Genomic DNA, 72,089 nt, shown 5'->3' on the forward strand with positions numbered 1-72,089 from the left:
AAGTGGGAGATCTGCATCTCTTTCTGATCTAACCTTTCTCATTAAAGACGTCCTACCTACTAAGAGGTGGGGCTCCTGGAGAATCTGCCCTCTGAAGGAAGATGTCTCTCTAGGTCTGCTAGAGCGTCTAAGGTCTATCTTCATAGAAGTTCAGACTTCAGGAGGAACAGCTCTTTAGAGGAGAAAACTTTAAATCAACTATCCCTACAACTGAGGGCGAAGCTCACCTACCTTTTTCGCGGAGCGGATCCTGACAGTACTCCTGCAGATAAAAGATCCGAGGAAAGTTGCTTCATCACTGAACCTTTCAGAGTGTGGACTTCAGCCTCCTCGTTCTCCTACTGATCGGAGGTTGTCCAATGCGTCTTACAGACACTATACTAAGCAAATCTATGGATTGAAGCATTATGTGGTGGCGGCAGGTGCTATTTGGACCCTGTTGTCTAGCTCTGCGATGAACAGTAAATTGATTGGGACTATCAATTAAAAGGAGAAGGGGTCAGCAATTTTCGTGTGACCTCCCTTTGAATAAGTGTTGCCAAGGTAACACTAAATCTGTTCAGAATCTCAGGTGTGAAATTATACGGATACCACTAGTGCCGTGTGTACATAGTACACAGTGTTGTTAGACTATTTCATGTACAGAAATTATAAAGAAAAGTCTTGTTAAAAGAGCTTTTCTTCAGTTTGAGAGTGGCACTCATCATTTCCCCCTTTCAAAAGAGGGGAGCATTAATTTCTGTGTATGTCTCTCGTATAATTTCCTTATCATGCTACATTCATTTAGCAAGTAGTCATTTATTAGGAATAAATGTCTATTAAAATGTAGTTGCGTCCTAATTCGCCCAACGATTGCATGTTTTAAAATACCAGAGTTCCTTAACTTACTTATGTAAGTATTTCTCATATCATTGTATGCTTACAATCAATGGATGGGGACACTGATATTGGTTCCGCAATATATACAATCCTTGAGACCGTTTGTATTCTCAGTGTATACTTATGTTGGTTCATACAATATATGCTACCTTGAGGCCCTTTTCCTACGTCTAAAAATGACTCTTCCCTGCAGGGGGCAGGAAGCACTAACATTGTTATGCTTGGTGATGATGACGGATAACGGTAACGTCATTTGTCTCAATTGGCCCTTTTGGCCGTGGAAATATTGCCCCAAGGTTAAGGCACTAACACAAAACCACAGATACATTAATTCTCTGGTATGCTTCCATTAGGACGTCATGGCTTGAGCCCAAAAAACGGATTTTGAGCAAAGCAAAAAATCTATTTTTGGGTGAGATGGCCATGACGTCCTACTGGACCCACCCTTCTTTTCTATGAAAAGATCTTCACGGTTCCCCCCCCCCCCCTGATCTACTGTATCTGTAGCACCTTGCTCAACGCTACAAGGAATGACCGCCAGAGGGAGTTGGCACGGTTTTGATACGATTGTAGTAGGGGAACCAGGGTAATCTTTGTTGCGGTTACTCTTCTATTCTGCCACGTTTTTCCCCCTAAAGCCTAGAGGCGTAAAGGGTATTCGGGGTGCAGATTGCCATGTGGCGTGTCAAGAATATGTCCCCTGATGATATACGATACGCTTGAGAGTAATCTTAAAGGTACTCGCGCCAGAAGTTAGAATTCTGTGAAACCTTTGTTTGATTCTCTGGGAATATCACTGTAGTCATATATACCCTTCGGAAGCTACTAAAGGAACCTTCCATTAGGACGTCATGGCCATCTCACCCAAAAATAGATTTTTCGCTTCGCTCAAAATCAGTTTTTGTGACCTTACCGGGACCTAGTGTGTATATATACCCGATGTGTCGTAATAAAGTTACTCAGTTGCTTTCATCTCGCCTTTGAGTCACAACCTACTCTTGGCCCGTCACATTGGTGACCCCGGAAGTTGACTTCCCCACCCCCTCACTGTTACTATGGCGGACTCCACGGAAGTTGGCGCCGCCCCATTGAAACTTTCGTCGTTCTTCATCGGAGAGGCGTTTGCTTGGTTTCAGCGCGCAGAAGTCCAGTAGACATATATCTAGGTTCCAATAGTTTGAAGCCATCTATAACTATTCTTTTGTTAACACGATTTGTTGGCTGTGCAATATGTAGCAGTTCTCTTAAGTATTTTGGACGCCATATTCTGATAACTTGGCGGGTTATTGTACATATTTTGAATTCAATTCTCGCTCTAATCGACAGCCAGTGTAAATCTATTAGTAAAGGGGTGATCCTTTCTCTAGGTGGGACACCTTTTATCAGTCTTGCTCCTCTTTTTATTGTTTTGTAATTTCTTGAGAGTTGCACTTTTGGTAAATTGTAGTAGATAGAATTGCAGTAGTCAATCCTGGTAATAACACAGTTTATCACAAGTTTCTTTACAGAATTTTCGTCCAGGTACTTTTTTATAAAGGCAATGTTTCTTAGATGATAACCAGCAGTTTTTATTACATTATTTATTTGGGCATTTAGAGACAGGTTACAGTCAAGAAATACACCTAGATCTCGAACTTTACTAGCTATCGGCACCGAGTCATTATTTATGTTCATTTGAATATCACCTGTTTCTCACGCTGTTTCTCTTGCCCACCACCATGAATTCAGTTTTGTTCTCATTTAATTTTAGTTGTTTTAAATGTCATCCATTCTCTAACACTATCAAGGATTCGGTTTAGAGTTTCAGTAGTGTTATATATATCATTTATGGAGAAGTAAAATTGTGTCACCTGCAAATAGTTTAAACTTCACGCCATGCCTTTGTAGCATTTTCGATAGACCAATAGTATAGATGCAGAATAAGATTGGGCCAAATACACTCCCCTAGGGTACCCCTCAGTTCAAGGGTTCATATGATGAATAAGAGTTTCCAATTCGTACACAGTAATTTCTACCAACTAAGTTGTCTTTTAGGTGTTCGAAGGCTTGATCTTCAACGCCGATGGACAGTAGGTCATTTATTAGCAGTTCATGCCCCACTGTATCAAAAGCAGCACTGAGATCGAGCAGTATTAAGATACCACATTTGTTTTCATCCATTATTTCTAGCATATCATTTACAACAGAGCAGATGGCTGTCTCCGTAGAGTATAGTTTTCTGTAAGCAGATTGGTTGTCAGGTAAAGCTTCTATTACTTCTAAGTGGCTGACTAGTTGTTCAAGAATTACATATTCAAGCACTTTGAGAAAAAGGATTGATTTGAAATAGGTCTATATGAGCTTAATTCCTGGTAGTCCAGTGCATTTTTCAGAACTAGTGTGACTTTAACCATTTTCTAAGATTTAGGAAACTTACATTCATCAATGCTTGCAATTGCTATTCTCATTATTATTTCGGCTGGACTAGAACTTTATAGAACTTTCCAATTGACCTCGGTTCTTAGTGTAGCTATGACATGAGTAAACTTCACTTTATATATCTTGCAGGGTATTGCTCATTTATTTGATTTTGTGTTAACTTTGGTTTGAATTCATTCGCATTTGTCCATGTTATGATGTTCGTTTCCTTGCTGTAATTTTATGTAATAAAAAATAGATAATTATCCCAATCCCTTCAATCTGGTATGTGAATACATATATTATTGATAATTAGCAAAAGGTTCCGGTAAAAGAATTTAGAGGTGTTGATTATGAGAGAAATATTGAAAAGGTTAAATTAAACTATGAATTACATAGGGAAGCAATATTAGTGAGCTTTGCAAACTGTTCATTTTCATCTATAAAGGTTGTATAGTAATCTCAGCATTGCCTGGTCTCAAAATATGTATTCATAGGTTCATTTGCGATTCAATCAGTGTTTTCTCTTAGTTTTATTCCAGTCTTATATGGATCAATTATCTGTTCTCGTGTCCTCGTTCAATCCAATGTATATTTTTTTACCTCATTTTCCTCTTCATAATCTGAAGATCTTTGGAATTTTAAAGATTTTTAACTTTTTATTTTTAGTTTTATATAGAATTATTTTAGAAATAATCAATCATAATTTAGTAGCATATATATAAAAGAAATCGTAAATTTATATTAATTTAAAATCACTTGATAAAGACATAACATTGTTTTGTGGAAACAGTGCAAAAGTGAACAAAATAAATGAAGAAACGGAAAAATAGTTTCGTTAACCAAAGGCTTACACCTGAAAACTTGAAGAAGCTGATATATATATATATATATATATATATATATATATATATATATATATATATATATATATATATATATATATATATATATATATATATATATATATACATATATATATATATATATATAGAGAGAGAGAGAGAGAGAGAGAGAGAGAGAGAGAGAGAGAGAGAGAGAGAGAGAGAGAGAGAGATATGTTTACAACTTCAACTATTATAAGCAAGGCCTATAGTCCTTGATTATAAGCCTTTTATATGTCTGTCACAGTCGCTCTCCCTCTGAACAATATGGGTTCGGTCAATTAATTATTTCAAGGCGGATTTCCGGTCGTGGGTATCGCATATCAATACTGATTTGGTTTATTGCTCCCTGGTTTCTGTGGGCCAGCATATACAGGATATTGCAGCCTATGTGTGTCTGTTTGTTTAATCTGCGTGTGCATGAGGGCATGTGAATGTGTGCATTATTTATGGGAATGGATGTCCATGTATTTGTTTGCTTGCATAAAAATAAATATAAAATCTGGCAAGAAAAGTAGTCCATGGTATTTCCTTCATCTTATTGTAAAACCAACAAAGGTAAGTGTGTATTTACTTCATGTTTTGTTTTATCTGTATATCATGGTACTCAAAACAAAGATAGGATTAGATAATGGTTTTAAGAAATGTTTGCATGTTCCAATATTCTCGAAAAATGTATTGTTCCGCAATCTGGTGTGACTGTGACATGACACAGTTACATTACCGCTTGCTGATGGAGAGAGAAGAAAACAGGGATACCTCCCCTTGGTTAAGACATTTTAGGTAATTAAAAGGTACACGTTTTCTAAAGGTTGGTGTAGTAAATTAAATGTCAGGTCAGGTTTACTAAAGTATCTTGATTATTGTTTTCAAATTAAAATTGATGGATATGTAGTTTGCAATGTTGGTAGACCTATTCCACTTTGAGTCGGTAGTCATAGGGCTGGCCATTTTACCATTTTCTACATTTTAAGTCCCATGTACTGCGTAAGTCAGGTGTTACGTACAATGAATATTACTATAGTTTTTAATTGGCTTCGGAGCTTTTGAAACAATTTTGAGCCCTTTAGTTCAGAGCATTCTTCAATTATGTGTTTTCCCCTTTGTTAAATTATATTTATATTTCGAGTTATAATGTTAAGTTGCAGATTACTAGGATGCTGACATTTTGAAGAATGGTTAATGAATGATAGGGTACATTAATTCATAGCAAAACTAGAATTTGTTATGCGATATTTGCTTATGCGGGCTAGTTTGCCATTTTCCTCTATTTCTAAGGCGGCTTTAGCACAATAACTTAAATCTAACAATTTTTACTTCTAGGAGACTGATTATGTGTTACTGCCATACCTTATTTGCTTTGGCTAGGTTTTCTGTTTTGTATGGCTTCAGCATTACCAGTGTTTTTAACAAATTAAGTAGTTTCCAGTATTTATGCACAGATTCCTGGACATTGTTTTACAACAGCCACTGTTTTCCTACCTTCCCCTTTATTGTCAGCATGATTAACATCGTCAATTCTGTAAATATATGATACTCTCAATTTTTTAGACAAATACATGAACCATATGTTTTTCCTACGCGTTATCTTGATAATTAGGGCAAACCACCCGATTTCGAGGTTTTGGACTAACTTATCTTTAAACAATTATGGGGAGCCCAGTGGGAAAACCCACTTTTGGATGGGAAAAATGACAGTTATAATGTAATGGTCAGAAATGCGTGATGAATTCGAGATTACCAGTTGGAATATTATATTGGTTTGTGCTATAATTTCAAAAGTCATGCGCAAAAATTTAATTTTAAAAGTGAAACTAACACATGAACACCAGCTAACATAAAGTTCCCTCCTAATCTAACCTAATAGAGTACTCTTACCCATCAAGGAGGTCTTTGCCTCCTGCGACTCTCTTAGACTGCGTATCCTTACCTAATCCCCATTACACTGCCATATCTTTACCTAACCTCCCTTACACCTCTGTATCCTTACCTTACCTCCCCTACACTGCTGTATCCTTACTTTACCTCCCTTTCACTGCCGTATCCTTACCTAACCTCCCTTACACTGCCTTATCCTTACCTAATCTCCCTTACACTGCCTTATCCTTACCTAAACTCCCTTACACTACCTTATCCTTACCTAACCTCCCTTACACTGCTGTATCCTTACTTACCTCCCTTTTGCTGCTGTATCCATACCTAACCTCCCTTACACTTCTGTATCCTTACCTAACCTCCCTTACACTTCTGTATCCTTACCTAACCTCCCTTACACTGCTATTTCCTTACCTTACCTCCCATATACTGCTATTTCCTTACCTAACCTCCCTTACACTGCTGTATCCTTACCTAACCTCCCATACACTGCTATTTCCTTACCTAACCTCCCTTTCCCTGCTACATACTTTCTTACCTACCTACCTTTCACTGCTACATACTTACTTACCTACCTAACTTTCACTGCTGTATCCTTACCTAATCTCCCTTACACTGCTGTATCCTTAACCTCCGTTACGCTGTGTATCCTTACCTTACCTTCCATACTACTATTTCCTTATCTAAAATACCATTCACTGCTGTAGACCTTACTTCCCTTTCACTACCGTATCCTTACCTAACCTCCCTTACACTGCCGTATCCGTACCTAACCTCTCTAACACTGCCGTATCCTTACCTTACCTCCCTTTCACTGCTGTATCCTTACCTTACCTCCCTTTCACTGCTGTATCCTTACCTTAACTCCCTTTCACTGCTGTATCCTTACCTTAACTCCCTTTCACTGGTGTATCCTTACCTTACCTCCCTTTCGCTGCTGCATCCTTACCTAACCTCCCTTTAACTGCCATTCCTTACCTGTCCTCCCTATACTGCTGTATCCTTACCTAACCTCCCTTACACTACCGTATCCTTACCTAACCTTCCTTTCACTCTGTATCCTTACCTAACCTTCCTTTCACTCTGTATCCTTACCTAACCTCTCCATACATTGCTATTTCCTTACCTAACCCCCCTTTCAATGCTGCATCCTTACTTACCTAACTTCTATAGACTGCAGTATTATCTTATTTCAGACCAAAATAACATTTTTTTAGACAATTTCACTGCTCCTCTGTTCTAGCAAGTAGTGGGCCACTACTGTATTAAAGTATTATTAGTAGGTATATTTACTGTAATCCTTACCTTAAGTTTTGAAGGGCTAAGGTTGATGGTTCTCTATAGATGGTTAGAGCATTGCTTTTGCCCGTTTCACATATGGATGATGGTATAATTTTTAGAAAATTCTAGGGTTGTAGCTTCACTATTGATGATGATAGTGATAATCTCTAAATTTTTTTTGTTTTAGCATTGACTGGGTAATATTGCTCTATCTGCACTACATCTTTCTTTCATCAATATGACACAACTTTCAGGAATGGGTAAAATATGAATTATTCTTTATTAATGCTCAATTAAGCTGTTGGTGGTTAAATATTATTAGTGGTGTGCTATATTTTTTAAATAAGAATTCTGGTACCTTGGGTGATTGTGTGCATCTATTTGTCCCTGGTTGGTTTATTCTACAGGTAATTTGTTTTGTGTATTAGATCCTTGAAGAAAAAAAAAAGACAATAGGCATGACATCTTTAACGTCCTAAACCACCCAATAAGGTTTAAGTAAGCATTACAACTTCCAGACTATGGAGGACACGATTGAGAAGTTGGGATTTTAGGGTAAGGTTGAACACATATTGAATACAATACACTATTTGGAAAAAGATGTCTATAAATTTTGTTACAGTCTCAACATCCAATATTCATTGAACATTATGTAATATTGCCAAAACATTCTACGATGTATATGAATACACAAAGAACAATAGGGATATCCTAGGCCAGGTACTATGTGTGACCTAGCTAACCTGAACTTTTCCCCCACGTAGTGAGACCTAAGAAAATGCAAATTGGATAAAATTAGGTGGGTGCATTCTGAAATGACCTTCCATAATCTACCCTAGAACGTTATATACAACGAAAATCAGTCTCTTCACATAAAGTTTAAGGCAACCCTTTCAGAGCATTACTACACATCACTGCCTGTTATTTAAAGCAAAAAATAGGGCTGTCTGATATGGCTAACCAAGATTTATTACTTTTCTCTATCCTACCAATAATCTAAATTACAGTAATTTGTACTAACCTAACCTAAATTCGGATGCTATACCTTTACCTAGCCAGACTAAGCCATCCCCAACTCATCTAATGCGACTTACAATGCTGTAGGCTAGATGAAATAAATTTATAAGGACATAGCCTACAGTATTCCAAATTGACATAAGTGCCGTAGATTAAATAGAATTATGGAGTTTTATCCTAACTAGCCTACCACACGACACAAATCCCTGTTAAAATCCTAACCCAAACAGTTATCAAAGCTATACTGTACAATACAACGGATTTTGAGCGAAGCGAAAAATCTATTTTTGGGTGAGATGCCCATGACGTCCTGATGGAAGGTTCCTTTAGTAGCTTCCCAAGGGTATATATGACTACAGTGATATTCCCAGAGAATGAAACCAAAGGTTTCACAGAATTCTAACTTCTGGTGTGAGTACCCTTAAGATTACTCTCAAGTATATCGTATATAATCGGGACGTATTCTTGACATGCCACATGGCAATCTGCACCCCGAATAGCCTTTACGCTTCGAGGTGGATACGTGGCAGAATTAGAAGGGTAGCCGCAATAAAGGTTACCCTGGTTCCCCTACTACTATCGTATCACAACTGCGCCCACTCCCTCTGGCGGTCATTCCTTTATTTGTAGCGCCTCGCTACAGTGGTGTTCCCTGTTGGTCTAACATTTTCAATCGATTTCTATGAATATGTTTTCCACGGCTTCTTTCTCCATCCAGAAAGTTGAGTATTTATTCTTTACAATATGTATTTTAGTTCCAGCCTCACAATGGAATTAGTGAAATTATTGTGTTTGGATCTACGCCGGTCACCGGTGTCGCCATAGGCACCGTCATTCTTTGGACATGTGTTATTTAGTTAGCAGAACGACATTTCCTGTTTAAATAGCATTAATTGTTATTATGAAAGCTATTTAGGCATTTTATATTGTAAAGATATTTATATGCATAATTTTTTCCTTTTTCTGTGTCGATCGTATATGTCAGAGTTTTGGTGATTTTAGGTAACCGAGATCTCTCCTTGTCTAGGTAACCCAATCTAGACAACATATACTTTCGACATTTCCCTAGTTACCCTTGTGTATCGGTATCTTTCATTGGAGATTGATATCTCCTGGAATTATATTAGCTGTTACTAGTCTCGAATAGAGATTTATGGGTAATCTCTCTTCCTTCTGAGAGTAGTCTTAGGCTACAACTCTCTGCGTCGGCCTTGAATTTTGTAATTTTGAAGAATTATGTACTTTGGTTCATCAGAACTTTAGCTAAGGCACAACTGACAAAGATTCGCAACATAAGGTAACTATATACTGTATAATAGTTAAATATTCTGTCTAAACTGGATTTGCTTATAAGTAGTGGTAGATTTTGTTCTCAATTTAAAGAATCAAAAGAATAATACTTTACATGTCAAGCAAAATAGATGTGAAAAACTGTTTTTTTTTTTTTTTTTTTTTTTTTTTTTGCTGGTTTAGAAATCAGCAAAATAGATGTGAAAAACTGTTTTTTTTTTTTTTTTTTTTTTTTTTTTGCTGGTTTAGAAATCAATGGTGAATAATTGTCTCTATGCCGTTGTCATGTGGGTTTATGATCTTTTAATCTCTTGACATATTTACTAGCAGACCTTTTGAACTGGATGAAACTCTAGAAACTTTTATGCTACAGGTCTTGTAACAGCCATTTTTTTTATCTTTTCGAGTTACGAAATGGCTGATGTGTTGGCAGACATTCTAGCCAAATATGTGAACCATGTAGTTTCCTACTCGCAAGCTTGTGTTTTATGTATTTTTGTGCATGATTATTTACGCAAACCACAGGTTATGAGTTTTTGGACCCCTTATAAAATGATGATTATGGGGACCCCATTGGGAAACCTGGAGTTTTTTTTGGTGAGGAAATAACAAAAGTGAGTGATTTGAAGTAATAATAATGATCAGAAATGCAAAATAGACACAAGATAACCAGTTGGAAAAATATAGGCTTTATTAACTGGCTGAAAATTAAAGTATGATTATCTATGATTCACTTCATGTCCTTCTGATGGTTTTTGTTCCGCTGTGGCTCACTACTCTCGTAAAATTAACATATATCACTGTTCCTATGTTCTGGCAAGTGGTACAGGTCGAGCTGTGCTCTCAAGCCCCATGGGTCATTATTTCGGAGATGTATTTTTAAAAAATGATTATTGCTCCGTCGTGGCACGCTACACTCGCAAAATCAACATTACATCTCTGCTCCTATGTTCTGGCAAATGGTACATACTGAACTGCACTCGCAAGCCCCGTGGGTCATTATTTCTGGGTTAATTGTTACCTTCACTCAAGCAACAATATCGATACACTGAACGGAGAGTATTTTCATCATAATCAATTGCTGACATAGATGAAATTACACTAAATTAAAAAGAAATTACTCTAAATTTAGAAATAGATAGTACTTTCCTCTTGGAGAAGTCTTGATGTGATGGTGGTGAATCTGTAACTTGAAGGGGAGGGTGGAAAAAAAAAATGGCTGTTGAAGAACAGCATCCGGCACCTTATGCATAAATATTTGGAAGCTCATAATTGGTCAATAAAAATCAGGTAAAGATTACGTCATACCATAAAACAGATTAGCTGTCAAAAGTGAATGCAAGCAACACGTAGGAATTAAAGTATAGTGTATTAACCATAGAAAGTGATTGTGGGAAAAAATATATTAGTTCTAACAAATATAAATCCACATACTTTACTTCATAAATAGAAATCATCCAAAGCTGGCATACAGCTATAAAACTTTTAACGAGGTGTCAACATCTGGTCCGGTAGTTGCCAGTGGTAGCTGGGAGAAGCACGTCCCCACATACTCATACCTTCTTCAATTTGGTCTAGTATGTTGGTGAAGACAGACGTTGCCTTCTACATTCACTGGCTATGGCAAATGAAACTTTTACCTCTTAGTTTTATTCTCCATGGACGCATCAGCGTCCCGGGAATTTTATCCTTGAGTTGGAGACTTCACCAGCATAATGATATCATTAATGCTTTATGTTGGTTAGAAGTGATCTTCTAATGGCCAGGGGCTTACCTTTACCTCCTCGAAGTTAGGTTTCCCTGAAACCTAAAGATCAGAGAAATTCTAGAGGAAAGTCTGTTCCATCTTTCTAACGAGATCTGTTGATTCAATTTTTTCAGTCTCGCATATTGGAATCAGTTGCTTTGCGACCACTTGCCTTACTTGGTTAGTGATCAAATCAGTGGGAGGTTCATTTTACAAGCTACCTTTTGGTGCCCTCAGAAACTCAAGTGAAAGTTAGCCTTTCACTTGAGGGCTATGCATGTATTTTTCTCCTGAACCAGCCGACATTTCTGGGTTTGTTCAGGATGCAGTTGCTTCTGTGACCTACTGTCCTAGCCTGGTAGTTTATCCAGGCAACTCAGAGGCATTCTCATGTTTCCAATGCGAGAGCGCTCTAGCTCTTCGGAGCTCCTAAAATATCTTGCCGGCGGTTTCAGTGACTGATGGTACCAAAGGAGAAAGCTATCCTTTCACCTGAGATTTTTGCTTAATACAAGTGATCTCTCAACCTCTAGCGAGCCAAGAGATTCAAACTCCTATTGAATCTGGATTGCAGTGCCAAAGGCAAGTTTTCCTTTAACCTGAGAGTTTTGCTTAATGTAAGCTATCTCTCAACCCCTTGCGAGCCAAGCTTGCAACATAATTCAAGCTTATAGTGAGCCTGTATCGCGGCACCAAGGGTGAAAGCTTCCCTTCACCAGAGTTTTTGCTTGATGCAAGCAATCTCTCGCCTCCTCACGATGTTATTCAGGCTCATAGTAAGTCAGAATCGTGCTGCCAAAAGTGGAAGATAGCTTTTCATCTGAGAGTTCCAAGTTCACAGATAGCCTGCATCATGATGCCAAAGGTGAGAGTATTGCTTGAAAAAGTGATCTCTCAATGCCTCGCGATCCAGGCTCGCGGCACGTTCTAAAATCGAAACGCTATCCAGGCTCACAGCGAGCCTGAATCACACAGCTGTGACATCTCCAAGTTAGGTAGAGGTAATGAGCCAGGGTTCCACAGGTACTGCTTTGAGTCTGGTAGAGCTCACAAGCCAGGTTTGCAGACCTGTGCCTGATCGCAGTCCTGTGTGGGTTCGACGAATCTGTCACGTTCACCACTTTCGGCGTTCACATAACGAAATCGCAGAGCATTGCTCAACAATCAAGGTGACCGCTTGGCTCACCCCAGCTCTTGCTCTCTACTTGGTGTTCTTTGAGCTAGAAATCTAAGAGCTCAAGAGTTGGTTTATCTATTGAGAATGTTTGTGCCTGTGATAGCCAATTGTATGAAAGTATGTGTAAGCTATCCAGCATTCACATTTTAAAGAGGGTGTTTATTAAAACAAAGTCTATCTAGAGCCTGAGCCTCTGCTGCAAGGCAAGAGAGAAGGTTATTCGAGAATTTGATTTTTTCCTTCTAAACTCTCTCTTTTAAGATTACATAAAAATCACGGGTTTGCTTGTACCAATTCCCAAAAATTTCAAAACTTAACTCGTTTCAAAACTTAACTTGGTTATTCAGAAATCATGGGCTTTGGGAAAATTGCAAATTGGTTTATAAATGTATTTATCTCTTTCGTGAATTATACCTTAATTATGCATTTAGGTCTTAAGAGCAAGCCACTAGAATTCAGGGGCGCTTGTGTTGCACTTCCCTTCCCAGCGTAAAGAAACTGTTAAATGCAGCTCTTCAGTACAGTAGTACTGTACATTGGTAATGCATTTGCATGGCCTTAACAAGGCAGCAGATTGATTCCCCAGTGGCCTCGTGTTTTTTAAGTTTCATCAAATGCATTCATTTTCTTGAAATGTTTATGCATAGAGACTTTTGTACAAGCTATTTTTCGCACATTAAAGCTATCTGCCTAGGTAAAGTAATCTCCAGCTCATGACAATCAAACGAAAGGAAATGAGAATTTTGTTTAAATACAGTCATTAAAGACTGTTCAGTGGGAGCTTCAATGGATTCTTACTGTATTCCGGTCTTTTCTCTTCCATCGTAAGAAATAGGGCTAGCCAGACCTTCATCGAGGACGAAGATACTACATAAGTTGAGTGCTGTTGAATTTCCTTAAGCAACCTTCGATTGTAGTCTTTATCTCTTTCTGCTCATGATCCTGGTAAAAGAACATTGAAACAACACCCCAAGGCAAACGGCTCTGAAACGGTTACACACAACCAATGATACAAACATCTCCAGAATGTTTTCCACCATTGCTTGTTATTGCTGATTATTCATGAATTTCTTGCTATTTTAGTATTTCCCTCTAGTTTGCTCTAAGTAGAGCCATACTAGATGTACTGCTAGGGATTTTGGCATTCTTAAGAGTGGCATAACATAGTAAATGTACTCAAGTCACAGTTCTTTCCTCGAGTCGTGGTTTGTAACTGATCGCTCTCCTGTTCGCTATCAGTCACTTGTTTCTCGACTATTGGTTGGTTGTATTCCCTCCCCTATCTGCTTGTGATCAATCGCACACCCTCTCACTTGCCTGCTAGTGCGCTCTCCTATGGAAGCATCTCCGCTAGTGCTCATTCATATTATTGGTCTTACCAGTGAGTTGGCCCCTCAATTTGTACTCGTTCATCTAGCTTAGTGGATTCACACACTGGTGTGTTCCTATCTATTTGCACTCTAAGCTTGCTCACCAGTTTGCTTATGAGCTTCTGGTCATAATGAACTCATGCTTCTTTACTCCTGGATATGTAATAAATAGGATAGAAAATAAAGATGCATACAAGCTCACTAATTCTGCGCCCCTTCAGCACAGTTCAATGACTGTTGTTAAATGAAGGGAAAGTATCCTGGTGAGATTGTCTTTAACTGTGGCATTAGATCCCTGTCTTCCGGTGCATAGGCAATCAAGATTGTCAAGATGCATCACCTTCGTTGAAAATTGAAATTGTCACCGATCGAGGTTGTGTACAGTCTGCCCTTTGAGAGCACCAAACCATCACTGGAACATTTTTCATCCAGGTGACCACCTTTTAATTCAGTTTCCTTGGGAAAAAGTATTGTCTCTTCAGAAGTGGTAGAAAACCCTTGTTTACCCTATTCAAAGGTGTCACGACCCTTGGCGGGTTGTGGTGCAAGTTCTTATTGCACGAATAGGGAGAACAGTGTTGGAAGTAATATCTGTGGTAAAATTGGCCAGTGGTAACGAAAACACTTGGGAAAACTTAACAATATTTATTAACAACAATTTTTCTGAAAAGCCAACCTTGTGACTACTTAACAATTTACAACTTAACACTAAGCAAATAACACTGATTAACAAATAACTAAATGAACACTTTAACCAATTAATAATTAACAAGTATCACTTAAACAATAATAACAAAATTCCCCAACGGAAAACCACGCACACTCAATGAGAGAGTCAATTAATGATTAAACACTCAATTGGGTAATTAAAATAACATTCCCCTACGGGAAACAACACACTCAACTATAGAGAGCTTAATAAGATAATTAAACTAAGAAAAAAACAAACACTAAATAACCTAGCCATATCACGCACTTTGAGGCTGGAGAAAAACAACTCCCACAGCTCCAAATAAGGTAGCGGCTCCACAGGCACACTACTACTGTAGGGAGTACAGCTCCGTAGGACTCCTCACCAAAGGGAGGGACACGGAGTCCCAACTGCAAAAACAAGGTAAATAATCTTTCCTACCTGGTAACTGCCTCCCTACATATCACCACGAGCACTAAGGCTCCCACAGCTGGTCATGACGAGGATGTGTTGACGGGAGCGCCTCTCCAGAGTCCTCCCCAAGGCCGAGATTTAATGCGTCGGCTCTACAGACTCCAGAAGAGAACATGCAGGAACAGCAAAATACTGCAGGTGGCAGAAATGCACCTGCATAAAGCTGTCAACGGTGGGTGGCGCAATCCTCAAAAATGCTCAATTTAGCCAGCAGCTGCTATAGGTTCGGGAAGCCTTAAAACTCGACTGATACCTTTAGCAAACGAGTTCCTCATTGGTAAACACCGGTGTTTGTTGCCATTCAAGGACTCGGAAAACACAGAAAAGAAATAAAGCGTTAAACTAGACACTTATAACTTAAAATGAGCGGGGAGGAGGTTAAACAGCTCAACAGAAAAAAATTTTAAATATACATTAATTTTACATAAGAAATAAATGTAGAAATAAGGCTGATAAAAATCAAAATGAAAAATTACGTTAATCCATAATGAAAGGGATACAAAGAGGAAAGAGCAAAGACTCCATCAAGAAGGCTAAGAGATTAGCCGACTTCCCGAGGTCTCTTTGTTGGATAGATCCTGACAATGTCTCGTTTGTCACCTGGTAGGTGGAGGGGTTCCTCAGCAAGTTTGTCATTCGAATAGGAAGACAAGACGCAGTAAGATTCCTCTTCAAAGAAGCGACCTCTCCCTGGGTGAGGACTCCCTTAACTCCGTAGGATGGGTATGGCTGTCTGCTGGTCCAGTTTGTACCAAGTCTGAGGGAACTAAGTCAGTCTCTTCCTTTCTATAGGCCCTGTCCCTGATCAGGAGGGTTAACGACATTAGTGAAATCCTAGACCGCCGATTAAAGGCAGGAAAACGTCGACAGACAGTCTGTGACATGCTCCCCATGGTTTGAGACAACTAGAACTCCTCTATGAGAGCTAACTAAGGATGTACCAAATAAGCTCAATATGCAGTATTGGCTCAGAAAGGTTCCCTGAAAGCAGGCCGATCATCTTTAATCCTGTTGCCTACTTTTCTGAAGCAGAACTTCTATTACAGTATGTAATACATGATTGTCATCTCTCTCCTCTACCCTTTGACCCAGCTGTCTCTACCCTGGTCTAATCCTAGCCTCTCAACACATTATGTTCATGTCTCCAGAATCCTGAAACATTAAAGTCAAAGCTTCCTGGTTGGGCCATTGTGCAGGTACTTAGGGATACTTGACATCAAACTTAAGACCTCTTGAAGGCAGATCACAGAACTACTGGTAACTCTGTTTGAGGCAAAAGCTGTGAAGTTTTGGTTCAATGGAGAAAATTTAATTAGGATTACCTTTTTCCTCAAACAAGGACTCTTGAGAAACCTTCAGCCTTCCATCTCCAATAACTGTACTGGGCCATCACCTTCGTCTATACTAGATTCAGGAGACCAGTAGACATACCCCGAGAACTACACCATGAGATTCTCTAAAACCTTCGTGATTCTGGTCAGCTGTTTTGCCAACGAATGAGTCAGAATTAGAATCACAGAGGGTAGACGAGGTTCTCGAACATGCTAGAGCCTGCAATTTCCCCACTCAATCACCAGTGGGGCAGTACCTGACAGAAAAATTAATGAAGTGGCAGTTTCATGGGGGCCAGAGCAGGGGATGGTGGATGTTTCAATTTGGATGCGGATTCCTGTTCATGTTCACCAGCTCTTCCCCCTTCCCTCATTCTGGCTCCGACAATGTGGAATAGAGAAAGAATTTGCCCTTTAGTTGAAGGTGCAGACTGCTGCTAAAGGGCAATCTAGAAGTAATGAGAAGAGTCTCCGGGGTTCTTTAGCAGTCTTTTTTTGTCAAAAAGGCCTCGGATGAATAAAGACCAGTAATGATCTCTCAGCCTTGAGCAAGCCATCTACTCTATTCAGGATGGAAACATTGTAGACCTCATTGGTAGAGCTTACATGAAAAATTTGGAAAGTGAATTCTCATAATATCTGCTGTCCGAAAATTTTCTTTCTAGCTGATCTTTGACCTCCACAAAGATTTAGCTAAAAGCTTACATGTAACAAATAACAATGAACATTACCTGTAGCTAAGTCCAGTTGACCAGTTTGTATTGGGGTCAAGGTATCAAACTTTATTTAACGATAGAGTTCAACTTTGGACTTTCAGGCAAAGTTACGCATGCTTGTGTTATCATAATAAGAGATTATTTATCCTTTTTTATCAGATAGCTAACCTCCTAAGCAGGTTGGTACAAACACAACAGTTGTGATGCTGAGTGGATTGGTGCCTTTGTTTCTTAGGGTGACATTGAGGCAGGGGTGGAAGGGGAGCCCTGTGTGTTGGGACTCCTTCCTCCTCCACATATTATCTCCTAAGGCACTTGCTCTTTGAGAGCAATGACAGGTAAGCTTTATTTGGCAGCCTTGCTATCCAAATTGCATAAAGCACAGCAAAGACCATGTCTCCATTTGTCACTAGGATTGGATGGTTAACAATTGTATATGACATACTCTTGGGTCTATCTCCCACTCCACTAACCCCCTCTTAAATCCAAATTTATTCCACCTCTACCGTCGAGGTTCCATGTGGACAAGTTCACAGGTGGAACAATCTTGCATTTTCATGCTGGAAGGCCATGTTTGTTTGTTCTCCAATTCTCTCCTGTCAGCTTTCCAGTAAGTCTTCACTGGGATAGAGGACAAATCTTAACTCTCTCAGCTGAGCCGGTACTTTTTTCAGACAACGTTCCCTTGAAATGATCTCTGGCACAAGCAGAGGATGGAGCACCGGAGGATGTTAATGAATTGAAATCTTCCTTAGTTGTTGTATCAGAAAACATAGGATTGTAGTGTACTGCTTCTTTATCATTCAGGAACCAATGAATTACACATGGTAACCAAAAAAAGGCTTAGAGGGGAAGATACAATTTTAATCCATTTTTCCTCTACAAGCACCTCCTTCCTCCGATTCTCTTCTCTGAACGCTTCTCAGAGGAGAAAGTAGTTGTATAAAGCTGATAGAGGCATTTCCCAAGAAGTTTCTGGGGACTTCCAGTGAGCATTCTCATTTCCTAGAGTGTGCAACATACATTACTAGTTATCCAGTACTTTTGGGTTCGGACAAGGGATGATGATCCCGGTACAACAGCTACAGCTGTTTCCCCGGTTTTAGATGAATGGTCCTGGCAACAGTACTGTAAGCCAGATGAGGGTGAGCTTATGCAGGAATCTTCAGTGTTCCTGGTGTGGTATGGGAGGACCACCCTGGTCCTAAGGAAGCCACATTAACTCTCCAGGAGGGAGTATTTGAAATACACTAACCAGTATCATTGCATCTGGTCGAGCAGATTGGGAGCCCAGTATGATGGATAGCTCCTTCAATCAGCTGCAGTTGAACAGTCCCACCAGGGACAGAGCACCAGCACTGTTGATCAGGTGAAATAGTTGTTACATCCAAGCTCCTCCTTCCTGCTGAGATATAGGAGTAAATTCCTTGGTTTTAGAAAACTGCTTGCCTCTGCCAGGAAGGGAGTACATGTAATGGAACTTCCTTGACCATAGGTTTGGAGCTCTTTAAGCCTGCTTTGGCACTTAAGGGTGCTACACAGGTTTCAGGTAAGTAATCCCTTGCTGACTACTCACCATTGGCTTGTTATGGATAAGAAATATACTTCCCTTGTAATTCACTCAACTCCTCAGGAGGGGAGTAACAGAGCTAACCCTGTGACTGTTTCCCCTTGGTTTGATTAACCAGTGCATGAGCCTAGTATTTCAAATGCTACTGACATATACTGGCAGTAGGAAATGATCCATTCAGGGGAAAGTGGAATGTCTCTGTCTATCTTTCTGAAAATGACTAGACTCCGAGGGATACTCAGTGGGGGTCATTATTTTAGTTATATCCTGATCTGGTAGTTTCTTGGCTAAGTTCCTAGAGAAACATGACTTGGTCGGGCTCTTCTCTCTTGGTTGTGCTTGACAGTATCCCATTCTGTGAAGTTTCTGTATTTTACAGATAGAGATATCATCTTGTTCAGCTTCGTGAGGGATATGTCTATATCTGTGTGCCCCTCTTATCGCTGGGGATCATGGGTGGTAGAAACATTAGTGATTTTTTGTACTAAAATAGTAGAATCGCAAGGTATTTGGTAACAAAGGATTGGAAGTGTATTATTAGTTAATAGCTATTTGATAGCATTGTTCATTGAAAAATATCTTTGTTCTGACACAGATACAAACCTTCGGTATTTATAGGGTATTACTTTTGGCAACGCTGAAAACCAGCCAATAAAATTGTAGTGAGGGACAATTACCCCATCCGTTAGTTAGCGGGAGAGGGTTGGGGTAGACTGGCTACCCCACTCACTCGCACCTGTCGGTTGAGTAACCACTTTTACTTTTGGCTCGGTAGAGTGCGGACGTACCGTCTCTCTCTCTCTCATTAAACAAACTGCCATGACTTTATTACCATTCCTTTTTCTTTTGTGTGTATCGGTGTGTGTTTGGTTATTGTCCCGCTATGCGGGCATGTCCAGGTATTGAAGGTCGCCGTTGCGGTACCTTCATGTCATCCGTGGAGTCGGACCCACACCCTTTATGCCCGGCTTGCCGGGGAAGTCAGTGTTCGCGGGACAACACCTGTTCCAAGTGTAGGGAGTGGCCTGCCTCCCAGTGGGAGAGGTTTGTGCGTAAGAAGGCGACAACTAAATGCAAATCTTCGGTTTCGGGGTCTATCTTGAAATGGAAGAAATTGCGGACTTCTGCTTCCTCTACGCCCAAATCTCTGCCTGAAGCCAATTCTCGACCAGGCCCTTCTGGGTCACAGCCGAGCAGTAGCGAGGGCTTGTGACTCCAGGTCAACCCTATGGGATAGGCGAAGGTGGCGGCTCCCCTAGTGAGTCGGCTCCTTCCCTTCCCCCAGGGAACGCCTGCTGTTTCCAGACCTTGTGTCTTTGTGGCCATTGCTGGACGTTGATGATCCCCCTTCGAAGGAAGTTCTCCTCGAACTCCTCCGAAGGGGAGCAGAGAGAAGGCGGTCATCACCTTTCTCAGCAGAGGCTGATCCTCCTCTTGTGGGCACAGGCGCTGTTGCCTGTCGGTCAGGCCGAGAGTCTAGTTCTGACGCCGAGGAGTTAGCTAACCCACCAGGGGCGGTGGTAGGGCTCTCTTCAAGGCAAGCTTCCCCTTCAGGGAACATATCTTTGCGAGAGAAGATTGCCTCTTTACATCGGCAATCTTCTTACACATTTGGTTCTCCTCTAGGGGTGGAACGAGAACCTTGTTATAAGCGTAGTTCTCCTTCGGGTGAACTCTCCTTCCCCGCGGAGGAATTATCTGTAGACCTTGATCAGTCTCCCCCTCGGGCGCAGTCTGTTGAACGTTCCTTTCCGGAGGTTTGTACAGTGGAGGGGTGGGTAATCCCTCTCCACCCTGGACGTTTTCCTCCTTGGACGTTTTCCCCCTCGGACGTTTTCCCCCTCGGACGTTTTCCTCCTCGGGCTGTGAGGAGACATCTTTTTGAACCTGCTGGTTCTCCTCACGTTGACCCTTCGGGGTCTCGTGACGATCACCCTTTGGGCTGGCGTGATCGTGAGCCTTCGTGCTCTCGTCATGTTGATCCTGCGGGTTCTCATGACAGCAGGAGTCCTTCAGGTCTCCGTTGCGCTGAACCCTCGGCCTCTCGCGACTTGAAACCTTCGGGTTTTTGGTTACGCTGAACCCTCGAACTCTCATAACGATGGTAACATTGAACCTCTGGGTTCTCGTACTATCAGTCACGCTGACCCTATGGGTTCTCGTACCGTCAGTCACGCTGACCCTTTGGGTTCTTGTATCGTCAGTCACGCTGACCCTTTGGGTTCTCGTACCGTCAGTCACGCTGACCCTTTGGGTTCTCGTACCGTCAGTCACGCAGACCCTTTGGGTTCTCGTACCATCGGTCACGCTGACCCTTCGGGGTCTCGGGACAGAGGAACCTCGGTTCCTCGTTACGTTGACCATTCGGAGTCTCGTAACCTGAGTTTCGCTGAACTCTTGGGTTCTTGTAACTTTAGTCACGCTAACACTTCGGTGTTTCATGACTGGGAAACTTCGGTTTCTTGTTGCGCTGACTCTTCGGGGTCTCGCATCACAGGCTACGTTGGGCCTTTGGTCCTTCGTACCCTTAGTCACGTTTACCCTCCGGGGTCTCGTGACAGAGAAACTTCGGTTTCTCGTTTCATTGATCCTTCGGGTTCGCGCAACACAGTTCATGCTGAACTTTCGGGGTTCTCGTGACCATAGTCATACTTTTTATGACAGTGTCTTCAAACTCTCGTTATGTTGATCGTTCGTGCTCACACAACACAAGCTATTGTGAACCTTCGGGTGAGCGTAGCAGTGAGTTCTCTCACCAACCTGAGAGCTCTCGCGTGCCCGACCAAGTTGGCTCGCACGGCCAAGTTGGCGTGCACGACCAGAACGGCACGCACGACCAGAACGGCACGCACGACCAATTTGGCGCGCACGACCAACTTATTGCACTCAAACAAAATGGCTAACATGGCGCGCGGGTTCATCCCATGCCATGCCATATGCGCGAACATTCTGTTGCTCGCCATGCGCATGAACAACCTGTTGCGCGCAAACAACCTACTGCACGCCATGTGTGCGAACATCCTTATGCGTGCCACGAGCGCAAAAAAGGTGCGCGCAATCAGGAAGGGCGAGCACTAGAGCACCCTTCCGCCCACCAAGAATTCGGTGCGCAATCATCTTGGCACTCACAATCAGTCTCAAAAGCCTCTTAGGCCTCAACAGAGACAACAGTCGCCTGCGCGACCTAGCCCAGATCCTATCCCTAACGGTAGGCCTGTGCCGATCTTGCCTGTAGGGAAGCCTCCCTCAGACAAGATGGTTAGGAAACCTGCCCAGGTTCCTAAACCCAGGAAGCAGTCCCTTTCTAAGGACCTCGTCCTTAGTTCCTCGGGAGCCCGTGACCCCCCGTGGCTTAGCGCCTTATTCAATGTAATGCGCCAAGCCATGAAAGGAGTCTTTCCCCACTCCCAGTCCTTAGGTGACATACCTAGGATCCCTTTATCACCTTCTCTCATCCCAGGGTCCTCTCCTCCTTCCGATCCTAGGAGGAGTTCGGAAGATTCCGCACATGCTGGTCCTTCTGGCAAGGGGAGATGGTCATCCCATCGCAAAAGACCTCTGGAGGAGATTAGGCAAGAACCTCAGGGTAGCCCCCTGCAGTTCAAGACACCACAGGCCAGACCAAAGGGGAAAAGGAAGAGGATTCATCCTTCGCCCCCAAGGAGGACGGGGTTACTTCCTATGGAGACTCCTTCCGTCCCTCACCATATGGCAATGGACTTGCATTCCACCCGTAAGCCGACAGAGCCCTCTAGGCCTTTGGGGACAGAGGACCTCCGGCCTCGTGGAAGGGAACCGAAAGGATTTGTTCACCATCCCCAAATCCTTGGCCAGGCTTCCTTCCTCACTGCCTCCCAGGCAGCTGGAAGCTAGCACCTCCTCGGCTGTCTCCCTATTCCCAGTCTATCCAGTTGACGACTTCGACTCACTCCAAGCTCCTATGTATGAGAGCTTGGGCATGGAAGGGCAGAGCGATCCCAAGGACAACGCTATGCCAGAAGCCGCTAGCAATAAGCTTACGGAGGATGAGAGGAAGGAGTTGGAACATGCCTTCTGGCAGGTCCTAGCCTGTATCCGTTCCATCAATCGGCAGCCCCACTAGATGGATTAGAAATGGTCCTTGACCAGTTCTACGGCACTCAGAGGACCAGTGCAGCTATGCTCTGATCAAAGGGGTTGAAGAGTGCCAAACAGAAGGCAGTGTCCCAGGCAACTGGGTCCACCAACTCTCTCCGCTCCAGCTCGTCCTCCAAGCGCCTACCTCCTCGGCATGTGTTTCAGAGGAGGAACTATAAGATCCCTGGGGGAATCTCTTCCAATGCTGCCCCTCGATCACTCTATAGAGGCACTCTCGAAGGCTACACCCTTCGAGAAACTTACAGGACTTCCAGTCTTCTTTTCGGCCTCTTGAAATCCTGAACCAGGAGAAGGTGGTGAAGTACGCCATGCAGGCTACTTCGTGGCTGGACTTCTGGTTAGGATCCTTAGGACAACTGATGTGGTCTAAGGACCTGTCTCAGGAGTTCTCCAGGAAGTCTTTGGAGACTTTCCTATTGTCTGGCACTCGGGCCATAGAGTTCCTCTCCCATCAGGTAGTGAACCTTTGGGCCAACACTATCCTGAAGAGGAGAGATGCCGTCATAGGCAAGTTCCATAGACATCTCCCTCAGGCCGAAGTATCAAGACTGAGAAATGCTCCTTTCGAGGGCATTTCCTTGTTTCATCCCGAGGATGTCGAGCAGGTGGCAGAGAGTTGGAGGAAGTCCAGCCAGGACTCCCTCATCCAAAAGCTCTTAACACCTAGACCTTACCCCTCTCAGCCACAGTGGAAGGCACAGCAAACCCACGACCGAAAAGGGCTAGAGACCCAAAACAGCATGGTAAAAAGGGTGCGAAGCAGGCCTTTCACAGCAAAAAGTCCTTTCGTGGAGGAAAGAGTAAGAAGGGATGCGGCCGAGGCCGGTCCCAATAAGACAGGTAATCCTCCCATTTGCCCACCTGTGGGAGGATGCCTGCAAAGCCGCTGGTAGAGGTGGCTTCACCACGGGGCAGAACCCTGGACGGTCGAGTTGATTCGTTCAGGGTATCATATCCCGTTCACACTCTCTCTCCTTCCACTGACTCGAGTGCCGATTCCATTAAACTCCTGTGTGAAGGGATCCACAAGGGAGTTTGCCCTCAGGGCAGAAGTCCAGTCCATGTTGGAGAGGGACGCTCTCCAGGAGGTTCTCGACGGATCCCCTGGCTTTTACAGTCGACTCTTTCTTGTGAAAAAGGCGTCTGGAGACTGGAGACCAGTTATCGACTTCTCAGCCCTGAACAGGTTTGTCGAACAGACACCTTTCAGGATGGAGACGGCCGACACAGTCAGAGAAGCGATAAGATTTTAGGACTTCATGTGCAATTTAGATCTAAAGGACGCATATTTCCAGATCCCAATTCACCTGTCTTCCAGGAAATATATGAGATTCGTATTCAATCGGAAGCATTACCAGCTCAGGGTACTGTGTTTCGGTCTTTCCACAGCATCCCAGGTATTCACGAGAGTATTCGCCCTAGTATCATCTTGGGCTCATAGAGTCGGCATCCGTCTCCTAAGATACTTGGACGACTGGCTGATTCTAGCAGACTCGGAGGTGACCCTTCTCCGCCACGGAGACAAACTTCTAAGGTTTTGCCAGGATCTGGGGATTGTGGTAAACCTCGAGAAGTCTCACCTGCTCCCCTCTCAAGAACTGGTATACCTAGGCATACGATTAGAAACCCTAAGGCACAACGTTTCGGTCAGACGAAAGGATCCAGAGATTGAGGGAGATAGCACAGATCTTCCTCAGTCGGGAAGAGCTCCCGGCGCAGTATTGGCTTCGCCTTCTCGGTCACCTCTCTTCCCTGGCCCGACTGGTCCCCAACAGTCGCCTCAGGATGAGATCCCTCCAGTGGCGACTAAAATCCCAGTGGAACCAACACTCCGATTCCCGGGATCACCTAGTCCGCATAGGGCTAGAGGAACAGTCGAACCTCAGGTGGTGGCTGGCGGAGCCGAACCTCTGCAAAGGGGTCGATCTTCTCGTCTCTACCCCGGAATTGATGCTTTTTTTCGGACGCATCAAAAGAATAGTGCGGGGCTCACGTGCTGCACTATTACATCTCCGGCCAATGGTCCAAATCAGAAAGGTCTTGGAGATGAGGGCAACCTTTCTGGCGCTCAAAAAGTTCCACTAGGTCCTGGCGGGGCACTCCGTGGTGTTGATGAGCGACAACACCACGGTAGTAGCTTATCTAAGCAAATAGGGTGGTACCTTTTCGCAGCAGCTGTACCATCTTAGAGTAGAGATACTCAGATGGGCAGAAGACAACTCGGTGACACTATCAGCTCGCTTCATTCCAGGCAAGCGGAATGTGCTAGCAGACAAGCTGAGCAGAGCAACTCAGATAGTTGGCACCGAGTGGTCTTTGAATCCTCTGATAGCCAACAAAGTCCTGATTTTGTGGGGTTCCCTGACTGTGGATCTGTTCACAACTGCCCTGAATTTCAGGCTTCCGTTGTACTGCTTCCCAGTTCCGGATCCCCAAGCTCTTTGGCAAGATGCTTTCCAATAACGGTGGATAAACCTGTACGCTTACGCGTTTCCCCTGTTCTGTCTGATGAGAAAAGTCCTCAACCAGTTATGAGCAAGCAACAACTGGGGTGAATGAAAAGAATGTCTGGCTCCCTTCTTTCTTTCACCTTCTCCCCCTCTGGGGAAACAGCTCCGCAAGACCGAAGCATAGCTGACCTCACCCCTCTGCAGGTAAGATTCATTTCCCTTGTGCATCCTGAATATGAATAAATACTTAGTTACGTCACCAATACCTCGTGAGGGAGGGTATTGGATATGTCTTAGAACTCGTGCTTATCCTCGAGTTCCTACATAAAGACAAGCCACGAGTCTCTCTCACACAAGCTTCTGCAGGCCGCTATCATTGAGTCACCTTGTTACTACTTTGATCTTATTGAGGGTAAGGTTCCTACTAATTAGAACCCCGGGTCATGACCAAGTCCAGTTGGTAGAACTTCCTCCCACCTAAGAGTAAGTCACCCTATAAATAGCGAAGGTTTGTATCTGTGTCGGAACAAATAACAAATTTGGAAATAATTTGTATTATTCGTAACATACAAACATGGAGCTATTTATACAAATTGGCCCGCCACCCTGTCCCCCTAGAAGTCCTGCCAGAAAGCAAAAGTGGTTACTCAACCGACAGGTGTGAGTGAGCGGGGTAGCCAGTCTACCCCAACCTCCTCCCGCTAACTAACGGATGGTGTAATTATCCCTCACTAAAATTGTCTTGGCTGGTTTTCAGCGTTGACGAAAGTAATACCCTATAAATAGCTCCAGGTTCGTATGTTAGGAAAAATACAAATAATTTCCAAATCTATTATTTTAAGTAAATTCAAATACTTTTGAAACTCTTAAACTTATGATTGTCAATCCATTGATACAATTGAATAGGTAACATGGTTTTTTTGTTTTTTTTTAAAGGTCCTTGTCGATAGTCATGAAATAATAAATATCATGTTCAATTCTGTTATAAGATCATAAGAAATAAATTCTGGAACTTTTCACAATTTCTTGTTTTACTTTATCTCAGGTGCATCTTGGGCAATGGACTATGAAAGACTGAAAATTGAAGGTTTATAATTTTTCAACTCATCAATGAGAGCATAGACAAAAAACAGTTATCTACATTAGCTGGAATTTTAAAGGTAAGGTTAATAAAGAGCATTGTTTGTTAGATTTCATTTATGTTGTCTTGTTTAATTTGATTAGCCCTTTTATGGATTATGATTATAGATTGTCAATTGATTGCATTAGGACAGGTACATTTTTGGATTGTCTAAGATTTAATTTGAATAATTTGATTCATGATTAATTATCCCAATGCAGAATTTTCTTGTAGTAGATTACAGTGGGATTGTCTTCTGTCTGTACTACAATGGATATTGTTGCAGTAGTTTGACTAATTATAGATTTTACCTAATGAAAGTAGTTGAGGGTTTTAAGATTACTGTACTAATAAATTAGGGTAAGATTAGATTGTCAATATATCAGTATAATTTTTCATTTCCAATGTATGTTCCTAAACAAATACAAACCCTCGTCCTCAATAGGAACATGATTTCAGGTTCGCTGGAACTTGGCTGTTAAGATTTATGATGAGTTGTCAATAGTAACTGGTGTGTGGCGAGGAAGTCCCATTGCGTTTTCCTATTCGTGTGCTCGCCTTTTCTAGAGCACCCATTGCTACACGCACGCTCCTACACACTCGTCCTCAGTCCTTGCTATGCACTACTGGGTACATGAGCTATTTTCTTTAGATTCATTTGTTTGCTTGCACTGTAACAACTAGCGCACTTCTATTGAATTATGTTCTCCTATGCGCATGTTTTCTTCTATTGCACTATATGGAGACTGAGCATTCAGTGCACTCTTTAGTTTAAACACACAAAACTTTTCATGCTCACTCACATGTGGATAAGGATTCATCATTACAGGTGGGCTCATCTAGTCTCGTCTACCTACTCATGATTGCTGTCTTCATTATCGAATGCCCGTATGATCCATATTGCTCACCTGTTTGCGACCACCCAACATGCAGGCACTCCCATAGCAGTGAGAGGTCACCAGCATGTACCCAAATGTACATGCAAGCTTTGATAGAGGCGAGATTCTCAGAGAAGGATATCATGCAAGGGGAGATCTTCACAAGCTAGGCATTTGGTGCAAGGACATGATCATTGTCCACTCCATGATTTTCTTCTGTTCACCTTCTCGCGTATGCATTCTACAGACTATGTTGTTGTATTTCTCCAAGGTTCCTTCCAACAGAATAGCATGAGCCCTTAAGCTGTACAGGGAATAGATCACCCAAAGAAGCTCTTCTACACTAAGAAACTAGAGTAATAGCAATGACATTGAGGAAGACTTCAGATCTTATAACCACCAACAAAGGTACCACATCTGCAGAGGCAGAGAACCTGGAGACAGAGTCAACCTTTGTCAAGACCTTTGCCTGGATCATAAAGATAAACATCTTTGGTTAGGAATCAAAGAACCCTGTGAAGAGAGGGAAGACCTCTATCGAGGGGTACTTTCGTGGCCCGTAAGATTCAAACTTTTAGAGCTTTCCTAGTCAGAACTTGCCGAAGAGGTAATCTAAGAGCAAATACGTCGTACAGAATCTTGCCCCCAACCCTCTCCCATCTGTGTAGCTTTTATGTTCTTGAAGGATTGAGCCCTTCCCCTTCCAGTTGACGTGGGGATGATGACACTTATCCCTGGTATCTCAGTGGAGTGATTGGACACCTAGAGCCCAATATTCTCTTTGCTCGAGTTTGCTACAGTGGCACCCCTCTCATTGGTCGGTCGACAAGCAACTTCGTGGTTTGACCATTGGTCCAGTGCAATATTATACTTTTCTTCTCAAAACTTAAGTAACTCTTAGAAAATGAGGAATTTTCCAGATCCGTTCATGTGCTTAGCCAAAACTGATACTTTTTTGGCACACCAGTCCCACAACCAGTGTACCAACAAGGGATTTAAATGCCGAGTAATACTTATATGAATGCAAGTCGTCGTACTTTAATGAGTTTTTTTTTTTCTTAGCCTCTTACAAGTAAGTTAGAGAGCTTTATTGGGCTCTACTTTCACATTGCTCATACTAAACGTGGGGACAGGTCCCATTCCCCTTCATCATTGACCTTCTACCTAAAACTCAGAATCCATCTCTTCTTGATACCTGGATTCCTTCTTCTCAGATCTCGCGTCATAGAGATGCAACTATGATCTTGATCAGCTACTTCTGGGCTTTGTAATGAGTTCTTACTGCTACCTTAAAATAATACAGGGTGTTTACAGTAAAGTTTGAGTTTAATGAAAGATTGAAAAAAGCAAATAGGACAATGGCTAGGTTAAGCAAATTGTGGAAATCTAATGGCCTGAAATTATATATAAAATTCAGGCTATCTATCAGTTTAGTGAGATTAGTATTAGTCTATGGACATGAGTCGTGGTATGACAATGAAACAATATTATTATTATTATTATTATTATTATTATTATTATTATTATTATTATTATTATTATTATTTTGTTCCGTAACTGAAATACAAACCACGCTATTTACATGGGGTAATTACTTCGGCGTAGGTGAACGACAAGCCATAAAAGTTTTAATGAAGGTTTCCTACCCCACCGCTAGTTAGCGGGGGGGGGGGGGGGGGGGGTAGGGAGGGGTAGCTAGGCACCCCTCCCCCTCACACACACCGGAGAATACTCCACTTTACTTGTGGGTTGGATAGCAATCGGAAGTCTCCGCTCCTATCCTCACTTGACGGCCATTATTGTTTTGTCTTTTAACTTACCTTTTCTTATACTTAATATATTTAAACATTATTGATGTTTATATATATTTTTGTGTATAGAAAATAGTAAGTTTCCTTTGCTTTCGGTGTTGTGCGGTGTGTGTTGTGTACGTCTACGAGAGTGATCGCCGGCTTTGCAGGCCACCACGATCTTTTCTTGATCACGGCCTTTCACTCCTAGGCCACCATGGTTGCCTTCGTGGAGACCGGCCCTTCTCTTGAGGTCTTTCACCTCTTACTCTGTACTACGCCTACGATAGCTTCTCAGGACCGAGTCGCTATTTCGTTTTATTTGTCTCAATTATTTTTATGAATATAATTGTGTTTTAACTTTTCAGCTCAGGGCTCACGTCCCTTCGGGGGTCGGTGATCCTTGGTACATTCAAAGTCAGTTGTATAATTATAATGTTATAATTCTGTTTTGTTAACTTTCGTCCCCCCCCCCCCCCTCACCTGGGCATGCCGGGTGGGGGAGGGGGGCGCATACCTTCGTTCGTTCTTATGTTCTTTCCCTCGAGGGTTCTCTTCGGAGTTCCACCCGGGGGAATTTCTGTTAAATAATTATTCTGTTTTATTTTCCAGTTTACATTGCTGTTTCTTCGTGCCTGTTGAGTGCGCCTTCGAAGCAGAGCTGTCCTGTTTATCCTGGGGAGTCGGCTTCGCCGCCGTCTCTCAAGGCATTCATCAGGGGCGTTCCCTTCTCTTAGAAGTTCCCCGTGACTACTGCCAACTGTTCATTGCATCCTAGAACGATAAGGAGGTTCGCCTCCAGGGTAGTTAGTTAACTTCCCTTTTTTACTTTTCCCTGGTCCTTAGGCAGTTATGCACTTGGGGCTGAGCGGCCGCCCTTGTGACTTGCTCAAGGGGCTGAGCGGTTGCAAGGCTAGACCTTGGTACTAGCGACTATGCTCTCGGGGCTGAGCGGTCGCTTCTGTAGCTACGCTCAAGGGACTGAGCAGCTGCAGGATCAGTCTGGCCCTCTCTCGTTCGCGAGGGAGGCCGCACTAAGGACTCCTCCTCGGAGGATTGCTCTTTTTGTCTCTTCTACGAAGTGTCCCCTCCCGTTCGCGTGAGAGGACACTCGCAGAGACTCCTCTTCGGAGGATTGTTCCTGTTTACGTCAGCTGATCTCACGGCCTTTCGGGGCTCCATCACCAGTCTCTTCTACGAAGTGCTCACCTCTCTCGTTCGCGAGAGGGGCCACTCATAGAGACTCCTCTTCGGAGGATTGTTCCTGTCGTCAACAGCTTGCTGTTCAGTCACTAGCACTTCGGTGTTTAGTGACAGGGAAACTTCGGTTTCTCTTTTTCCCTGACCCTTCGGGGTCTCGGAGCTTTAGTTACGCAGTTCCCTCGGGCTTTCGTAACTTTAGTCACTTCTACACCTCGGTGATTAGTGACGGAGAAACTTCGATTTCTCGTTGTGTTGACCCTTATCCCTCCGGGCCTCGCTACTCAGGCTACGTTAGACCCTTGTTCTCTCGTCCCTCAGTGTACCTGTTGCCTGCTGTATCCGTTCCTGTCTGCAGACGCGCCTTTGGCACCCACGCCCCCGTTATCTAACGGGCTCCTCCCTTCGGGGCAGGAGAGACTTTCTCACACCTTGAGTAAGTCCCGTAAGTTCCAGGTATCTCCTGCGCGCCAACGTTCCCTTACGCGCTAGCGCTTGACTGCTGTTCCTGCTGTTCCTGAGACTGCCTTCAGAGACACCCTGTTCCAGTGTTTAGTTAGGCTGCTACCAACGTTCCCTGAGCATTTGCACACATCGTTGGGGTTCCTGAGATAGCGCACTGGCGCTCACCAGCGGTTTAGCCTACGGTGTATCTAATCTCTTCTACGAAGGACACCTCTCCCGTTCGCGGGGAAGGTACCTCACAGAGACCACTCCTCTGAGTATTTAGCAGTCCCTCAGTTGATCGTCGGCACTGAAGTAGACCTCCTGGTCCTCTTCAGGGGATGCCTCCCTTTTAGGGACACATTCCAGTTCTACGAGTTAGCCAATCCTTCAACCATTTCCGACAATCTTCAGTCGCACAGGGGCCTACGATCTTTACTCGTGCATAAGCGCTGAAGACCGCCTGTCGTTAGCCGACGATCTTCTGATACGCGCTAACGCGTAAGCGTTGATGATCGCCCGCGCACGGGATGGTCTCCCGCGCGCGAACTCGCGATCGTCAAGGATCGTTAGCCGACGATCTTCTGTAGATTGCCCGCGCGCGATTTTCAAGGCCCTTCCGCTCGCGGTTTTTCCATGCACGATCATCGAAGATCATTAACCCGGCAACAGTCGTTAGCCGGCGATCTTCGGATCCAGTGCTAGGCGCGCAAGCGCTGATAATGTTCTTAGTGCGCGTAAGCGCCGAGGATTGGTCTGTGCGCGGGATGGTTTCCTGCGCGCGACAACGAGGCCGTCCGCTCGCAGTTCTCCGCACACGATCATCGACGGCCGTTAGCCGGCGATCTTCAGATCCGGCGCTAAGCGCGCAAGGGCCGACAATCTTCTTAGTACGCATAAGCTCCGATGATCTTTCTGTACGCGGGATGGTTTCCCGCGCACGGCAACGAAGCCATCCTCGCACTGTTCTCTGCACGCGATCATCGACGGCCGTTAGCCGCCGATCTTCGGATTCGGCGCTCGCCGACGATCTTCACAGTTCGCGTAAGCGCCAAAGATCGTTCCGTTCGCGGGATGGTTTCCCGCGCGCGACCATTGAGGCTCACGCAATCATCGCACGGATTGTCCGCTCGCGATCGTTGTAAATCATCCGCGCGCGGGCACCGAGGTTTTCCCGCTCGTGATCGCCGACTATCTTCTCTCGCGTGTGAGCGCCGACAATCTTCGCTTATGCGTGAGCGTCGAAGATCGTCCATGCTCGCGCGAATTGCCGACGATCGTCTTACATAGTTGGAGATCATACGCACGCGGGGACCATGGTTTCCCGCTCACTGTCTCCTACGTCTTCTCTCGCGCTAGCGCCGACGATCTTCGTACTCGCGTAAGCGCCGAAGATCATCAGCGTTATTCTTCTGCGCGTGGAATGGTTTCCCACACACAATCGCCAACGCCGCTAACACCGGCAATCTTTTTTTCGCCGTGGGATGGTTTCCCTTGCTATCGCCCACAATCTTTCACACGCAAGCGCCAGCGAACTTCATACGCGCGGAAGCGCGGGGATCGTTCACGCGGACGCCGATACGCCCACGCTCACGCGGGCATGCGGGCGCGGTTATACTGCTACACATGCTTTATTCATGCGCTACCCAGATCTGTGCTTTTCGGGCGATCGTCAGCGTGATCGGCGCACCGTTCTCCAACGCGACCGCGCCGTTTACATCAGGGCTTATGGCGGTCAGGCCACCTCCGCGTTTCCCTCCCCCGCAGCGCAGAGCAGAGCCCTCTCCGGAGGGGGGGAGGTTTCTGGAGAGGTCAAAGGTCTCTTCTCCCTTCATTGTAGGTTCTCTACGGGCGAACCCTCATGTGTCATCTTCCCCAGAGGATCGAACGATTCTCTTCCCTCCGAGGGACTCCCTCTCAGCGCGAGGGTTGTTCGGCAGAGCGCTCAAGCAGGCGATGAGCCTGTGCCTTCTGACTGGGGTCACTAATCAGTAGCAGCTTCCTCTCCCCCTGAAGGGGGTGAGAGGAATCCCTGGCATGGTATCTCCCCCAAGGACTATCCTGTCCCTTCGCGAGTCCTTACGCAGGCGATGAGCCCTCCTCAGACTTCATCTCCCCTCACCTGCGGATGATCATTACCCATCCCCTGGAGGGTCGTAAGACCCGGTCCTCTCTCCCTTCACTCCATAGGGAGAATCCCCGCCTCTTCCTGAGGGTCCTATCGTGCGGAGGGGGCGAAGCCTTACATCCTTCATCGCTGGGGTCTTGTTTCCCTCCTAGAAGGGATCCTAAGGCCCTGTCTTCTGCAAGGATCCGACAGGGTCCAGTTGGACCCTTGGGGCATGTCTGCGAGTCTCCCCAGGAAGAGCCTCCGGGGATGGGAGACCTCGCGGCCAGTCCATCAGGAGGAGGAGCTCCAGGGGTCGGAACTTGCGTTCTGGCAGGTCCTGGCCCTCAGGAGAAACCTCAAGGGGATCCCAGATTCAGAAATTCCTCTTCGGTAAGGGAAGGATACGGTCCTGGACCAAGTTCTACTCACCCAAGGACTCCCTTACGCCAGTGCAGCTTGCCATGATCTCAGGTAGTGGAGAGGGCCAGAGACTAGGCCAAGGGCCAGCTCTCCTAGCTTGTCTCCTTCAACAGTCCCGGTTTTTATCGAGCCCCTCCCTCCTCCCTGGGTAGGGATCGGTGAGGGGACGGGCCCTCCGGGTGGAAGTCCAGTCCATGTTGGAGATACGCTCCCTCCAAGAGGTGGCCAACGGGTTCCGAGGCCTCCTTAATCGTCTCCTTCCCTTCTCGACTCTGTACAGGGTTGTCAAACAGTCTCCGTTCAGCATAGCGACAGCAGACCCAGTCAGCTTTGCGGTGAGACCACAAGACTTCATGTGTAGACTGGTCCGGTAGGACTCGTACTTCCAGTCCCAATTCACCCATCTTCAAGGAAGTACTTTGGAGTCTGCCTGAAAGGCAGATATACCAGTTCAAGGGCTGTGCTTCGGCCACTCCACAGCACCTCAACAGTTCTCCGATACTTCCACTTGGATCTCTTCACGGGCTCTCAGGATCGGCATCCGGCCACTCCGTTTCCTGGGTGACTGGCCGATCCTGGCAGACTCGAAGGCAACCCTTCTTCGTCATCGGGACAAGCTCCTCGGATTTTACCAAGTTCTAAAGATCAAGGTGGTCCTTAAGGATTCCTCCCCGCAGCCCTCTCAGAGTCTGGTATACCGAGCCTGGTCTTAGGCTCCTATCTCCCGAAGCCTTCCCTTCAGACAACAGGGTACCAAGGCAGAGGAAGGTCGCGAGACCTTTCCTCACACGAGAAGACCCTCTAACCCAAGGTTGTTACGTCTCTCCTCCCTGGCCCGTCTGGTTTCCACAGTCACCCCAGGATGAGTTCTCTCCAGTGGCGACTCGGGGCGCGGAGGAGTCGAGGGCACGTCTCCCCAGACGCCGAGACCCCTAGGGGACAACCGGTACAGACGGACCCATAGGGGTGGGAAGCAGACGAGGGCCTACAATAGGGAGTGGTCCTTCTCGTCCTTCCCCCAAACTTGATGCTGTCTTCGGACACGTCAAAGAAAAGGGGGGGGGGGGGGGCACGTTCTGATCCACGGGTCCTCAGGCCGGTGGTCAGAACAGGAAGAGTCTTCTCTAGTCCTACTAGAGATGGAAACCGTGTTTCTGACACTTCAGTAGCTCCACCTAGCCTGGCGGACTACTCTGTGGTTATGAGGATCAACAACACCACAGTGATGGTTTTCTGGCCCAGACAAGGAGGTACTTTTCAGTACAACCATCCCATCCAGCGGTAGAGATACCGGGATGGTCCGAGTCCCCCTCGGTCTCCTTAGGAGCTCGCTTGATTCCAGGCAAGGAATAGGCTCGCCGACAGTCTGAGCAGTGTGTCACGGACACCACATTCCGAGTGGTCTTTGGATCCTCAAGTAGCTTACAGGTCCTGACTCTGTGGGGCTCCCTCTGTGAACCGGTTCGCTACAGCACTGAGCTGCAAGCTCCCGCTGCTCTGCTCCCCGGTCACGGATCCCAAAGCCCTCTGGTAGGATGCCTTCCAGCAACGGTGGGACACCATCGATGTGTTGCCTCCATAGCTTGCTCTAACTTCCCGCCAGGAGTCTTTCCAGCATCTCCTCAAAGAGTTTCGCAACAAGTGGCGAAAAGGAGGCCTGGACACCTGCGCAAGTCTTCCGCAGTAGTCTCCCAGGCGAGAGAGCGAGTTTCTGTGGCCGGTGTCGGGGAGAGGGCTTCCCTCCACACGATGCCGCTTCCAGCAATAGCGGAGCCCCTGGTGGGATTGCGGGATAAATGTGCCTTTCAGTTTCGACTGTGAAAGGCTATCCCTCAGCCTTAAGTCTTGCCTCCAGGCTCTAGGGACAAACATTTCCCCCCCGCTGGAACTCTTCCTTCGCATGCGAAGCCTTGTCCTCTCCTGCCCTCAGTCGAAGGTGAGACCTCTTCCTTGGGACGTGGTTTGAGTCCTTGAGTCTCTAAAGAGACCCCCTGACGAACCACTACGTAAGTCCCCAGATCACCACCTTTCTGGGTAGACAGTGTTCCTGCTACCCTATCTTCAGACAAGCGAGTCACATGGTCTCTCTTATGACTTCGCCCATTCAGGGGGTTAGGGGGAGGCAACATTCAGGTTCGTCCCTGAGGTTTGTTGCCTAGACTCAGAATCCGGGAATGCCGGACCCGCTGTTAGACTCCTTCCAGGGTTCGAGTCTCCGTCCTGTAGCAGATGACTCAGACCATCTCCTACCTTGCTGGTAGGGAGTCTGAGCTGGCATCTTCAGAGAACAGCTGCAGTTCGTCTCCAGGCTCAAGTCTCGTTCGTGGATCCTGGGTAACGATGAGAAGGGTCTCCAGGAGTACTATCTCAGCCCAGATTCGCAGGGTGCTACACCCTGCCTTGAATCCTGACCTTTCTCCGTCGCATCGTCCTAGAGCCCATGATGTCAGGGGCTTAGATACGTCCCTGCCCTTCATGGAGCATCATTCAGTGACGCAGGTCCTACAAGCGGGGATGTTGAAGCATTAGACCACCTTCTCAGCCCTTTACCTGCTAGACATGACCCACAGGAGGCTCGATACGTTTCTATCGGCCCTGTGGTGGCTTCTCAACAGCTGGTCTAAACCTCAGGCTCCTTGATGGACAAGTAGCAGAAGGTTGAGGGCATTGTTACCTGGTGTTAGTCTGCATGAATGAAAAGATCTGTCTGGCCCTTATTCTTTTCTTCATCCTCTCCTCCCACGGAAAAAGCAGCATCCTGGGTTCTCTGCACAGCTGACCTCAAACCACTGCAGGTAGACCATGCTTCCTTGTGTTCCTAGTATTAGGTGTAATACTGTCATGTCCCCATACCCTGACGAGGTGGTATTGGGAGAGTCCTAGCCTGGATTTCCTTCTGAGGGACTCCAGGGCATATACCTGGGACAAATCACTTTTCACCTTCGCACACACCTTACGTAGGCCGCGGCAGTTTCACAACCGCCAGCGAGGAGCAGGGATTCCCTATTGTCCGAGTACTTGATCGCTCGAATATGGAATCCCCGGGCAAGCCAAAGCCAGTATGGCCGGGACTTACCACCCTTCCTAAGGGTTAAGTCACCCCATGTAAATAGCGTGGTTTGTATTTCAGTTATGGAACAAATGACAAATTCGTAGATAATTTGTATTTTTCCTAACTATACAAACCTTAGCTATTTACAGTTATGTGGCCGCCAGCCCTGTCCCCAAGATAAGTCCTACCTCTAAGTAAAGTGGAGTATTCTCCGGTGTGTGTGAGTGCTAGCTACCCCTCCCTACGCCCCCCCCCCCCCCCCCCCCGCTAACTAGCGGCGGGGTAGGAAACCCTCGTTAAAACTTTCATGGCTCGTCGTTCAGCTAAGCCAAAGTAATTACTCCATGTAAATAGCTAAGGTTTGTATAGTTAGGAAAAATACAAATTATCTACGAATTTGTCATATTAATATTATTATTATTATCTGCCAAGCCACAACCCTAGTTGGAAAAGCAGAATGCTATAAGCCCAATCCTCCAACAGGGAAAATAGCCCAGTGAGGAAAGGAAAAAAAGGAAAAATAAAATATTCTGAGAATAGTAACATTAAAATAAATATCCTATATAAACTACATAAACTGAAAAAAAAAAACAAGAGGAAGAGAAATTAGATAGAATAGTGTGCCCGAGTGTACTCTCAAGCAAGAGAACTCAAATCCAAGACAGTGGAAGACCATGGTATAGAGGCTATGGCACTACCCAAGACTAGATAACAATGGTTTGATTTTGGGGTGTCCTTCTAGAAGAGTTGCTTCTTCTACCTTTAGTAAGAGGAAAGTGCCAACTGAACAATTACAGTGCAGTAACCACTTGGGTGAAGAAAAATTGTTTGGTAATCTCAATGTTATCAGGTGTATGAGGACTGAGAAGAATCTGCAAAGAATAGGCCAAACAATTCGGTGTATGTGTAGGCAAGTAAACTGTAACCAAAGAGAAGGATCCAATGTAGTACTGTCTGGTCAGTCAAAAGACACCATAACTCTCTAGTGGTAGTATCTCAACGGGCAGCTGGTGCCCTGGCCAACCTACTACCTCATATTAAACAGATTTTGTAGATTTGAGAACAAACCCCTTAGAAGAATATTTTGAGTTAAATGGCAAAACAGGATTAGAAATGAAACAAATTGAGTGCCATATATGGATGAGATCATAGTTAGGGGTAGATGGAGATGGTTTGTGCATGCTTTTTGCGCTCTCCAATCAAGATTAGTTCACCAAACTTTTAACTGAGCTCCACAAGCCACTAGAAGAGTTGGAAGACCCAGGCCTACATGGCTGAGGACTATAAAGCGTGAAGTAGATGATGATTGGAGAAGTAATGTAGTAAAAGCTCAAGATGAGATGACTGGTGAGATCTAACCAAGGCCCTTTGCATCCATGGGCGTAGGAGGAGATGATGATGATTCAGACCTGAGTCCTTTACTCATACTTCCCCACCAGCACAAACCCTTTAGAAAGTTCTAGTTGCAATCAAAGTGACTACTCTGTGAGCAAGCTAGAGGGGGAGCACTTCGTACCCCGGCCACCTGTATACACCTGGCTATAAAAGTTTTAACTGCCATATTTTACATTTTTAAACATAAGACTTACCCGGTAATTATATATATATATATATATATATATATATATATATATATATATATATATATATATATATATATATATATATATATATATATATATATATATATATATATATATATATATATATATATATATATATATATATATATATATATATATATATATATACATATATAGCTTACGTCCCTTACATCAGCTATATACATAACAACCCGGTAAGTATGTTCAAAAATTTATTTTGTAATAAAAATACCATTTTCAGTTATCTCTGTATATAGATGCCTCGGGTTTATATAGTTAGGTAAACTATGAATTATCTAAAAAATTTCCTTTTAGTTAGGATGTGTTCACTTGACCACGGAGTGTCAACAGGAAAGCATAGTTGCCAAACAGTGAGTGGTGGTGATGTTAGAAGCACGAAAGCTATAACCAAGCGCCTGAATTTAGCAATAAACAATTGCCAAAAGGTCTAGCTTAGCCCAATTGTCGTTCGATTATTCAAGTGAAGAATTTCCTTAAAAAGATTTAGGAGTTAATACTTTTCCACTTTACCAGATATATTTTCAGTTGTAATACTTACTATTATAAATGTCATGGACATGTCTAGTTTGTTATTATTTTCACTTGGGTATTTAATACATTAGAATATTTCATATTTTTTATAACTTCTTATGCAGATTTTACCGAAAAGTAGTCTTTATATTGAAGTCCACGGTAAAATGTTTGAATATAGACTGATTTATCTGTACAATTAACATCTTTTATTTATTTTTTCAGACTAGAGTCATCAAAAGAGAAGATTGTTTACAGCCTCCTGGTCAAAACTGGAAATTAAACTGCAAATATGAGATGGTGTGATGAAATATTCCTGTTGACATGAAGATAAGACAGCAAATAATCGGCGATTTATTGAAAAAAAAAAATGCCAGTGTGTTTCAGGGGAAGACAGAATAATCAAACTTTTCTATAGTATTAAGATACCATCACGATAAATATTACTGTACAGTGCTACAAATATTTTGAATCAGTTGCCCCGAGTTATTGAGATTTTAGGGAGTTGTGTCTTGCAATGGTCACTCTATTTATAGCCCATACTTTCTGTAGCAATCACTAATTGAAGGTGAAGTAAAACGAGATAAGTTTTAGTAATTAAGTAATATAAATTTGTTCTCACACACATGAAAACTTTTGTTCTTTGCATAAGAGAAGATATAACTGCGCAAGCTGACACATGGCTATAAAAGCTTTTTAACTAGGTGTCAATAACCATACTGCTTGTTACCAGTATTTGCGGGAAAGCCCAAACCTTCCGGCACTCACTACTAATCCACTTTGATTTAAGCCGTGGTTGAGAGTTGACGTATCTCTTCCAGGTTGTAACTGGCATTGGTTGAAGTTGTAAACTTTTCCCCTTCTCTTTATCAGGTGTGAATCAGTGTGCGTGTGTTTGAGGAATGTATTGCATGAGTTTGTCTAAGCATGGCGGACTGCTCTTGCAGACGATAATGCGCTAAGTTAAGATAGATCCTAACTGACTTTGCCCTTCATGCCGAGGACACTCCTGTATGGCGGCCTCTCCATGTGACGAGTGTTGAGAGTGGCCTCCCTCCTAGTTGGAGCGGAATGACAGGAGGAAATAGTAGTCTGATCTCTCTCATAGCTGTTTAACCCTTGGACTCTCTCTCAGTTATGGCTGTTTAATCCTTGGACACACTCTCTGTTATGGCTGTTTAACCCTTGGACAACCTTTTGGGCCAGGAAGCTCTTCTCCTTTCACCTAGTGAAACAGAAGCCTTCCTCAAGTGGGGAGCATGCATCTCAGACTGCTTCTTTTGTGGCCATCCTTGGGGCTTGCAGGCTCACTTAAGGAGGTATTGGTTCATGGGACACGACAGGACAGTATTTCTGCTCATGCCCAAAACAACAGGGTTATTCAAACGACGACCAGTCCCGTGGTGGTCTTCAGAACTAACTGCACTCCACAGAGCCACAAGAAGATCTCTAACACGATTGCGTAGACGCAGAACTGATGAGAATTTAACTATGTACAAGAAATGTAGAGCACAGTTCCGTCGTGCCCTGAAAGAAGCAAGACGCCAGTCATGGATGTCTTTTGTTTCCTCCATTAACAGTAGAACACCACCATCTTCTGTGTGGAGGAAAGTAAAAAAGATAGCTGGCAAATTCACCCCCTACCCACCACCAGTGTTGAAGGTGAATGGCCAGTATGTAACTGAAGCAAATGAAGTTAGCAGTGCCCTGGCTAATCATTTTTCAAATGTATCCAGCAAGTGTGAAGGAGCCCCTGGTCACCAATATAGGAGCACTGAAGAAAAGAAAATTTTAAATTTTGCAACAAGAAGGGAAGAGTCGTATAATTCTCCTTTCACTGAAAGAGAATTTGATTCCGCACTTGCTCATTGCAACGATACAGCCCCTGGACCCGATGGAATTCCATATGCAATGATTAAACGTAAATTTTCATACAAAGCTATTTATTTTAAGCATTATTAATAGAATATGGCATGATCATAGTTACCCAAGTGTTTGGGAACTAGCCATTATTTTAGCCTTTTTAAAACCCGGTAAAGACAAGTTTTTAGCAGCAAACTATCGTCCTATTGCATTGACATCTTGTTTATGTAAAATCATGGAGAAGAGTGTCAATGCAAGGCTGATATGGTACCTTGAAAAGAAAGGTATTTTAACACCGATTCAATGTGGATTCCGAAAAATGCACTCAACGACTGATGTGTTGATACGACTTGAGTCTTCTATTTGTGAAGTCTTTGCTTCCAAACAGCACCATGTTTCAGTATTTTTTGACCTTGAAAAGGCATATGATACCACATGGAGATATGGTATTCTTAAAACCATTCATGAATTGGGATTGAGAGGAGAGCTGCCACTATTTATTCAGGCATTTCTTTCACGTAGAGTTTTTCAAGTGAGAGTTGGGGAAACTCTATCAGAGAGTAAGTGCCAGGAAGGAGTTCCTCAGGGTAATGTGCTGAGTGTAACCCTTTTTGCACTAGCAATTAATGGGATATCCTCAGCCATTCCCCAGGATGTTCTCTCAACATTATTTGTGGATGATCTCTCAATATCATTTGCTGGCACTAGAATGACAATGGTTGAGAGAAAAATCCAACTCTCTATTGATAAAATTATCCAGTGGGCTGACATGAATGGATTTAAGTTCTCGACAAGTAAAACTACCATTGTCCATTTTTGTCGTATCCGGGGAGTACATCCAGACCCGGATATATACATTAAAGGTCAACGGATACCATGTGTATCGGAAACCAAATTTTTAGGTTTGATATTTGACTGTAAACTTACATGGGTTTCTCACCTAAAAGCGCTAAAAGCTAAATGTGTTGAAGCTCTGAATATCTTTAAAGTATTGTCCCATACATCATGGGGGGCAGACCGCAATACTATTTTAAAATTATACAAGGCCTTGATTTTTTCCAAAATTAGTTATGGTTGTGAGGTATATTCTTCAGCCACCCCAAGCCGGTTAAAAATATTAGATTCGATACATCATGCAGGTATTAGATTGTCTACTGGAGCTTTTAAAACCTCGCCTATCCCAAGTCTCCTTGTTGATGCTGGAGAGTTACCTCTAGACCTTTACCGAATGTCTTCCATTCTTCGGTATTGGTTTAGATTGCAAAGACTCCCTAACTCTCTAGCCTTTCAGACTGCAAGCCTTGTAAGACACGCATCATACTTTGAGTTGTACCAAAAATCTCCTCAACCTTATGGCTTTCGGGTGAAACGATTATTAAATAGTCTGGATATAATTAGAAATAAGGTACTTCCATTCAAGGTATCATCAACGCCTCCATGGAAGTTACCAGAGATATCTTTTTGTAAATATTTTATTGGAGATAAGAAGAATATGTCAGACATAGAAGCCAGGTCTCTTTTTAATGAACATGTTAAAGAACATAGAGGATCAACTTTTATCTATACTGATGGCTCCAAATCTGATGCTGGCGTTGGATTTGGAGTACATAGTAATGGTTTTAATTGTAGAGGTGCATTTCCTCTGACCGCTTCCATATTTACTGCCGAACTGTATGGCATAATAACCGCTATTGAGAAAATAGCGTTGGAGAAGGAGGGTAATTTTACAATTTTTAGTGATGCAAGGAGTGTCCTTCAAGCTATGGAAGTTTTTAATTCTAATAACCCTCTAGTTTTAAAGATTTTAGAATGGCTTTTCATTATTGGACGGAGAGGTATAACAGTTCAATTTTGTTGGGTTCCAGCACATGTAGGTGTGTCCGGGAATGAGAAGGCAGATTCACTGGCTAAGGAGGCTGCATCTGAGTTGCTGCCAAGAAGGTATCCCATTCCCTGTAATGATTTCTTACCTGACATCAAGAAATTGGTTTGCAATAAATGGCAACAGCAACGGGATAGTCAAGATGGCAATAAAATGAGGGAAGTAACAAATGACATATCTCCTTGGAGGTATAATATGATGCCCCGAAAATGGGAGACGTCTCTTTGTCGTCTCCGTATTGGTCACACTCGGTTGACACATGAGTTTCTGCTGAAGGGCCAACACCAACCGTATTGTGACAACTGTTTAGTACCTCTAACAGTAAGGCATTTGTTGACCGAATGCCCCAATTACAACATCTTGCGGAATAGATATTTGTTTGAGGCTTGAGGTGAGGGTGGCAGGTTCATCCTTGCCAAGATTCTTGGAAATGATGTGTCCTACCATGCAAGTGGCATTTTTAGATTTCTTTCAGAAGCAGGTCTTCTGAAAAATATTTAACTTTTATGACATTCAATATTTATGATTTTAATTGAATACTCTTTAATTTTTTATTTTATTTCATTTTTTACTTTTGTATACATAAATTAAATGTTACCGGCGTCAATGACCTTAGATGTCAGGATGCCTGAAAACTTTAAATCATTCATTCATTCTGGTCTTGCCAGGGTTGACTTTGGTACTTCCCTTTTCAGAGCCAACAGAAAGGAATCCCTTCTGCTCAATCACGTGCACCCGGAATCTTCATCTTCCACAGCAGATGCTCTCCCACTTGAGGATCTGCTGGGTAGTGTTCATGAGTACTCTCCCTCAGCAAGCTCTCCCCTAGGGCGAGACTGCTCTACCCGCATCCTTCTGAGCTTGTTTAAAGGTTTAAAGGCCGCTCATGAATGGCAGAGGCAAGGGACAGTGACATTACCCTATCAAGCAAGACAATCCCCTAGAGACTGACCATATATATACATATGATCAATGCCCAAGCCCCCCTCCACCCAAGCTAGGACCAAGGAGGGCAAGGCAATGGCTGCTGATGACTCAGCATGTAGACCTATAGGTTCCCCCAAACCCCCCATCCTTAGCTCACAAGAATGGTAAGGTTATAGTGACCAAAGAAACTAACGTGTTTGAGCGGAACTCGAATCCCAGTCTGGGGTTCACCCGTCAGGGATGTTACCACATCGGCCACCACAACCCTAAGGTCCAAGGATTATTCATCAAGGTGGTTGAATTTCTGACTCGGAGGCCAAAAAGCTCCAATTGTAAAACTGAGACGAACATTTGTAGGATGGGAGTTGTCAGAACTGAACTTGCTTGAAACCCTCTTCACATTCCATTTCATCAACAGCTACTGAAGGACACGAAGGGCAGTTTTTCTTCCCTCCTGAGGCCTCACAGTGACGAGGTAAGCCCGGCGGTGAAATGGCAAGTAAGATTGACGTGGTGAGTGTTGTGAGAGCATGGGGAGGCATTGCTGGAACAGTAACATTCCTACCCTTTAGGAGCCTTCAGCATGACACCCTTGCTAGTATGAAAGGCCATCTAATTCTGGGAATCCAGCTACCCAGGTAGCTCAAAAGCGGCGGCAAGATTTGTCGCCAGGGCATTTTAGCTGGATCTAACCTTGCCAGAGCCGACAGGTGATTGTGTTTGAGATTCTTCTGCAACCTAGTGTGCAGCTTTTCTTGCCACGAAGGTCTTGAGACTCCACTAGTCTCCCGTGAGCCCAGACAACTGTGTTGGCACAACAGGTGACATTACCATCCAGCTCACTTGGTTGGGTTGAGGGAGCAGCACAGCACCTTACCCCCTCTCAACATAACCCGTGTCTCGCTCACGCTCACACTACTGCACTATAAGCCCTGGCTCAGGGGGGTTGTCTGTACATTTCTCTTTTACAGCTACGCTATGCATTTTCCTTTTACAGATGATTGGAACATACAAAAAAAAAGTTGGGTAGAAGTTTTGCACTTGGTATGATTTTTCCATAGAGCTCAATATGCAATCATAGTTCAGCGCTATTAGGCTGAAATGCTAGTATTCAGATTTGACAGAATAACAAATCAGGGAACAGTCTTAGAGTGAATAGGTTAAAACAGTCATAGTCAAATCCTGGACATTGAAAAACCTATACCTAGACCGGGAAAGTAACATCATATCCCGATTTTTTTTTTTTTTTTTTATGAATTAAAGCCCCCAAATGGGTTTAGTTAAAATTGGTTTTTGGGTTAGGGGAAAATTGGTTTTTGGGTTAGGGGGAAAATTGGGTAATATTTACCCCATTCACTACTGAAATCAAAGATTGGAAATTTTTTTTGATGAAAGGACCTCAGAAGGATGTTTTTCACACTGTTTAGCCTCTTCAATGAATAATAGTATCTAGGGAGGCTTTCAAATTTGTTGTGGTTTTCAAACAAGGAAATTTTGTCAAAGAATCCCTCCAAAATGCATTTTTTTTTTTAATTCTGCAAGTGACATTGAAGTATATTATTGATGTGTTGGCTATGTATTATCATTATAAATAAATATAACTTTTCACTCTAAAGACTCTTCCCTAGTTGGTTATGTTTAATCTGAGTACTAGCATTTCAGCCTAACAGTGCTGAACTATAATTGCAAATGAGCTCTTTAGAAAAATGTGCTAGTGCAAAAGTTCTACCCAACTCTAATGTTCCCATCATATGTAAAAGGAAATGCATAGTTTACTTTTAAAAGGCAAATGTACACACACCCCTTAGAGCATATACTATATGACGTCTTAACCGAGTTTAATTCTCCCCTGCCATTAGATCAAGCACTGTCTGGACCACAATGGAGAAGGGTGCTTTACAAAAGATCCTCAATGAGTCTCCAGACTCTTTCTTGTTGAGATGGCATTTAGAGGCTAGAGACCAGTCATAGATCTGTAGGTCTTGTATGAGATTGACTTACAGACTCCATTCAATTTAGAGACCGCTGCCACGGTCAGACAGGCAGTAAGAAGGGTAACTTGATGATCAAATTGGAACTAAAAGATGCATACTTCCAGGTCCCCATCCATCATATTTCAATGAAGCTGCTCTTAATCATATTGCACAACAAGATATACATGTTCAGAGTGGTGTGCTTTGGTCTGTCAACAGCCTCTCAAGTGTTCACATGTGTGTTCACTTTGGTTTTGGCCTGGGCCCACTTCAATGGCACTCATCTTCTGTTACCTAGATGATTGGCAGACTCGGTTCAGACCCTTCCCCATCAATGAGACAGATATCATGAGTTTTGCCTCGATCTTGGAATTGTAGTAAAAAAATAGAAATAATTTAAGAAGGAAAGTCTCAAGATTCAAGGAAGGGTTGCACCGTTCCTCCAGCAAAAAATTGCTGCAAGCACATCTGTGAATTTTCCTGTTGGGTCAACTGGTATCATTAAGAGTGACTGGCACTAACCAGTCACCTTCGCATACATTCACTGTAGTTGCAACTGAAGACCTCTTGGTCTCAGGGCAGGGACTCTTCTTGGAATGCTGGCGTCAATGACCTTCGATGTCAGAGAACTTCAAATCATTCATTCATTCTCCTGGAATGCTTGTTCCAGTGTGGTAAGAGCGGAATAAAAACTGAAGTTGGTGGATGTTAGACTCCGACCTTCTTCAAGGGGTAGACAACCTTTCTCCTCCTCCAGCTTTGATGCTCTTCCCCGATACATCAAAGAAAGTTAGGGGCTCATCTGGTACAGCACATCGCCTCCTGGCTGTGGTCTGAGTCAGATCAGCAATGTCACACAAAACTCCTAGAGTTGAGGGAATTCTAGCTCAGTAGCTTGGTAGTGCTGATGAGCGACAGCAAAACTGTAGATTTTTACTGTATCTCTGGAAGGATAAACTTGCTCAGTTTCGGCGGTAAAAGTCTATCATTAGGCCTTGAGCCAGATATATAGACTGGAAGGAGTTGATATTTACTCTTCAGTAGAATTGTGTATGATCATATGGAGTTTTGAGCAAACTTGCTCCCAGTTGGAAGTGAAACCTCCAGGACTAACAAAAGTTTCTTGTTCCTTGAAAGGAACATCATACAATCTGTTAAGTCTGGTTTCAGACAACCGATCCAACTTTAAAGACAGTATTTCTGCTTGGTTTGACCTCTGCTAAGAGGCTCACTGGGCTACGTGATCTCTTCTACGACATCGCCCACTTAAGGGGCTGGAATCAGTTTTCGTTTGGCTTCATCCCTGAGTTTGTTTCAAAATCCGGTGGTTTCCAACTAGAGTAAGTTCCTTCCAGATTTTGTCTTCGGCAGGTAATTGATGACCCTGATCTGCTGATTTTGTGTCGTATGAGAGCATTAAGGAATTATCACAAAGAAATGAGGAGCTTGCCCTCAGGTGATATAAGTTAATCAGTTTGGGAAGGGTCGAGAGGCAAGTGACCAAGAGCACCATCCCCTAGATTAGGCATTTGTCATCGACCATGCCATCAATCCTTCCCCTCCCCAACGAGGACATCAGCAGCATAAGCATGGCTTTGGTGTTCAGAAAGAACCTTTCTGTGATGCAGGCTTTACAGGCCGGCATATGGAAACAAAAAACCATGTTCACAGCTCACTACCAGCAAGATGTGACAAACAAGGCTCTAGATGAGTTTATGGTAGACCTGTGATAGCTGCTCAGCAAGTGGTATAGCTACCTTAGCTTCTCTCACAAGACTATTAGTAGTCATTCGAGGACAGAGGTTAGGCTTTAAGGTTTAATGGCCTCACGTGAATGGCAGAGGTAAGGGACAGAGATATTACCCTAACGAGCAGGACAATGCCCTAGAGACTGACCATATATTCATATGATCAGTGCCCAAGCCTCCTCTCCACCCAAGCTAGGACCAATGAGGGGCAGGCAATGACTGCTGATGACTCAGCAGATAGAGCTATAAGTTCCTCCAAACACTCGATCCTTAGCTTAGAAGGATGGTTAGGTTGCAGTGACCAAAGAAACTAACGAATTTGAGTGGGACTCGAACTCCAGTCTGGCTTTCCCCAGTCAGGGACGTTACCACATCAGCCACCACAACCCTTTAGTCTGCAATGAATGTAAAGGAATGGCTGGCTTTTTCTTTTCTTCACCTTCCCTTCTCTTGGGGTGCAGTACAGTATCTGACTCCCTGTCAGCTGTAACTTGTCAACTGCAGGTAAGTACCAGGTAGCTCATAGTTAATATATATTTATTATATTTCTTGTTACGTTCCCAATCTCCTTACAAACGGGAGTTGGTGTGTATGAGTGGACCACATTGTGTATACGTATTTGCAATCTTATTGATTATAAATCGCCCGAGATGTTGTCACAATTGAGTTCTAAACTCGCTTTCCTCTTTTACACGGGCTGTCAACTGGCTATCATTGTCAAGCCACTGACTCGCAAGCTGTCAGGATGCTAACTCCTTACACATTATCAGGCTCAAGTGTTGCAATCCTACATAAAAGTTTCATCCTGTTGAAAAGGACTTCCACCCACCTAAGTGCAAGTCTCATTTGTAAAAAACAGAGGTTCCTATTCGTGTAGGAACATATGAATTATTTGAATGTACTGTAGTTTGTATTTTTTTTTTTTTTTATTTATAAACCTGAGTTCTTTTCACAAATTTTTCCTGCCATCACTTGCACTTGGAAGCCCCGTTTGCCATCAAAGTGGAATAGTAATGAGTGAATAGGAGAGGCGGTTTTTCCTTGCTACTACTGTATTGGTAACAACCGGTTGTCGACATCTCGTTAAATACTTTTATACCTGTATGCCAACTTGAGCTGATATCTTCTTTTATGTAAAGAATACAGGTTTGTATAGTTATGAAAAATACAAATTTCCTCCAAGTTTGTCATTTTTACAACAATGATCTTGCCAGATTATTTCATGTTTATCAAAGTGTTTGTTTCTGGAAACCGTGAATTTAATTATTAAAGCCATTGACTTTTACTCATTCTAGTATCTAGTATTGTATTCGCTCTTAATCTTCTTTGCAAAGTCAGTTTTTATAAAGCCAGTTTTAGAAAGTTAAATCTATGCATCTATATGATAATATTTGTTGCGAGTAAATTTTAAACACCCAAAATTTGAATTGAAAATTGGGTCCAGATCAACTTTTGAATTTTTTTTTTTTTTTACTTTTTAAATTCAAATTTAGATGGCATTTTCCTAGTTATTATTTGATATTAAACGAGCAAAATATTCGTTTAGTTGCCTTCAAACTAGTTGGCGAACCTCTCAAAAGATAACCAAAATTGTTATAGGTAATGTTAAATAGATTAGTTTCATATATATTATTGTAAATTTGTTTGAAAGCTGATGAAATTACACATCAAAAACCCAATTAAGACTGACAAATTTAAAAGGAGGAGACTTTCCTTAGAAATTTTTTGATGTTTTTAAATTGCATTAACTAGCTGTAAATCAAATCTCAACTTCCTCTGAAGCTCTCAACATACTTCTATATCATGCAATGTGTAGAATTGTGTAAAGTAATGTAAACAAGTTATCTAAATGTGTGACGGAAATTTATATTAATCGCCTTATTAACTATTGATTCAAATTCATTCTACAATCTGTATATTAAATTACATTTGCACGTGAAAATAACCTTCAACTAATATTTTTTACTATAAATAACATTTGTTATTTGTCTTTGTACACCAATTCTTCACTTTCAAGACTGTCCACTAATTATTAGTAATTGTCATTGAATTTACTTTTACACTGTCAAATCTATAGAAAGCCAATGTACTCTTAAAGGATAGTAGCTATTGAAATAAAATGGGTCTCTTAAGTAGGCACATCTTACCAGTGCTTTTCAGTCAATTCTTTTCTGTTGGGCAGGGTTGGGAATAGCTTATCATATCCTAGCAATCAATACATGTATAATTGCTGACATAAATATACCAGATGATTAAGACATTAATTGATGTTTTTGGCTTATAAGTTTCAAAGTAACCGTCATATTTCCTTCCCTCTTGCAATAGTAACATATTCTGCTCAACTGAAAATTTCATAAAGCACAAGTAGGCCTACTAGAATGATTTTCCATATATTTCAGTTAAAGGAAGAACCAAATATTCTCTTTGGAAATTTTGCTTTTGTTTTTATTAAATAGGTTCACATTTTTTTGCAAGCATCTTATCCAATTATCTTGTGTAATGGGAATCAAGGAAAGTCATGTATAGAATAATTTGGAATATTTCTGAAGGGAGTCACTATATTTAAGGTCATAATAGTAAGCATTAGGAGGGTAACATAATTTCTCTCTCTCTCTCTCTCTCTCTCTCTCTCTCTCTCTCTCTCTCTCTCTCTCTCTCTCTCTCTCTCTCTCTCTCTCTCTCTCTCTCATATTAAGGTTATGTTTACTATAAAAAGAAGGTCTGGTTAAAAGTGCAATGTTTGTAAGCTTAATCTCAAAACTTTATATAAAACTTGTTCAAGTAATTTTCACTAAATTATTATTTTTTTTTTATCAAAATGTCAATATTTTGATTATTCTGGTCATGTGTAACATTCAAAATGCTTGTTTTTAGTGGAAGATCATTATAATTTCTCTTCAATCTAGTGAGAAGGAATTTGCTTCAAAACATTAAATTGACAAATTTGCTATTAAAAGGATAAAATTTCTTGTTTACTGGTTTTAAGCTTAGCATATTCGTTATACAAAAGGTGCAATTATTTGGTTGTATTCTAGTTTAGAATATAGCTTATACAGTTAATAATGTTTGTAATTTGGTGCATTTAAAGAAATAAATTTGTCAGAAGGTTTTGTGTGAAAGGAATAGTGATTCAGTTTGAGTTATGGTAGTCTTAAAAGTAGGAAACCATCAGTAAAATAGTTTTAAATCAACATTCACGAAATATTTCTTAAATACAGATGTTCTAAAAGTGCTTTTGATTTAGAATTTCAAGATTATTTTCGAAAGAGCTAATGAAAGGGTTAAGATTAATGTTGTGTGAAGAGAATGCTTAGGCACAGCTCATACTTGATATGTAGGTTAAACTTCGGAGATTTAGGAATTGCACATAATTTCAAGAAGAAATATAATAGTGTCGTGATCAATTATTTAGGACAATGGAGAAATTATTACCTATAGAAAATCTCAAAGTGAAAAAAAAAATGTGGGATTCTTAAAACAGTTTGGTAAATCCCCGTGAGATTCGAGAAGTATTTTAAAGGTTACTTTAAATTAATGATTATAGATTTAGTGGGTAATGTAGTGGTTGAAATTTTTAATGGTAATAAATATATATTGTATATTTTCAAACTAGCAAAGGTTTTATAGGTAGAATTGCTTTGCAACTTCATATAAATGGAATGGGAATTCAAAATGGTTATATAAATATCAAATGATTAAAACCAGTTGCTTTTTATACACAATAATATACTGTTTTGTCATTTACAATTTTATGTACAAATGTTGATATTAAAATCTTGAAAAGATGCCTGTATAACTCATAATGTAATTTGGTTATAATGATTATTTAAGATATTATTTTTAAATAATAGGCATTACTCATGGCAATTGCTTAAGAAAAAATTGTATGGACGAAAATATTTTAAGATGTAAGAGCAAAGGCCCTTGATGATAATTCATGGCAAAAAAAAAAAAAAAAAAAAAAAAATCACATATTGCTAATGGTACAACTACATATATTGAATAGGTAAGGTACATGGCCCAGCTTTTGGATGTCATTGGTGGATAGTATGGGCGTTACTGACTTCTTTAGTCATATCCTAGGTTCAGTATAGTCTGAGAGCTGGCAATGGTTCATTCATATTATTTAGTACCAGATACGTGAAAATCTAATTAGAATCTAATTCACCCATGATGGAAATGATATGCCTCAAGTTGAGCATTCCTTGATCTTGGTGAGGTTAGTTCTTTCTTCATATCCCCCACATAAAATGTTAAAGCCTAAGAGTTTGTTAATTTTTCATAACTCAATATATAAATGTAAATCTAGTCTTATATATGAGATTGAATCTCTGAACATTAGTTCAGGAGACTTATTTCCAAGTGCTTAAACTGATTTACACAGGCTCAAATGTTTAATAATATTGATGCTAAAGTCAATGAGGACAGAATTCAGCCTAAATGAAGCATTTATAGGCATAGTTTACAGAGTAGAAACTTGTGAAGACTAAAGCTTAATCATCTGAATGGTCTTGCATATCTATTTCACTTTTGAAAAATAATTCAAGCTTTGTCATTAATCATGGGGAATAAGAAATATTGCCCCCTTTACTAAACCTTAATATTGCTCAACTCAAGATGTCTCTAATAATTAGCTATTTATTAAAATGTTATCATCATGATTGAACCCTCATCAGCTCCTTGATTATAATTAACCTAGCATATGACTAAAGTGGCCCTTAATGTCCAAATTACAAACCACTGATATCTTAAATGCAGGTCCATCTACCTTACTTAGGAAATATGTAATTATACCATTAGCATTGAGATGTTACTTTGTCATAAATAATCATTCAGGATCCTTGCTCTTATATCTTAAGGTATTTCGCTCATACAAATTTTTCTTATTCAGTTGACAATTTTTGAGTGGTGCCTATTATTTACAACGGGTATTTTCACGAATAAAATCTAGGCCTACAGCTCCATTTTCTATATCATTTGTAACAGACCTTTTAAGTGTTTATTATATTTTCATTATACTATAGGAAAATATCAAACTACATTAAATTGTGTAAGATATATTTACCATACTCAAACTTTGTAACATCTTGAAAATTCCAAAATAAAATGTATACAAGAAACCTTACTTTTTAATTTGATCTCCCTGGTATTTGAAAAGAAAGAAAAAACAAAATAAAAAAAAGAAAACGTAACAACTTACTTGAGTATTCTCCCTACATTAAACCTCATATGGCTGAGTGTTCTCCCTTAACGCCCCCCTACCCCTTCTAGTGCCAGCAAATGACTTATTCCCCACGGATAGTGGGCCAAAAAGCTCATGAAATAGTCCTTTCTCCTAACTACCTACTTGTTCATTTAGACTGTTATTGAACCCCAACATACAGAGTAGTTCAACACCCCCACTGGGTCATGAGAGCAGCAGTATTAATGTCTTATAATATGAATAAAGTCAAGATGGCCGAACTGTCTTGTATTTCATTTTGGACAAAAGTCTACTTTTTAATCTGGTTGTCTGTCAAGTGGGTTTTTTTCCTTACTAAAGTCACAACAATAATGGCCCTTTTTCCATGAGTTTATATTCCTCAAAAGCCTCTGAAATATGTCAAATCCTAAAGCTATCAGATTTAATTTATAGGTACAAAAGTATACCTAAAAATGTAACTAAAGCTTCCCATTAACATAACATGGCTGAAGAAAAAGTTATAAATTTATTTACTTTTATTGAAGAAGACAATGTCAAACATTATACAGGTTCCAATGTTATATAATGAAAATACAAACACTATGAAGTCAATGACATTTTAATATCAAATTCACGAAACCCCATTTTCTGAAAACTCTAAACTTCCTAGATTCGAAGAAACTTAACCTTTGTCATACATTAAGCTCATGATTCGACGAAGAAACGTCCTTAGGCGAGTCACCCTTCGTCCAATTTGGTGTAAAGTATGACAAAACGTTTCGTTTTCTTTGTTATCAGGCCAGGTGTGTTTAAAGCTCAGCATTTTGAGTTGCATATTTCATGGTTGTGTAATTAGTGTTTTCTCTAATAGAAACATAAAATTATTAATAAAAAAGAAGGAAAAGGAAAGCCCACCAAGGCCATCCCCCTGTCCCACCTAGTAACCAAACTTGAAGCAAAGAGTTTTCTTCTGAAGTAATGTTACTAGGCCCTTGAATGCTTTCCTTTTCCTTTTTTTTTTATTAATAATTTTACAAACAATGATAATAGGATTGCAGTTTAAAGATTCAGGAATAGTTTGGAGCTCCCCCGAGGTTAAATGTTAAAAGACATGTCATTATTTACATTACTATAAGTCAGATTCCAGCAATTATAGTGTTGTTATTTTCTTTTAATGAAACACGAAATTATACACTTAGACAAGAAAAAAGATCATTAATATATCTAAATTGAAAAACAAAGTAAAATCTAAAACAAAAAGTCATGTTCAGGCCTTTGTGCAATTTTAGAACGATCCATTACTACAGACACCTGAAGCTCACTCAAAAGCAGACAAGATTCACAAATGCCAAGTTGCCTCCCTGTCTCGCCCCGTTTAATGCACATGATTGAGTCAGGTAAAAGAGAAGAGACGTGCAAGGCTACTGCCCTGACCATCCTTGCTACTTCCCCCCGCAGACAGTCAGATCAGACCGAAGTACGCATTCACCTTACACATGGACACCTGAACTACTTTAGCTGTGTAATAAAGTTCTCAAATGCAAACCCACGAAAAACCTGGAAAGCGAGTTTAACCCAAAACACTTAGCTAACGACACTATTACATAACCTTATGGAAATGGCTTTCGTTTAACATGCAGACACACAGTTATAAAACACACGATTCTAATTGAATATTTACCTGCAGTTTGAGGTAGATTAAGTTTTAATTCAAAGTTGACATAGCCCCTAATGACAAGCTTAAGCTTATAACTAATACCTAAAACATATACAGTACTCTGAGAAATAAGCTTCTTACACACCTATAGAATTAGATAAAGTCAACCCCACTAGATACTATCATCACCTTTAATATACTATCTTTAGCTTATATTCCCTTACTTGCAGTATACTACCCTCAGTATGTAAGCTCATAATATATGATCATCTTATAATCATATATGATACTCAACCTATCTTATAATCTCCTCCTACACTATTCTTTGCTCAAATTCCTTACTATACTATCCCGAGCACATATATCCTGAATAACGTATCTTCAGGCAATAATCAAAGGAGACAATCCTTTAAAATTTCTTATGCATTTTACGCAGGTCCTGTGTAACTTAATATATCACTGCAAATTACGGTCAATATAGTGATGATCAAGCTGTTATGATAATTTGACATTTCCCGGATTCTTGTTATTAACAGACTTCACATTACCCAACCTGAAATGAAGTTTAGAATGCCTTTTTTAAAGTTACCAAAATGAGCTCAGAATCATGAGAGATCACGTTTGTGGAAACGACATTCTCTGCTGAAAACTAGAACAAGATAAACAAATATTAAATGAGCTTTATGATTTTAGTATTGTTCGGAACACAAACAACTCTGAACCCCCAAATACCTTTTAATGTAAGGTGCTTGAACAAAAATATATCTTCAAATAATTAAATACTTATCGATAAAATTCATCAATTCACTTACTTGATAACATTTAATAATGATGAATTCATTGCGGGTTTTAATTCAGAATAAAAAACCAGAATTGTGTTCGTAATAGAAACACAGGACCCGGAATAATAACTTCTATAAAAGTTAATTATTATCAGGAAAATATACACTTATAAAGAGTGAAGCATCAAACTCATATTTCTCTGTACAAAAAGAAAAAAAATATTCTATCAATTACATATGGGTGACTTAATGGAGACTGAAATTTTCTTCTCTAGTTCAGCAAATCACATAATTAGTACCTCAAAACTTTAAATTCGAGAAAATAACTATCTTTAAAGAATACCTTTATAGAAATTCATATAAAAAATGTTATTTTGATAATAAAATAAATTTTTGAATATACTTACCCGGTGATTATAATAGCTGCAACTCTGTTGCTCGACAGAAAACTCTAAGGTAAAATTCGCCAGCGATCGCTACACAGGTTGCGGGTGTGCCTAACAGCGCCATCTGTCGTCCAGATACCCGGTACTCAATGTAAACAAAGAACTCAATTTTCTCCTCGTTCCACTGCGTCTCTATTGGGGAGGAAGGGAGGGTCCTTTAATTTATAATCACCGGGTAAGTATATTCAAAAATTTATTTTATTATCAAAATAACATTTTTCAATATTTAACTTAGCCGGTGATTATAATAGCTGATTCACACCCAGGGGGTGGGTAGAGACCAGCACTATATGTTTACATTATTATGAGCTAAGAATTTTTATTTCATTTTAGAAGTTATCAAAATAACAAAAACAAAATAAATAGGTACCTGGTAAGGAAGTCGACTTGAACAATTACTCTGCCTTTTTAAGTACGTCTTCCTTACGGAGCCTCGCGATCCTCTCAGGATGCTGATCGACCCCTAGGATCTGAAGTATCAAGGGTTGCAACCCATACAACAGGACCTCATCAAAACCTCTAATCTAGGCGCTTCTCAAGAAATGACTTTGACCACCCGCCAAATCAACCAGGATGCGAAAGGCTTCTTAGCCTTCCGGACAACCCAAAAACAACAATAAAAACATTTCAAGAGAAAGATTAAAAAGGTTATGGAATTAGGGAATTGTAGTGGTTGAGCCCTCACCCACTACTGCACTCGCTGCTACGAATGGTCCCAGAGTGTAGCAGTCCTCGTAAAGAGACTGGACATCCTTAAGATAAAAAGACGCGAACACTGACTTGCTTCTCCAATAGGTTGCGTCCATTATACTTCGCAGAAATCTATTTTGTTTAAAGGCCACGGAAGTTGCGACAGCTCTAACTTCGTGTGTCCTTACCTTCAGCAAAGCTTGGTCTTCCTCACTCAGATGGGAATGAGCTTCTCGTATTAACAGTCTGATAAAATAGGATAAAGCATTCTTTGACATAGGCAAAGATGGTTTCTTAACTGAACACCATAAAGCTTCAGACGGGCCTCGTAAAGGTTTAGTTCGTTTTAAATAGAACTTAAGAGCTCTTACAGGGCATAAGACTCTTTCTAGTTCATTTCCAACCATATTCGATAAGCTTGGAATATCGAACGATTTTGGCCAAGGTCGAGAAGGCAGCTCGTTTTTGGCTAGAAAACCAAGTTGTAGAGAACATGTAGCCGTTTCAGATGAGAATCCGATGTTCTTGCTGAAGGCATGAATCTCACTGACTCTTTTAGCTGTGGCTAAGCATACCAGGAAAAGAGTCTTTAAGGTGAGATCTTTCAGGGAGGCTGATTGTAGCGGCTCGAACCTGTCTGACATAAGGAATCTTAGTACCACGTCTAAATTCCAACCAGGTGTAACCAAACGACGCTCCTTCGTGGTCTCAAAAGACTTAAGGAGGTCCTGTAGATCTTTATTGTTGGAAAGATCTAAGCCTCTGTGACGGAAGACTGATGCCAACATGCTTCTGTAACTCTTGATAGTGGGAGCTGAAAGAGATCGTTCTTTCCTCAGATATAAGAGGAATTCAGCTATTTGAGTTACAGAGGTACTGGTCGAGGGTACGGATACTGACTTGCACCAGTTTCGGAAGATTTCCCACTTCGATTGGTAGACTCTAAGGGTGGATGTTCTCCTTGCTCTAGCAATCGCTCTGGCTGCCTCCTTCGAAAAGCCTCTAGCTCTCGAGAGTCTTTCGATAGTCTGAAGGCAGTCAGACGTAGAGCGTGGAGGCCTTGGTGTACCTTCTTTACGTGTGGCTGACGTAGAAGGTCCACCCTTAGGGGAAGTGTTCTGGGAACGTCTACTAGCCATCGAAGTACCTCGGTGAACCATTCTCTCGCGGGCCAGAGGGGAGCAACTAGCGTCAACCTTGTCCCTTCGTGAGAGGCGAACTTCTGCAGTACCTTGTTGACAATCTTGAACGGAGGGAATGCATTTAGATCTAGATGTGACCAATCTAGGAGAAAGGCATCTATAGGAACTGCTGCTGGGTCCGGGATTGGTGAGCAAAATATTGGGAGCCTCTTGGTCATCGAGGTTGCGAAGAGATCTATGGTTGGCTGGCCCCAGGTGGCCCAAAGTCTTTTGCATACATCCTTGTGGAGGGTCCATTCTGTTGGAATTATTTGTCCCTTCCGACTGAGACAATCTGCCATGACATTCAAGTTGCCTTGGATGAACCTCGTTACTAGTGATATGTTTAGACCTTTTGACCAGGTGAGGAGGTCCCTTGCGATCTCGTACAACGTCAGAGAGTAGGTCCCTCCTTGCTTGGAGATGTACGCCAAAGCCGTGGTGTTGTCCGAGTTCACCTCCACCACTTTGCCTTGAAGGAGAGACCTGAAGCTTTTCAAGGCCAGATGTACTGCCAGTAGCTCCTTGCAGTTGATATGCATTGTCCTTTGACTCGAGTTCCATAATCCCGAGCATTCCCGACCGTCTAATGTCGCACCCCAGCCTACGTCCGATGCGTCCGAGAAGAGAACGTGGTTGGGAGTCTGAACAGCCAGGGGAAGACCCTCTCTTAGGTTGATATTGTCCTTTCACCAAGTCAGACAAGACTTTATCTTTTCGGAAACCGGGATCGAGACCGCTTCTAGCGTCTTGTCCTTTTTCCAGTGAAAAGCTAGATGGTATTGAAGAGGACGGAGGTGTAGTCTTCCTAGTGACACAAATTGTTCCACGGATGACAGCGTCCCTACCAGACTCATCCACAGCCTGACTGAGCAGCGTTCCTTCTTCAGCATCTTCTGGATGGATAGCAGGGCTTGATCTATTCTGGGGGCTGATCGTCTTGTTGTTCAGCAACGTCCTCATCAGAGGGTTCCTGATCCGAAAACTGATGAGGAAACGGCAACGGAGTGGGCAACGTCTGGCTCGCTGAGTCCGGTCGCACTGGTGGATGCGTGACGGAGCCGGACGCAATATCATGGAACTGCTGCACAGTCTGTGAACTGTCAACAACCATGGGTGCGCGAGGAAGCACAGCGTCAACCCGAGACTGTCTAGACCGTCTGGGTTGTGCAGTCAACACCCTACCGGGTTGCTGAGGTTGACGCACTGCGTCAAAACAAGTCACCTCTGCTGGTTGTTGAACGTCCTGAACGTCAACAACCACCTCCGAGCGTCGCTTAACGTCAACGTGCGGCTGGCAACCCACACTGGGTCGCATCGGTGGAGGAACCACCTCAACTGGCAGACGCGAGTAGGATACCTCAGCGTCAACAGGGCGCACAACCGACCGGTTGGAAGGTTGTTGGCCAGAAGGTTCGGTAGCAACCTTCTCCGCATTAAAGTCCTCTATCAAGGACGCAAGCTTGGACTGCATGTCTTGCAGCAAAGCCCATTTAGGGTCTACGGGAGCAGGTGTGGCAACAGACGGGGTTAGCGACCGAGGCGGTACCGTTTACCATCCCTGAAAGCCTTGTTATGCGTGACATAATTGTACAGCAAAACTTCAAAGGCTCGAAAACAGCTGTGAAGTTGACCTGTAAACAACTTGGAGCGTCTCCTGGCTAGGCGCCAGGGAGAGTCTACGAGAATTGAGAAGTCTATCTGGGCAGAGGCATGAACTCCCAAGCCGAGAACTTCTCTCGTGTCATATCAGACTCTCGCTCTATAAACCAGTTTAAAAGAAGGGAAAGCAAAGGCTGTATCCCCCAAACTCCTCCTGGTGAAAAACCAGTCGCCTAGCCAACGTAACGCTCTCTAGGAGAGCGAGAGAGCACTAGCTTAAAAACAACGGCTTCGAAGTAGCTAGGCCTAGTGTAAGCTCTGACGTTTAGGGGAACGAGGAGCAGCAGTTACAAAAAGATCCGGACAAAGATCCTTAAAAAAAATCATCATGATTTAATCAAAGTCCATAAGAGGCTAAGCAGCTTTAGGCTCCTCTCCATCTGACAGAGTCCTCAAGGGAATATCAGTAGGAGGGAGAACAGCAACTTCATCTACAGGAACCTTGTCCGATAAAAGCTGAGTCTCAAGCAAGGGAGAGACCTACCGTGGTGGCAATGCTTTACAAGCAGAGTCCACACTCACTGGTGCATTAGTAGCGGACCAGAACGCAACGTCATGTAACTGCTTGACAGTCTGTGAACTGTCAACAACTGAACTGTCAACCACAACAGGTGCGTGAGGACGCACAGCGTCCACTCGAGACTGCTTTGACTGCCTAGACTGAGCAGTCAAAACAACTCTAGAATGCGGAGGTTGACGCACAGCGTCAAAACAAGTCAACTCCGATTGTTAGTGAACGTCTTGAACGTCAACAGGAGCATCAGCAAGTGGCCTAACGTCCAAATGCGGCTGAAAAACCACACGAGACCGCATCGAGTGTGGTTCTAAACAACCTGAGTGACGTGACTAAGCTACGCCAACGTCAACAGTAAGCACAAAGGAACGTTAGGTTGGCTGAAAGCCAGGATATCGATGAGATAAACGGCTAGACTCAACGGACTAATCGGTAGAATAGTCTTCCATAAGGGAGGCAAGCATATACTGCATGTCATGCCATACAACCCATTAAGGATCAACGGAAATGGTTGTGGTAAGAGACGAGGGTAACGTCTGTGACCGCAACACTTTGCCTACAAAAAAAAGACTCTCGGAGTCTGTGTTACGCTTTTGTTAGGCGGCGAGCAGTTATCCGATGACTGCATAGGGTCAGAGCTGTCCTAATGGTTGTAACCAGGACGCTGGACCTGTCCTAAAAGGACTGACTTTCGCTTAAGGGCTTCGAAACCTTGTGACAGGTTTCTTATGCGAAAAGCCTTCGGATGACAAAGAGAAACAACGTCTCTCTCGTCTTATGGTAGGGGAGATCTTGGTAAGATACACCCGATACCATAGAGGGAAAAACGTCTGTTCGTTGGTCAAGGCCTCTCGAACCCATAAGTCGTTTGACATTACTTCTCCCCTGGGCTTGGGAGCATGTAAGAGGTCCCGAACAGACGAACCCTCGGACGCAACACTGTAACACTTTGCGCCTCGGACGCAACACTGTAACACTTTGCACATATCACTTTATCACTTCGATTTTCTGTTTTGCACTTATTTCTACCTGAAACACGCATTTCTACCCTTCATTAAAAGGTAGTAATTGCGAAATCAGTCGTATAATGCAAGCTCATTAATACCAGCAAAAAACAGAAAACATATTTTAAGATAAAAAAATCAGTGGCTGGGAAAGAGACTAAACACTAGTTCATATAACTACGTTTTCAATCTCTCACCGCACATAGCCTGGGGACGAGAATAAAAACCTAAAAACGTTTTATCCTTCCTCCCCGTACAGCGACTAGGGACGCGAGTAACACGAGAACAACGTACCCGCTTGAACGGAACGTTTTCTCTCCTCTCTCTCCCTCCGTCTCTATCTCTCTCTCTCTTTCTCTCTTGATTTCGCACCTAAGAGAAGAGCCCAATTATATTTCGTCAAAAAAACATGTTATTTGACTAAAGGAAAAAACCGAAAGGTTTTTCAAATAAAAAGTTCCTTTAAAATAGAATTTAAAACATTTAAGCTAAGAAAGAATGAACAAAACGTCAGAATCGATTTACTCTTACTGCAAAGTGAAACCGTGATACACTCTCTCTCTCTATCGTAACGATAGAGCGCATGTTGAACGTCCTGAACGTCAACAACTGCGTAGCATAAAAAAACTAAACGTTAGTTCATCTTTGAAAACAGTACGAAGACTATCAAAGAAATTCTTTCATAAAATATTGCATTTAAAAAGTTTTATATCCTTAGCTCTTTAAAAGCTAATTACGATATAAAGGGCTCAACGTTGATTAACTTCGGTTTCCAAGTTAGGACCGCCTACTCCCAGAAAATTTATTTCTATATGTTTATAATAAATGGAAAGTTAATCGAAGAGGCCTAATAAAGGCGGAGAGATATAAAACATATAGAGGAAAATCTATAACGTGATAAGATAATTACTAAAAGCCTAAACACACTTCCGTCTAAGGGAAGGGTCGGCCATTTAAAAGTGAAAGAAAGTCCATACTCTCTTTGTCACCATAACTAAATCTATCCAAAACGAGTTCAAGATTTAAGATGAAGATAAAACACCTGCATAGCGAAAGCTCAAAACTAGAATAAAGTACTTCACCAATTAGTTGTGAAAAAACTCCAGTTTAGCAACAGCGAGTAAGAGCGTCTTGTCGATAGCTCGACAGAGAGAAAATTGAGTTCTTTGTTTACATTGAGTACCGGGTATCTGGACGACAGATGGCTCTGTTAGGCACACCCGCAACCTGTGTAGCGATCGCTGGCGAATTTTACCTTAGAGTTTTCTGTCGAGCAACAGAGTTGCAGCTATTATAATCACCGGCTAAGTTAAATATTGAAAAAACTCCAGTTTAGCAACAGCGAGTAAGAGCGTCTTGTCGATAGCTCGACAGAGAGAAAATTGAGTTCTTTGTTTACATTGAGTACTGGGTATCTGGACGACAGATGGTGCTGTTAGGCACACCCGCAACCTGTGTGGCGATCGCTGGCGAATTTTACCTTAGAGTTTTCTGTCGAGCAACAGAGTTGCAGCTATTATAATCACCGGCTAAGTTAAATATTGAAAAACTAAATTTTTAAGTTAGGTACAAAGTTATGTCAAAATATCTATAATATTCTGGCATATACTAAAACTTCAAGAGATTTTGTAACCTAATACATTAATAAGAATATAAGAAGGGCTATTTCAAAAACTTATAATAAAAAATTTTCTTTATGTTCTATACTTACTAAAACTGATGATTCAACTCTTGAAAAATCCTTTTTTTTTTATTTATTTACTATTTTTTTTAAGTAACTCGAGTTTGAAGCTTGCCAATGGGCTGACTTACCGAGTGTTGTACTTGCTACTTGGATTAAGTATATATTACACCTTTTCACATAGTTAAATAAAATTTGTTCAGAAACTATGCTAGGTAAATTAGAATGTAAAACTGTCCATAATTCTATATGAAAAAAAAAAAAAACTACAATCCTAACTTGTAGCCTACAACTCTACAAAAACCTGTAACTCAAATCCTTCTTGTCTGACTTCTTTAGGTAAACTGCTAAAAATAAAAGCCAACTTCCCTTGTCCACCTTGTGACATACTCTTGAAAAGAATTAGACAAAAGAGCGACCTAACATCTATATAAGAAACTCAAACCAATCACTCAATACTAGCACAACAATCACTCATTCCTTGCAGTGGAATTCTTAAAATTTTCATAGCACCAAGTCCCAATATTCAGTATTTGCAGATCCTCATCACAATTAAATCAGACACTGATATCAAGGATGAAAATTTACTGGGTTTTAAATCCTATTGCTATACCGATATGCGTTGAATGAGAAAACATGTGTAAAATGCAGTTGATCTCTTGACCAGTAAGAAAAACCTTCTCCTACGGGGAACCTGCAATTGGCTGGGTTTAAAAAGCAGATTGGATTACATTTAGGGATATAGTCCGGCATTTGGGCCTGTGAGGCTATTCAACACCACAGTGCAATGTTGGAAGTAAAAGTTATAAGATCTTGGAGGGAATCGGAAGAATGAGGCAGGAAAGGAGGTAAAGTTGAAGGCTAGAAAGCTAGTGCAGCTAAAACAGGGCTTGAAGGAACATTGCCAAGACCATTAAGTAAAGCCTACAGAGAATCCTGTGAGGGGCACTGATAACACTAAACTATTCTAGTTTCTGAGAGATAGAGAAGAGACGGTGAGGTGTGAATTACCCTATTTCATTGCGTCGTGGAACAAAAAAAGTAACATTAAGGTGGCTAGGTTATGTAATATCCAATTTCGTATACTTAATTTTTATTACTTTTGCGGCTCCATCAGTTAATTTTAATCTGATCTTATATTTCTCATTTTAATACTAAAAATACTCTAGCTTGAGTTCTTGTAATCTCTTAAGGGCAAGCAACTAAACAAAAGGGTGTGAGCACAGAAATAAATAATTACAAGGTCAGTAGTGGGTACTTTGTTTTTGGCAAAATTAAAACCTTAAGGCATCGAAAGACATAACATTTAATATTGTACTGTAAAATTTTTTATCTTACTATCCTTCAGTAAGGCAATTTGTAAATTTCTCATAACTATCTATGTTCTGAGTGTGATGTATTTTAATCATTACAGCGATAATCAAAGTTGACGCCAGTTTCATATATTATAAGTTGAAACAAGTTATCTAATGAATTAAAAGAAACATTGGCCAAATTGCCAATGAATCTAAAAGACGAAAAAAGAAATGGCTACACAAAAAAAAAATGTCGAGTATGAACCTGTCCATGATCCAGTGTATAATCTAATAATCGTACAGTTTTAATAAATTTGCCAGATGTCTAACCATTAAGTTGGTTAGGGGATTTATAAAAGGAGTAAAGCAGATTATGAATAATTTATATTTAGGGCATTAACGATACTCCAGTTATTGAGAACTTTGCAAGTGTAAAAAACCTAACAAGTCTCTTATAATGTTATGAATTTTCCTCGAGGAATGATACTGTTTAAAGACAGGACTATTTCTGCACATCAGTATTGCATTAACCATAAAAACTACCCAGAGTTCATGCATCTTTAAAACACATGTAATGAGGATATGCAAACGAAGCAATTTTATGGAAATGGAACTTTCATACCTTGACCAATGTACGGAAATAAAAAAAATCCTTGCCATGAATCCAACACCCCCACCCCAAAAAAAAAAAATCATTCTTAAAACACACAAACCTGACAAAATTCTTTGTCAACAATTTACAAACCTATTCATAACAAATCAGTCTTCCCACTCTTACCAACACAAACACTCGCAAACACACACCTGGGCAGCTTTCTCGTCAACGACAACATATTCAAAAACTTATTACACAATTTATCTAAAAATGATTAAAGTGTTATTTATCCCTCCTTTATTTCATGGGCACAAATGACACGAGACAAGAAACAAAATGGAATTTATGAACCGAGCTGTGCACCTTTTCAGAGAGCCTAGGTATCTCGCCATTATAAAAGGCTCTGAAATGCAAGACTTGAAAATGACCCTCTTAACTAATTCCTTGAAGCACTTACGTTAAGTAAACTTATCATTAACCTTTACTACATTAATATGGTATCACTCGAACGTGAAGTTTTAATGAAAAATACCGAAACAAGTCATAATCCATTACATATAACTTCAAAAAGAGCATAACATGTCTGAAGCACATTGAATCACAATCCTTTTACATTAGATACTTTCCACTACTTACATTACACAGTTCATAACATATTTGATGTTTTTGTCATTGACACAAGTGCATAAAACTTTGCTAGAAATGAAAATTATAGTATCAAAACCTGTACATTTGACATTTTAACCTTCTACAATGCAAGCTTCATAAAGATTCTGAAATATTTGATTTGAATAAGATTATTTTTACCAAATTCTAAAATCAGATAAATATTACAAATTTAAAGAATCTGAGGCTTTTGAGCAAGCTAATAATGACATAACACAGCCATTATTTTTCACGACTTTAGCTGTCAGATAAAACTTTCACAGACAAAACAGCTGCATCAATAAGCAGACTATAGTCCAACATGTTTATCAGTACAGACTGTCAGCCTTTGACAATAACAATATGTTCAAGCTATGACATTAATATACAACTCTCAAGAGTTCTGTACATGGGGAATAAAATAACAGTCTAAAAGAACAAGTGATTAACCTATTTAAGATCAGGATCTACCTCATGGACTCTTTAGCCCTTTTTGTGGCGAGGAACAAATTGGCAAAAGCTGGTGCTCAAAGAGGAGGGGGGCAGTGGGAGACTCATCAGACATATGAGGCGAGTCTTTGGTTTTTTAAAACATTTCCAAATTTTGGGATAAAGGACGGATTAAGGATGGGGAGTGAGAGATCTGAAATGGCAGGTGAGCATCAGGTTAAAATAAAAGAGAACTTCTTCATGATTCAACGATATTTGAAAATATGTTTAAAATCTCCTTTTACTTTTAACAATTAGCATATTCTTCAAGGTATATTCATGTAGCACCGAGAGAGAGAGAGAGAGAGAGAGAGAGAGAGAGAGAGAGAGAGAGAGAGAGAGAGAGAGAGAGAGAAAGCATTACTAAATTGCTTAAAGTAGAAATTTCCTTAGATTGGAGTGGCCATTAAATTCCATTTAGTTTATATCCCAGCTATTTTATACATAATCACAAATTTACATTTGGCTACACAACCACATGATTCTAAACTCTTCTCCCTCCATTTAGCTACACAGAAACCCTTTACACAAAGATTTTATTAACCCAAGAAATTAAAATTTTCATCTAACTATGCAATTTACTGCAGAAGTTTATCAGTAATCAGCTGCTTGCTGAGGTCGCCTTCTAAAATTCCCAATTAACGAAAGATCCTTTCTAATATTAGTCAACAGTCACACCATTTAGATTCATTTATTTCATGCTCTGGGTCTACAGATAGTGATTCATAAATATTTACCAGACATTACGAACACAACATGAAAAAATACTTGCTTTCGTTAAATCCATATCAACCTGAACTTATAAGCTTTAATATTACTGATATTTACTTCTAGTGCATTTTAATTCACAAATATCCAATGAGCTGAAGTCGACTTCATTATATTAATAACTCATGACATATTCTTTATTTCTCATATACTTACATATTCTATATTTCATACTTCCATTAATCAATATACGATATCTTATCATTTCAGTCATCCACATTCTTTTACACTGCCGATCATGCATAGTTCGTAATATATTCAGGATCGGATTTGATTTAGATTTTTGGCTATAAAACTCATCTCTTGGGCCTGTGAGGTCATTCCGTACTTAGCTGCAACAGGGGAATGCCCCGGCAGTTGCACTGTAGTAAGAGATAAGAAACTGAACGCCAAAATGGAAGAAAGGAAGTGGGAAGGGGGTTATTGTAAAAGGGTATAAAGCAAATGCAGTTAAGGTCTGAAGGAGCGTTGCAATGAGAATACCTACAATGGACCACCACTCGTACACTGATGGCACTACGCCCCTACCGATATGATTATTTTATTTCATATCTAGCCTTTTAATAACTTAAATCTTAACACCTTTTTTTTCTTCTCAACCGATGTTTCATATTAATCTTGATCTATGGACGCTCACTGACCTATCTTTCATCACCTCCTTACATTATTTAATCTATTTAGTTACATTAGCTAGCATCTCCATTACTCCTGTCACTCCAAGTTCCTAATTACTCGAAAATTGAACGTGAGAGAGAGAGAGAGAGAGAGAGAGAGAGAGAGAGAGAGAGAGAGAGAGAGAGAGAGAGAGAGAGAGAGAGAGAGAGAGATACCAACTTGTGCAAAGTAATACAAAAGGTCAAAAGAAGGATTGGTTATTATTTGGACGAAATTTGACAAGTGATTAAGAGTTATTCACTCATTAAAGAATAAGAAATACAAGATACTTATTTTTATCTCTAACTTATAGTTCAAAGTAAGGATTCTAGTTTGTTTTCATCTTTAAAAAAACATTATTGTAAAAGGGAAATACAATATTTTCAATAAAAGGAAAGCAAAAGTTAATTATTGTACACGAATTTTCCTTAGCAAATATACAAGAAATTATAGAATACTATGCTTTTAATATTTTCATATAAAAAATAAAATGGGATAAAGTAAATATCTCGCAAGTTTTATGATAGTTTGGCATATAGCTTAGGAAGAAAAACTTGAGGTGCTACATGTGAGGAACATAACTTGAATTTCATTGATACAGAAGTTATCTTTTAAATATCCCCCAAAAGATAAAAGCAAAATTATTAGAAATATGCATAAATCTTAAATCCACCAATTACATAACTTTGGAGCTTCAAGATATGCAAGAAATCTGGAACTCTTCGAAACAAGATTGAAAAAACAAACAAACAAACAGGAATTACTTGAATAGAAACAAGGAAACAGTGAGTGACATGAAATAATCAATCCAATGAAGAAGATTACTCCATGCACAAAACAATTGCTCTAAATAATTCCATATGCAATAAAGTGCTCCAAATAACTTATAGATCACTTCATCATCCAATGAGCGTCTAAGACAAACCCCTAGAAGTGTTTTATTGACACTAAAGACGAAAGTATCCAGAATTACTTCCAAGATAAAAAAGCTTATGAACAACTGAATGGACAAAAGAAAAAGTCCAAAATAACTCCAAAGACAAAGTGATGGCCTAAATAAACCAGTGTGTGCTACAGAAAATTTCTACAAACGAGGGAATATTCAAAACTGGTGAATAAAATAGATGCCCTAGATACCCAGCTAAATCAAGATACACCTTGAATAACTCTACAGATAAAGGATTCCAATATTACTGCATAGACTAATTAGTATCTCAAATAATCTAAAAAAAAAACAAAAAAAAAAAAAAAAACACCTGAAGCCTGAATTTCTCCACAATGCATGGCTAAGGAGTTCCTCAAATAACTCCACAGTTCAAGGGGTGCTACAAAAGAAATTTTAAGCAAATCAGAAATGGGGAGTATAATCATCAAAGCTTGCCAAATCAATGCATTACTCAATAGCCAATCTTTGGCCAGAGAAAATTCATAAAATATGGGGAACTTTGCAAAACATTTTTAAACAGAAAGTGCCCCAAAAAGCGAAAATACTAAAGAAAGCCCTTTTTACCCCGAAGTGACCTAAAGAGAAAAATTATCTGAAAAAAAAAAACTTGTAAACAAGGATTTCTCACAAACAACTCTAGAGCAAGGAATGCCCAAAGTAACTCAACAAACCAAACAACAAGCACACAGGATATCTGAATTTCCTCTAAGGAAATATACTTTAAACCAGACCGTATCCCCCCCCCCACAAACACAAGCCAAGATATAATCTAAAATCTCTTGAAACCAAACTGGCCCTTTCAAAATTGTTGGCTAGAGTAGCCTAAAAATTTTCTAAAGTTAGGCATAAACCTGAAACGTTGAAAACCTTGTAAAAATTTGCAATCCTAAGTATGCAGGGAAATATTTTGAATTGATGTGAGAAGATTATAACCCTCTGCATAATTTTCTTTAAAAATTTCACAACTCATAACAAAGAGTCCTGAAGAAGAAAATCATAGTCATACTGAGGTCCATAGGGTGAATATCCCTGAAAGCCAGCAAGAGAAATTATTACCATTATTAAGAACTCGTTATTGGTTGCTATTGATTTGATCAAGCCATTTAATTCTCCAGATATCTATAAATAATCTAAATTAAAATTTACTTTCAATACTATCCTCCAGTAAATATTTGAGCAAAATTATTTTAACTAATCCTTAAAGAGGAGACCAACAAGAAGCCTTCTGTTACTACCATCATAAACACGATAAGTTCATCAATCATCGTGAGTAGGTTTCACATAAAAAACCAGCATCTAAGCAGAGAATTTCGAAAATCCATAACAATCTTCATAGGTTTTATGTCATCAAGGTGCATACGATATGTTGTAATTAAAGGCAAACCTTAATGACCAACAACTATTTACAGAATAGGTAGGCCTAATAGAAAGTGAGGATAGAAACATAACCTTAATCGTAGCATAAGCTAAAACACAGGGTAAAAAACCCAGAATTGTTCATTAGCTCCAATCTATCAGCCTTATTATATTATCTACAGGTGCCAACAAGAGCATGGCATCATAAGAATACAATGAAGAATAGACATCACTGTATAAAAAGAAAAAACAATATCTTCACCACGTAGAACCTCACCTTATAGAGAAACTGGTCATCAATTGAACAGGTCACAAAATATATCAAGTACAGTCAAGATAAAATATCTGGACTTGTGATGATACATCGTTTTCAAAACACATAATACAACGTAATATGAGTAAAGATTTTCTACGTAGTTTTCGTAAAAAGAAGAGAAAATTAATCTAAAAATACCACAATTTTTTTTTATGAAAATCTAGCTATTTAATATTAGCATCAAAAGTTTCAGACAACATGTTTTCTGATTTACTAGTACTATACAGTAATCAAGTGATTTTGTCACTTCCAATACTATATAGAAATTATGACAAAGCATTGTGGTCAAATCAAATTTGAATTAAGCAGCACACAACTGAAAACTGTATGATCTTGTTCCTTAGCCTGGATAAAACAAAGTATTACCAACATTCTTATACATACAGTACATAAGAAAAATAACAAAAGTAAATTTTTCAATTGATGACCATACATAAGTGTGAGTGAGCTTTAATATTGAGGCTTCTAGTAAATTTAGCATGACAAGAGATAGCAAAAGACTAAAATGGTGATCACAGTTATTGAAGTGGTGAGTCAGTGACCTTTCAAGTAGCAAAGAAAGTATAACTAACTCTTACGCTTTGTTCTTTGTTAAAATTTTCAAATAAAAAGCTGACAGTAGCGTTTACGATAGTTAAGACTTAATCAGTATAATATAATATGAAAATTATACGCACAGGCAGCAATAGATTTTAGGATTTATAGGGAAATATTAGATTTGTCGTTGAATTCTAACAGCTAACTTTAACGGATTAATTAACCAATATTAGATACGCTGAGCCTCACAGTAAACAGATCTACACAAGAATTTTTTAAATTATTAATTCTCCTCACACAAAAACAATGGCGTGTATTTATTTTTTCTTTTAAGTCACAAATCTTGAATTCCACTTGCACAGTAGAACAAAAGTTTCTTGTAATTAATAGACATCGCCATTATATCTGCCGTCCAGGACCCTATGGGTCCTGCTGCCGTCAGTCATTTGTTAATCTCAAGCAAGCGAACAACTGCATCCTGAAAAAAAAGATATTTTATTAATTACTCCTCTTATGATTTCGGATAAATAAAACGCTTTGATACGTAAACTGAAACATGAAATAGATCATATGAAAACTCTTATTAGGTGAGATTATGGCAAAAAAAAAATAATCTAGCTTTTCATAGTTTGTCAATGAAAATCAATAGAAACCAGAAGAGATGCATTCAATAGATTCAGTTTACTTAAATGTTTTAACATTTGATTAAATTAACACTTTATAATTTAAACAAAATAGATTTGATTCCGGAGTTTGATAAAAATAATTTTTTTAGATGGAAATTAGCTTTGGAAAATGGAAATTAGGGTATCAATTGGTATGCACAAAATTGTATAGAAATTATAAGGAACGTTTCAAGGAACTGAAGGAGTAAATTTTAAAATATTAGAATACTCAAGACTTCTCAGTATTGAAGTAAGAGACTGATGAATATCAATCAATAGAATCATATCCTCTATATTGTTTCTTTTAAATTGACTAACATGAATTAGTAAAATGTTCAATTCACAAAAGATCTAACATCTACAAATGTTAAATTTCAATATTCAATCGATTTGTTTATGTAACCTCCATGTACATAAAAACTTTTTCAAAATTCCTAATCAGTTGCAAGATTTGCTTCAAGGTACGTCGCATTTTTGTCAGCTTCATATTATAAGAAAAGATACCGTGAATTATATGAATATAAGCCTTATCTAGAACAATTGTTTATTTCTACTATAAAAATTTTAAAAGAAAACTAGTATACAACCCGAATAGATTTGTCTTATTTCGTATATGCAACTGATAGGTGAATTACTAAACCCTGAAATAAGGTGCCTTTATCATATAACCTTTTTGTAAGATTTTTTTTTCAATTATGACATGCATACCTTTATCTATTTATCTATGTATCTATCTATCTATCTATCTATATATATATATATATATATATATATATATATATATATATATATATATATATATAGTGTATATATATATATATATATATATATATATATATATATATATATATATATATATATATATATATATATATATGGTGTATAAATATACATACACATACAGTATATACTTATACATAATCCGTGTTTCATAGTTTCTCTATAAAAAAAAATCCTCTTTCGACTAATAATACTGATTTCCAACTACTCTTAAACATAGTTTGTCATTCATTTCTCGAGGAGATATTATCTAAGATTACCAGGTAATTCCAGTCATACTTATAAAAAATCTTCAAAACATTCAGCAAGAAATCCTAAACATACCTATAAAAGACAGATTTAAGGAAATATAGATATTTTGTCATTCAGGATGACTCTATTATAAGAAACTCCTTATGTTCTTTCTATTCCTTGTGGAGATTTTGATTTACTTACCTTGAGAATTACAAGGTTTGTATGATATTGTCAATAAAACTTAATTCATACTTACAAATAGGTACCATGATTACTCTTTGTAGACGAACTTAGGAAGATAATTTTCCGACCTTTACTTTTTAATATAAAAACATCTAATATCATTAAGTTACTAATAAGGAAGAGGCCGTGTTAAATTAAATTTACTGTGCACTATAATGTTTACCTTACAAAATTTTATGTCACGCATGAAAACTACCCAATCAAATCAATTAATAAAAAAGCTCTAGAAATAAGACAATCTAATTATCCTCCCCTTAATATAAGCTATAGGGACCAAGCTTATGAAGTACTGTTTTAAAACACCTGCCATTGAGACTATTTTAGAAAAATGTTGCAACCCAGCTCAATCATCATTTTCATTTGATATATTTTTCTTCTCTCATGAAGACAATAATTTAGTATAAAGATGATTGACTCTAGATTATAATTCTTGCACCTGGCTGTAAGAAAAAGACTTGGCTAAAAGAAACTTCTTGAGATGATTGAGAATTAGTTATACCTTCTAATCAGAAAAAGCAGTGAAAATTTCTCAGCCAAAAGTTATCCTTCAACTATAATTGTAACACTTTGCACTCACTTATATCATGAAGATTTAAATTATTTTTATTTTGGCAAGAATAAAATACATGTATGACGGAGGCATGGAAAATCGTAAGTTTCCCTTATAAATTATACATTAAAGATTAAATACATTTGTACATTTAAACCCTCACGTAAGAATCCTTTGGTAAATTGATAGGCTTGCGTTATTTTCCATTGAACCTGGAAGTCTAGGTCTACTGACAGAGATGGTTATACTTCAGCACTGAAAGGAATATTGTAATGTCAATCAAATATACCCTGTTATAGTAATCATGCAGCTGGACTTTCCTCATACATCAAACAAGGGATCTAGGGTGAAATAGGTTTATGAATAACTTTAGGGTGTATGAGGAGTGA

At 40.8% G+C, this 72,089-nt stretch overlaps 1 long non-coding RNA gene across 1 annotated transcript; it reads left to right on the top strand.

The window, feature by feature from the left end:
• Nucleotides 1–4,863: 4,863 nt before the first annotated feature.
• LOC137654370 (uncharacterized) lies at nucleotides 4,864–38,846 on the top strand. Its single transcript, XR_011046621.1, has 3 exons — nucleotides 4,864–4,943; nucleotides 26,332–26,446; nucleotides 38,661–38,846. It is a non-coding gene; the product is annotated as an uncharacterized lncRNA (long non-coding RNA).
• Nucleotides 38,847–72,089: the final 33,243 nt, after the last annotated feature.

This window comes from Palaemon carinicauda, chromosome 15 (genome assembly GCF_036898095.1).
Source record: "Palaemon carinicauda isolate YSFRI2023 chromosome 15, ASM3689809v2, whole genome shotgun sequence".
Lineage (NCBI taxonomy): Eukaryota > Metazoa > Arthropoda > Malacostraca > Decapoda > Palaemonidae > Palaemon > Palaemon carinicauda.